We start from the raw sequence: 72,089 nt of genomic DNA, 5'->3' as shown, positions 1-72,089 counted from the left end.
TATATGTAGCTATCCAGGTAGCTGAGTTTCCACTGTGCACATCAACTGACTGCACGCAAATTGTACTCAGCTAAATTTCATCTCTGCAGCAGCTAAGCAAGCGTTGAGCACCTACACATACAAATCTACATGGAAGCACACAGCTTCTCCACCAGCAGTCTCATTTTATGTTAAGGCCAATCTGCTAAGCTGCAACTCTACTTGGCTCTTACTAAGTATATTACAGACAAAGGGAGTATACAGAGAAGACTCACCTTTCTTTCCTCTCGTCACTAACTGCAAGGCAAGTAAAAATTTCAGAGATACCAACAAATATGTGCCCTAGTTTAGCAAAAGCCCACCAGTGTCAGAAGTATTCAGGAGGTGTTCTTTTTGAGCTCTACTTACGGTTTCTTTTCCATTTCTCTAGATCAGTCAGGTCTCCAGCCAGAAAGAAAAATATCTTACATCCTTTGTTGCAGTTTCCATTCAAATGGCTCAGAGTCTCTCTATCCTCCATCAGAATATAAAGATATCAAACTCACATACCAGAGTCCCCAGGGTTCAGTAACCAGCCTTGCCCCTACTCCTTGGTGTACTTACTCGCAAAGCCATGACAAAACCTTCTGCAGGAGGAAGGATAAAGCAACCTAAATTTTCGACAGCCAGAGTTTCAGCCTAGTCTCCCAGGTAGCTAGCGAAGCAACTAAGAACATTTCTTCCTTTCGCTCACTGGACACCCCTCTTCTTACTAGCATGTTCACCACATGATAATGGCAGATTTGATTGGAATGCGCTAGATTGAGTTTATGGCTGTTATAGCTGTTTAGGTGTTAATGGGCAGCCTTCTGTGTTTGCCATGGGGCTTGCTTGCTTTACTGTATATCAGAGTCCAGTGCTCATTAGTGGTTGCTTTTGCTGCTTGCTGTACTGCTTATCATCTTAATCATCATATCATAGGAATATGTTGATCACAGCAATGGCCGCGCGCCTGGGCTGGCAGATGGCCACGGCATCGCTGCTGTTTCTGTGCTTCTATACTGGACGGACTGGAACTCTGGCGTGAACTGGAGTTGAAGGGTCTGTGACCTGTGGATGAATCAACATAGGAGCAGGACACCCCGAAGCACCTGTGACCGTGCATAAGTCCATGCCACAGCAGGTACACCTCTGAAGGGATTGTGGCCCAAGGATAAGTCCGTGCTGGAGAAGGTACACCTCAGAGAATGTATGGCTGTGGATGAGTCCATGCTGCAGCAGGTACATCTTGAAGTGTCAGTGGCTGTGCACAAGGCCATGCTGGAACACCTCAAAGCGTCTGTGGTCATGGATAAGTCCATGACACTGCGGGTACACCCCTGAAGGGGCTGTGGCTGTAGGAAAGGCCACACTGTAGCAGGTACATCTCTGAAGAGACTGTGGCCCATGGATAAGGCTGCGCTGGAGCAGGTGCACCTCAAAGCAACTGTAGCTGTGGATAAGTCTGTGCCGCAGCAGGTATACCCCTGAAAGGACTGTGGCTCATAAATAAGGCTCCACTTGGAGCAGGTACACCCCTAAGGGAGTGCAGTCTGCAGAGAAGCCAAAGCTGTAGCAGGGGCAAGGGGAGGAGTTCATCACAATGTTAAACCCTATGGTCTAGTCCAGAGAGGCCCAGGGTGGAGATTGTGACAGAAATACCTTCAAGTTGTTTTAACCGATGATTTGAATTGCACGTTATAGGAAGTACTATAGCAGGAACCACCTGAACCAATAGAGCATGAGCCTTATGAGAAACAGATCAAGTGCAGAGGTGACCCAACCTGAGCTGGCTTTGATGCCCAGTAACTCCAAGCTACACACCACCTCTCCAGTCCTAAGTGACTACCATAACAGGTGGACCCCAAAGTCACAGACTAAACGAACTCAGTGAACATTTTATGGACATTTTACAAGGGGGTAGTCAACAAACTAAGGGAACGATATCTGTGAATATACATATCGAAGGGTGGTTAGCAAGGATGTGTTGGATAGAGTGTGACCCAAGCATGATGTAAATGGCAGGGAATAAGGGGTGGAGAATGTGCTGGTTTGGGCTAATTTAGAGTTCATTTTCTTCATAGTAGCTGGTATGGGGCTACGCTTTGGATTTCTGCTGGAAACACTGTTAGTAACACAGCGATGTTTTCGTTATTGCTGAGCAGTGCTCACACAGTGTCAAGGCCTTTTCTTCTTCCCACCCCACCAGTGAGGAGTCAGGGGGTGCATAAGAAGTTGGAAGGGGACACAGCCAGGACAGCTGACTCCATCTGACTGAAGGGATATCCCGCACCATGTGATGTCATACTCAGCAATAAAAGTTGGGGGAAGAAGGAAGGAGAGGATGTTCGGAGTGATGGTGTTTGTCTTCCCGAGTAACTGTTACACATGATGGATCTCTGCTTTCCTGGAGATGGCTGAACATCTGCCTGCCATATTAAATAGCAAATTAATTCCTTATTTTGCCTTGGTTATGTGCACAGCTTTTGCTTTACCTATTAAACTGTCTTTATATCAATGCATGAGTTTTCTCACTTTTACCCTTTCGATCCTCTCCCCCAGCCCACTGGGGGGAAGCGAACAAGTGGCTGGGGGTGCTTAGTCACTGTCCAGGGTTAATCCATTACAGCAGGAAAAGATTGCTTGCCTTTCTATGGGATTTTCTTTTTAAATATACCAGTTTTAAACAGCAGATTTCTTTCTCAAAGAAAAAAAGCAACTACCAACCTAGTAAGGTGAAAATATTCTAACAAATTTAGAGACTGCACAAACTTTTCTTCCCCCCTCAACCCTAAATAAGAGCTGACTTTTAGAAGTTACAGTCCTTCCCCAGCATGCATGCACAACAGAGACCACAGGCTCATTTTTTTGAGTCTTGGTGAGCCTGCCACAAAAGATTATGTAAAATTCTTTTCACAACCTGTTTGCTTGCAGAATGATCTCAGAGAGACCACTCCAGCATCACCACCAGCTGTGTCTCTTCCACATTACCACTATATCAGTGTTACAAGTCCCTAGTACAAGTCTCTTTGTATCCTTACTACTGCTGTTTGGGTAAGGTGAATGGGAACACTCAGAGACCAAAAGCTGCTCTCACTTCACAAGAGTATTTCTGAAGCTTGGTACAAGCATACAAAACCCGTGTCATCCCACTGACAAACTATCACACAAACCTGTAGACCATCCTGCTTTTCTTCTACATGCGATGTTTCATACCAGTGGAAACAGCAAGAGAAAGTGAACAGGAAAATGTATTTCTCGCAATGACTTCTCATTTCATGTGTATAAGCACATGGACAAAGATGCAGAAAGGGGCACATATTTGTTTCCCTAAATCTACCTGTTCTGGGTAGAACAACACTGGATTACTTCAGAAACCCTTACAAAGAGTTTGCATCTTTTGGTTCTCTATCCCCCGATATCCATGAAGAAGAAACACGTGTGCTAAAGTGCCCAAACTGGCAGAGCACTGTCAAAAATAGGCCTGTCCTGCCAGGCATTTTCAGGGTGGCTCGCAAAAATCCTCACTTTAAGGCAAGGGGGTGGTTCAAAAGGAAAAAGGTACTACAGCAGCCAGAGCTAGAGAAGAAAGCAAGAGAAATCCCTGCCTCCTCCTTGATCTATAGTTTCTTGTATCAGCAGGATTCGTACATAACAAAACGCTGTTGCTCCTTGGGCATTTTGTGCCAGAAGAAACTGGCCTCAAAAGTCCTCCTTACCCACCCCTGTGCTAGAAGCTTACTCCCACTTCTGCAGCGTCCCTGTCACTGACATTGGCACAAGTTTATGTGGCTGCTCACTGAATAGAGATAGGGAACTAGCAGGCAAGAATGAGTCGACTTTGTGTTCTGATTTACCACAAGACTGCCATAAGGCAAGGGGGACCACAGGGATGGAAAGGAATGGCCAGGGCTGGGGCAGGTGAGTACATCTGCTTAAACAGCAGTGCCTGCTTAACCTACTCTTAAGCGCTGATGGTCTGGTGCGAGAGTGGAGTTGTGTTCCAGTTAGAGGCAATATCTCTTTATGGTGGGAGAGAAATCACGGAGGAGACTGCAAGGGAAGACAGAGATACCTAATTTTAAGGGCTCTCCTTATATCTAAAGATAAACAATAGACATTTCTTGTTAACCCTGCTATTCCCAGTTTCCCCCCATGCTGACACAGCAACTTTCTGCAAAAGCAGGTTTAGAGCCCTGGTTACTTTTCTGTCCAGGGACATGTTCAAGCATTGGCCTTTAAAGAAAAGGTCACAGCTTATTAGTTTTTGTGGGAAAAACTGGGGTCATGCCTGGACAGTGCCAACACCCTGTCAGTACTGGAGGCAGAACGTTTCCTCCAGTTCCCTAAAATCTAATGTAAAATTTATCTTCACCCAGATGTGAGAAGTGAAAAATAGAAGGCATAGTCACTATATCTATTTCCGCATGCTTTCCCAGACTGACAGCACAGGAAGCTTGGTGCTGTGGAGAGGGATCTGCAGCTCCAAGCAGCTAATCTTTCAGGAAGAGGCAGGTCAGGGTGAGCTGGCACAGCAAATAGCAATACTGACTGCTGGCACAGCAACAAGGTCCTCCACCTCAGCTGAGCAAGACAGCCACTTGAGCAGTAAAAACAAGTGGTGTTGGCAAGAGTTGTGCTGGAAGGATTGCATGAGCCTTTGTGCCACCTGCTAATGGAGCAACAGCCAAGGCAGACTACCACTTAGGAGCAAGCAGCTGTTGAAGCTGAAGGTCAGGGCAATGCCAATTGCTTCTTAGCTTTGTTTTTGGGTAGTATGCTTGCATCAGGAACAGGGTGCTAATCAGCAGCTGGATGGAAAAAGAAAGGAAGAAGTACAAACTGAGGCACAGGAAGTTCCGTCTGAACATGAGGAAGAACTTCTTCCCTCTGAGGGTGACGGAGCACTGGAACAGGCTGCTCAGGGAGGTGGTAGAGTCTCCTTCTCTGGAGATATTCAAGACCTGCCTGGACAAGGTCCTCTGCAGCCTGCTGTAGGTGACCCTGCTTCGGCAGGAGGGTTGGACTAGATGACCCACAGAGGTCCCTTCCAACCCCGACCATTCTGTGATTCTGTGAAAAGTCACTGCAGTAGCTACAACGTAATTGCATGAGCCTGTGTTTTCCCAAGAACTGAAGTCTTCGAGAAAAATAGGACCAGGCAGGTGGTTGCTGCCCAGATTTCCTGAACATAAGGCCACACAGCAAACAAAGCATCAGAATGACCTTTCCTGGTCCACTGCTGGACAGAGAGGGAAAAAAGTGACTATTGCGAGGGTTTGTTTTGGGGGTGGGGGGAGGCATGGGGGAGGGAGGTGGCAGGGAGCAGCTTGGGAAAATGTTCAACTTTTGTTAGGAAAATGACAAGCCCCAAACTAGAGGCTTCCAACTACACATCAACACATACCAGTTGTGGTTTTGGGGCTTTTTGGTGTTTTAGCACTTGTCAAACTATTTTCCTCAGAAAAGATTTTAAATCAAAATATTTTAGGGAAAAATCTTTTAATGAAAAGCTCACAACTGAACCTACTCAGAGGAATGTGCATCAAACTGTGCTTCTTATTGACATGTAAGACTGAGGACAGGAGGTTGTTTTGGAGCAGACTGCAGATCCAAGTGGCTGTCTGGGGCCTCTGTCCATTGAGATACAGGCCGAGACACAGCCATCAAGACACATGCCTTCATCAAGGCATACCAGAGTTGGACATCATCCAGAATCACAGAATGGTAGGGGCCGGAAAGGACCTCTGGTGATTATCTAGTCCAACCCCCCTGCTGAAGCCAGGTCATGTTGAACACATTGCACAGGACCTCATCCAGGTGGGTCTTGAATATCTCCAGAGAAGGAGACTCCACAACCTCCCTGGGCAACCTGCTCCAGGGCTCTGTCACCCTCAGAGGGAAGAAGTTCTTCCTCATGTTCAGATGGAACTTCCTCTGCGTGAGTTTGTGCCCATTGTCCCTTGTGCTGTCGCTGGGCACCACTGAAAAGAGTCTGGCCCCATCCTCTTGACACCCACCCTTAAGATATTTATAAGCATTTATAAGGTCTCCTCTCATCATTCTCTTCTCCAGGCTAAACAAGCCCAGCTCCCTCAGCCTTTCCTCATAGGACAGATGCTCCAGTCCACTATCATCTTTGTAGCCCTCCGCTGGACTCTCTCCAGTAGCTCTTCATCTTTCTTGAACTGGGGAGCCCAGAACTGGATGCAGTACTCCAGATGGGGCCTCACTAGGGCAGTGTAGAGGGGAAGGAGAACCTCCCTCGACCTGCTGGCCACACTCTTCTTGATGCACCCCAGGATGCCATTGGCCTTCTTGGCAACAAGGGCACACTGCTGGCTCATGGTCAACCTGTCGTCCACCAGCACACCCAGGTCCCTCTCCGCAGAGCTGCTCTCCAGCAGGTCCGCCCCAAGCCTGTACTGGTGCATGAGGTTGTTCCTCCCCAGGTGCAGGACCCTGCACTTACCCTTGTTGAACTTCATCGGGTTTCTCTGCACCCAGCTCTCCAGCCTGTCCAGGTCTCACTGAACGGCAGCGCAGTCTTCTGGTGTATCCACCACTCCTCCCAGTTTGGTGTCATCAGCAAATTTGCTGAGGGTACACTCTGTCCCTTCATCCAGGTTGTTGATGAATAAGTTGAATAAGACCGGGCCCAGTACTGACCCCTGGGGAACACCACTAGTTCCCGGCCTCCAACTAGAGTGAGCGGCACTGACGACAACCCTCTGAGTTCTGCCATTCAGCCAGTTCTCAATACACCTCAGAGAATGAAAGCCTTTTCTGGGGAAGACAAGGAGTACATGTTAAGTGAGGACACTTGTGCACTCGAAGTTCAACGGAGATTATTTCCATGAGCCTTTTTTAGTGTTTTATGCTGTCACTGCTGCACATCCTCTAGTGATATCATAGGCTTCAGCAGTGACCGTGTAACCAAGGCAGTGACTAGACCTGCTCTGTGCAGCAGGGAGAGCAGCAGGTGCTGTGTACCTCACTTCAACACTTTTGTCATGGTCTCCTACAACATTCTTATAGGCAAGCTGAAAAAGTATGGGCTAGATAAGTGCGGAGTGACATTGGTTTAAAACTGCCTGAATGGGTGGTCCCAGGGGCAAATAACCAGTGGCACAAAGGCCAGTTAGAGGCAAGTCTCTAGCTATGTGCCCCAGTGGTTGTTACCTCTTCGTTAATGGCCTGCACACTGGGACAGGGTGCACCCTCAAATGTACAGACAATGCAAAACTGGGAGGAGTGGCTGGTACACTAGAGGATTATGTTGCCATTCAGGTGGAACTGGGCAGGCTGGAGAATTAGGATGAGGGGAAAATCATGAAGTTCAACACGGGAAAATGCAAAGTCCTGTATCTGGGTAGGAATAACCCCAGGCACCAGTACAGGCTCGGAGCACACCAGCTGGAAACCAGCAATACAGAGGACCTTGGGATCCTGCTGGACACCAAGCTGACCACGAGCCAGGAATGCACCCATAGGACAAAGAAGGCCAAGAGCATCCTGGGCTGCATTAGGAAGAACATTGGCAAAATTTCGAGGGAGGTGATCCTTCCTCTTTACTCAGCCCTGGTGATGCCATGTCTGCAGTGCTGTGTCCAGTGTTGGGCTCCCCAGTATAAGAAAGATATGGGCTTACTGGAGGGAGTCTAGTAGAAGGCTACCAAGATGGTTTAGGGATCAGAGCATCTTTCATATGATGAGAGCCTGAGAGAGCTGGGACTGTTCAGCCTGGAGAAGATAAGGCTCAGTGGGACAAGGTTAGTGAGCCCATCCAGGCTTGAGTTATAAAAAGGAGGCAGAAAAGCCAGCAACAGCAGATCAAGAAAACATACAATTTTCCTTGTCTTGTCAAGTTTGACACAGCATAAGAGCTCTGGATACTACTGATGTGAGCACCTTACGCTGTGCACACAGAAAAGCCTGAATCTAAGTATTATGCTTAACTGGCAAGGGAGGACAAGAAATTCCACCTGATATATTTCTTTTTTAATAGCATGCATAGATTTCAGAATAAGAACAGCTCCCCGAAAGCACTGAACAGAGCGTTTAGGAAAAAGAACACATGTAAGAAAGGCCTTTATGGCTCATTTCCATAGCACTTCTCTGGTTTGCTGCAAACAAGCTGTGTTTTGCCTTTGATCAGCTGAGGATGCCAATCACCACTGCCTCTCACAGCAACTAAAGGTCTGCCTTCTGCCATAATTCCCCTTCCCGCTTTGGAGCGGCTAACCACAAAGATCAGTAGAACTATCTCATTGTCTTCCCTGAAGCACTTAAACACTACTTATCACCATGATTTCCAAACAACAAAATGGAAGAATCCACCAGCAAAACCCACCTATATAGGAGCTGGATTGGTCCTGTGTTTTGAGAAGACTAGCTAAAAAGAAGCTGTGTGCACTGTGATTTCCACAGCAATGCTTATGCATCTGTTGCAATGCTCCATCCTTGCACAAAAACTCAGGCCACCAGGTAAAGCAGATATTCACCCACTTCAAACCCATTCAGGGTTATGAAAATGCAGTGCAGAGGAGACCAGACAAGAATCCTGTACCAAAGGCAGATCTAGGAATATATTTATGATGGTTGTTGAATTTCTGAATGCCTCAATTTACTTCAGCCAAAAAAGCTTTAGAATCAAACATTCAGATTCAACATCTAGAAACCTTTAAGTCTTCCCTGAAGTCTAACAACAATAGAAAACACACAGAAAATCCCCACAATCAATCAAGTGCTGTTTTGGCTCAGTTAAAACTCTCATTCCACCCTGAAAGGTAGGTGTTATTACTTGCTTGATACAGGCGATAGAGATTAAAGAGCAGTTAGTATATTTAAGAACTGTTACTTTGGTTTTACACACAACAAACACATCAGAAAGAACATTAGCAAGTCTGTGTAGTCTCATGCACTAAGGTATAAATAATCAGATTTTTAAAATATCAGTAAATATTGATAGGAGGCATATAAATAAATATATTGGAGGCATATCAATAAATGTATTCCCATGGGAATGTATGAGAAACAGCATTTTCAGTCCACATCTGAATCGGAGCAAAGAGGAGACGAAGAGTGGTTGTCCCCCCACATTTGCCTAGATGCTTAATTATTCTGCACATCTGCTCGTGACGTAGCAGCATAAGACCATATTAATGCAGCATTTGACATTACGCTGGTGAATGCAGTCCTGGGTGAATTACTGCTCTATGTTTACAGTCATTCCCAATACTGCTCTGAAGAACAGTACAGCCTCTGAGACTTGAGGCAACAAATTGCCATGTAACTCTAGAATCTGGGAGTTTATTTTAGTTGGATCTTTGCTGTTGTTTCTTCTTCAAACATGAACCCAGGTTTTACCTCAATCTTTTTTGCAGAAATAAAAGAAATAATGGCTCATATTCTAGAAAGCAAGTGAATTTCCCCTAGTTCAGTGTATTTGAACTACAATTCTTTGTTAGCATGTCTTATAGAAACATTTTCCTGAAAGAAAAGTATGGATTTTGCCACAGATCCTCCTGGAGTAGGGAAGTAGATATTTTCCTTCATGACAGAAGGGACCAGACCAGTCCTCTTCAGAGATTCTGTGGGAATAACCCTCACCAGGAGGACTGTAGGAAAACACTAATACTAGAACTAGTTTTAGCCTTACTGTAGAATGAAAGAGAAAATTAAATCATAGAATGGTTTGGGATGGAAAGGACCTTAAAGATCATCTAGTTCCAACCCCCTGCAGTGAGCAGGGACACCTTCCACTAGACCAGGTTACTCAAATACAACTTTAGACTGACTACAAGCATGGTTTTCTGTGCAAGGATATTTGTGCATGGTTAGTCAAGTCACCATATCGTTTCAATCCTACAGAGCAGGGATGATATGCAAATAAGTCATAGGCATGAGAAAGGACTTAATTTCAAATAACTCTTTTATGGTTACTGTTAATGATTCGTGATAAGCAGTCTGTATTATTGAAAGCCACAAGAAGTCTAGGCATAGCAAACCACACTGACCCAGCTCAGATTCATAATCATGCTGGTGAGAGGTTTGTTTTACTGTGGAAACTCAATCACAATGGAAGTTACTCAATTGATTTGAATCTGTGGAACTTTACATACCTCACCAACAAGCATACTTACATTTCCTTCAGTGGAGTCCATGCAACAGGCTACAGCCAGGTGCCACCGCTAGGATGGGTCAAAATTTCACGAGTGCCACAGAAAAGTTGCACTGCTCATCCCCCACTAGTGCCCATCAGGCTTAGATCGAAGCAGTAACCTTATTGTGCAGTTGCAGGTATCCAGCCAAAGCACAAGAGAAAAGAAAGAGCAAGCATCTTTCTTAACAATTCCTTTCTACATACCTAGCCACAGGTTTCACTTCTCTCAAGGACAACAAGGCTCAGCATTGAACTCTGGCCACCACAGGATCACAGGCAAACCAGAGCTTCTCCACAATTTGCAGATAATCCATTCTTGAACTCCCATGGAAGAAGAAAGAGAGCAGAACTCAGACCAGCAGAAGAGAGTGCTCTGAGTTCCAGCACAGTTTGTGTCAAACAAGTGAAAAACAACCCTGTTAAGCTATCACCAGTACTTGTAACAAAGCTGTTTCCTCTGCAGTTTCTTTTCTCCTACAGACCCAGTTTGCCTCAGCTGCAGGCCATTTCAGCAAATACCCAGCCACAGCTGAGCAAAATAATGAAGCCCCTCATTTATGCTTTCTGGATTGCCTTTCCTTGGGGTCTGTGTACACTGTCATATTGTGACTAATTAGAGACTAAAATAATGCATATATGCTGTGCAATGTTTGGGCCTTTCCTTACTTCTGACTGCTGTATCTTCAAGCCTTTAAGAATGTGCCTTTAACATATGATTTTCTTTGCCTTTTTTTCTATTATCTTCTCAATGCAATATGTTTACACTAATAGTACAAAGTGAGCAAGAATTAGGTAGAGCTTTTTGTGAGAAAACCAGCCATTAGTTCTAACTTTCCATTACCCAAACAAACCGAGATCAGTAAGTTTCAAGTCTTCCTCTGCCACACATGCTTACTTGCAAGACAGCAAATCTGTGACCACAGGTTCTTTATTTTTTACTCAGTATATCTGTCCATCAGAGGATTATGAAAAAAACACCCACATCTTCTCAGCATGTGAGCTCCCCAGTGACCTCCGTTCTACCTATCTCAAGCTAGCAATACCTTGCTAGGTAAGCACCTATCAATCTTCAGTAAGTTTACTCACACAATAGCACTTTTAATATGCATGTGATTATAGTTAGAAAACTACATGTAACTATCTGCTCAACAGCAAACAGGAAGTCTGAAATCCGGAACAAATTTATCTTGGGTTATGCTTGCGTTAGTGTGGCACCTTAATCCGTACACCCTTTTCCTTCATGCAGAATGACTAATGGCAGTCAGGAGTGACTTCAGGACCTCCTGCTCAGTGGAATTTGTAATTCTGGTTACAAATAAAAGGAGAGGTTTAAAAAAAAGCTTTAATCTTGACAGGAACACCCTGAAACATGAGTAGGAGGATAAGCTTTTTACTTTGACCAAAGTGTACTGTGTTTTTTCACAAGCAGGCTTTATGCAAGTACTGTGCAGAAGCATGGATGGGTGCTTGTAGGTGGGACTGATACAGCCAGCTCTTAAAAGTGTGCGACAGTTCCCATTATAAGAGTCTGTTTTCTATAGTTTATAATATTGCCAAATATTATGAGTTTGGGCTTGAATTATCTATGGTAAATGTCTGCCTCAGCCTGATATTTGATTTTTTTTTTCCTTTATATTTAGCTTAGATCAATAATTCAGTAATGTTTTATTCATACCAGAAAGAGTGAATGATCTTTCATCTGAAAACCTGTAGCAGTGCCATATCTTAGATCAGGCAGTTAACGTATGGCAGTGTTTGCCTTTCTGATAGTGATATGCTGTGCTGAGTCTCATAAAGGTCTGGCCAAAATTAATCACAGGACAAGACTTTGCAAATGTACAATTCATATATGCACTGCACTACTTACTGAATCTTTCTTCCCAAAGAAACATGCGTGAGTTCCAGAGAATGAAAGCATTGGTATACTCCAGTGTTGCTCTAAGAGTTTATGTGCAGAAATGTGAGTGTAGACCCAGACCCTAGGAGTCTTTGCAAGAGCAATTATATAATTTTGAAACAGAGAGATTTTTAAGACAGGAAGATATCTGTATACATTCAAGTTCAAACCAATTCTAAGCCTGTAAGTAGCAATAAAACAAAAACAAAAGGCTAGGCCTGCCATTTCAGAAGAGGGAAATGGAGCGAGAGTGACACAGCCCTTTGTATAGCTGGACAGAGAAGAACACTTGTTGCATTTCTTAAATCAGGCGGATTTAGGATTGCTAGATTTGCCATGACAGTAACACACAGTGAGCTTGTAGGGTTCAGAGGAAAAGTCCAGCAGAAGTGACCAGAAGAAGAAACCTATAACCATCGCTGTCAATCCAAATCCCAAATACTGCTGAATAGCAGCAAAGAAACTGAGGAAGAGTGACAAATAAGTATTTCTACTTTAGTCTCTATGCCCCATGCTGTGTAGTAGAGAGAGCTTGCTTTCGAACCTTGCCTGAAAAGTCTATTTCTTTGTATGTCATATTACCCTGAAAGATAAGACTGTGTACCAGAAACATCAGAAGGCTGAAGCACTGGGAAAACAAAGTCTAACTTTTGGCTGCCCAGCATGGGTCAGTAGCTGTCCTGGTGGTCTGTGGCATTGGGATCCCTCGGTTTTATTTACAGAAGTAATCCACATAGAAACATTTTTCTCAGAAAACAGGCCAAAACCAGTAGAGACAATGACTGAAGCAGAAAGGCATGCACCAACCTTTCTGCTCTTTGGCTCTGGCTGCATCACCACCATTACCAGTGGCAAGTACTTCTAGCTAGCCCCACACTCTAGCCTGCCAGCCCAGAGCTAGCCATTGATGAGGAAGAGCACTGCACAGGTTCAGTACTGGAATTATAAGTGTCCAAAGTAGAAAAGGCTCCATTTTATGTCTGGGAAGCCTCAAATCTATCCAGAAGGGAGAAATTGTAAGAATGCTTTCTACAGAGAAATTCTCCAGTTCTTCTTTCTTCCAAGACAGAAGAGAAACAAACCATTCTTTGGGAGCAAGCAGATGCTATGGAAAGGTTTCTTTCCATTTTTATTCTGTCCTGTATCACTGAGACTCATGAAGTTGCAACAAGCATTAGGATTTTCCACAGAAGCCGTAAAGCTGTGTTGGATAAGAACCTCTTTGTTTTGTTCTTTTTGCCCAGCATGGTCATATGCCCTGACATACCAAGCTCTTCTCTTATGAGCAGGAAAATGACCACACAGATGATTAGAAACATCAAGAGCCAGAGGCTGAGACAAACGTGTTATGGTCTGATTTTGAAGGTCTTGATATTCCCTGTCCCCTCAACATTTCTCATGCTCTTTCCCTCACAGCCACTCTCTTGTCAGCAGTATAGCTGGACAACACAGGTATGAGCCAGACTTCCACCTGATACAGTCAGTATTTTGACTGTTTGTTAAAACAGACTTCTGCACAGCCACATCCATGTTTTATGAGGTATTTTGAATAACAGTTAAACCTGCTAAGAGGTACCACCTAGGCATACAGGTTTATGTGTGTGCCTATGTAGGTAGTGCAGTTTCTAAGCAGTCTAAACCATACAAAGTGCGGTGTATAAATCAGCCGTCAGAGCAAAGAGAACGTTTTCCTTTTGCACTGAGAAGCAGCAAAATAAGCACTTCACAGGACTAAATTGGGGTTGCTATTAGTGCTTTGTGGTAATGTAACTGCATGACTGAAAACCACAAAGAATTCAGTAGCAGAAAGCTACACTGGGCAAAGTGTATATTTTAAATTAATGTGAAGATCAAGTTCACACAATGAAAGTGGTCCTGCTGCAACTGAAATGTGCTTGGTTAATATCAATCTGTTTTTGCAGCAGCAGAACAACCTGTGAGTTCACATGCAGTCGCACAGAGGATGCACGCCTGGCATTGCCCAGGCACAAGAGGAGCCATTCCCTGGTCACAAGAGTTTATACTTCAAGACCTACTTTGGCCTCTCCAAGAAGTTACAGGCCAAGAGTACTCTGGGCAAAGGATATACTGTAGATTTTGTGGATATTCTTCAGTGTCTGACTCATGAGACTGTGGGCCTTGTCATGATTTCTGATGCTGTAAGAGAAATATTTAATGTCAGCAACATCCTCTGAGTATCTGTTGTATTTGATTTCCACCTGTAGCCTTGTTTTATCTTTTATATTTGTTCTGTTCACTATTTACAGTTTTCTCCAAATTGGTTAGATGCCATCTAGACAAACTGTAAGAAAAATAAACAGCAGACTTCCCTAGAGGTCCAGAAATTGCCTTCAGTTTTCCCGTATAAAAAGTGTCCAGTCAACAAGCTTCAAGACTGAACACAGTTTTACCTAGGAATTAGCAAAGATCTGACTACAGACTCCAACACATTGTTACTACTCAATAATTACTTGCCAGTTTTCCCCAGAGGATTACACAGAAGCCCACCCACATCATCTTAATGTGCAGGATGCCCTCAGAGAGACAAACTTTCTGCTCATCAAGGGCTTTATAGGTCAGAAGCTATGTTTAATCTGGTATCTAAGCAAGTCACTTTACTACTGAGGTAAGCAGGTGATTTCATTAGTATTTTAGAGATGGAGAGCAAAGGACAGAAGCACAGGATATCCTGTGAGCCCTGGGAGTAATTGCCAGGTCACAGAATGGGCAGTAGCAACTTAAAAAAATACATGGTTCTTTCCAGGACAACTTCTCACTTAGGTTAGGATCCAATGGACGAACAGGCCTGATACATGCTCAAAGCTCCCTCAGGCTATGTGGTTTTGCTTCTGATTATGCTAGATTTTCCAGAAACAGACAGTATGCACTAGAACAGGCATATGGAACAGGATTGGTACCAGTTCCCAAGCCCGAGAAGATTGTGCCAGGTGTCCATCATCTCTGCCTCATTCCTCATTTTCTCTCCAAGTACCTGGGAGGCTTCTTTGGACATGGGCTCAGAACTCCACTCCTGCTAATGCCTGAGGACCTCTTCACTGGAAAAAACATCAATGCAAGTGCAGAAGGGTTGGGGAGGGACTGTATAATTCTAGCATTTTCACTGCTAAAGAAAGAATTTGTTTCTTCCACTAGCTCAGAACAAGAAAACTCTCTGATATGAAACACAGACAAGAAGAGACTCCTACTCCATTTGAGCTGTGCTGTGGGGTTTATCAGCCACAAATCAGCCCTTTGAGGAGAGGCAAGGCAAAGAAGGTACAGGAAGCCCAGCTCTGCAAAAAGGCAGGGGGTGGAAGCTCTCCAGCTTCAAGGACCAAATCCGCCAGATAACGGGGAGTCAGAGCACAGTAGTGAAGAGAGAGCAATGACTCTGGTTGCTGAAGATGTATTGGCACAACAGGAATCTGGCACAAGCCAGACTGTGTGGAAGACCTATCTGAGACAGAGGCAAGAGAAGGTTTGAATATTGAGTGCAAAAGCTGCTTCTGCCTTTTCTGAGGAGACCACAAGTGCAATGGGTGAGTCAGACTGTTCTTTGGAACATGGCACCATTACACACCAGTGCCAGGGCTCTGTGACCAGGCTGATTGTTCCTAGCTTTGTCACAGTCATAGCTGGACACTGAGATCACATCAGAGACTAGGTCAGAACCCCAAGTGTTCAAACGAGGTATGGAAAACAGAAGTTGTGGAGACCAGTTGAGGAAGGGTCACTTTGCTTCCTGAAAAGGCACGTTGGCCAAATGTCTATCACAGTTGACCAGGGAACAAGTGCTGCATTAACCCAGTGTATCAGCAGCAGTGACAATGCAGAACCACTCCTCCACAGATAGGCATGCTCCAGGATAACTGGATGATATGATAGAAAGTGCTGGCCAGAGATCCAGATCCTCTGGAGTTTAACCATCTTCATGCTGGTATTAGGACAACAGACTTCAGGAAAAAGAAACTTATGAGAATGAAGTATGAAACTTACAAAACTTACAACCTATTGTATCAACTAAATGTTAAACTTATGAAAACTGAATACCAAATAAAGAACATTGAGGACCCAGCGTACAGTTTTTCTGTAAGGGCTTAAAAAGTTCTATGGACTGCATCCCTTTGTAATAACTCTTCTGCTCAGTAACGAAAATATTACGAGTTTTTCTGAACATGATATTTACAGGCAAATAGTGTCACCACTCATTGATGATTTCTGCTCACAGCATCATTGTATGGGAGCTTTAACATCTCATTCAGACATATAACTCCAAGAGCCGATGGAAACTTTTCTCCTTTTTTATCAGTGATTTAGATACTTTTTTCTTTAGAATTAAAAATATCTGCTAAAGAAATCATGACACAAGAATGCAGTTGAGATCACTGTCGCTTATCCCATTATCAGTGGAGATTTTATCACCATTAAAAAATATTTTTATAGTCCTCAGCTTAGCATGACAGACATGAGGCTATGAGGTATCTATCATGATTTGCAGACATGCCTTCATCCAGATTCTTCTCAGTAGTGAGAACTGGAGTCAGAGTTGGTTCCTATTTACAACAGAGTAAAAGGGCAGAATTTCTACTACAAGAATATGTGCAATAACAAGGAGCTAATAACAAATTGAGTATTCTTGCCAGCATAATTCAGGATGACATTTACATGGCTAATAACATTCTAATAAGTAAAAAAATATCATCTGCTCCCACCTGTGACAGTCTAAGACTTTAGCTGAACTAAAGCAAAGGCTCTATCTTACTGATCTTTCATCTAGTACAAAGTAGAAAGTCCAAACTGGCCATAGGTGGAACAGCACCAGTCTGTGGCTGAGGAATACACATGAAGTGCAGTGTCTATCAGGGGTAAGACTAAAGTTACTCTCTCACCACGCTTCTGTCAGAGAAAAGCAGGGTTAGAATGCTTCATCTTCCAGCAGGGCAATCCAGCGGACAATAGCCCAGTCCAGATCATTAGGCAAGTTCAGGGTGGTGAGGCTGGTCCACAGTCATGATGGGAAGTCAATCCACAAGTCGAGGTCATGTGAAGGTAACCAGGGTCAGACACAGGCGAGAAATCATCAGGCATCTTCACAGCCACAAGACATGCCTGTGGTCAAGCTGTGAAATCAGTACAGAACAAAGCATAGGCATGGCCATCTCAGAGATCATCAGTCCTACACAGCAGCACAAGCAAGAAGCAAGGACCCATGCCTGGGCTTAAATACCATTCCTGGGCCTGTCGGCAGAGAGCTTGTGTGGAGGCCCAGGTAAGGCCAGTCAGGGCTGTTAAGGCTTGTCAGTGCACCCTGACAGTCGGAACCTAACCCGTATAAAGGGCAAACTAGCTGCACAGAGATGAGCTTTGTAAGTCTACCCAGAAATGAGTTTCAGTTGCTGGTTACTAGGGCCTTTGCTGCTGCATCTGGAGTTACACAGAGGGCAGTTGCTCTTGAGGACTGTAATGTAGATACAGCTACAGAAACGGGAGAGACTAGCTACTATGAGTCCTGCTTTAGAGTAGTAGTCACAAAATGGGCTGCTTGTAGGATTGTGAGATAGACTGTGTGTCACTCATAGCCACAGCTGAGCAGGAGAGCCTTGGCCCAGAGGGCTGTGCTTAAACTAAACGTAATCCAAGGGCTTCGTATAGACTTTGTCAGCATCCAGACATTTATTCACAACCAAATTGTTTCTTGCTTTGGTTTGTTCATTCCTAGGATAATAATCAGCCTGGAGAGAGCCCTCTTTGTCTCTCTGCAAAAGGAATTAAAAATCTACAAGTTCTAGTCTGACCAACAATGCAAAAGGATCTCCTAGCTAGGACAATCTCAGTGATGGGAGACTGTCCGGTGCCAAATCTTCAGGATAAGACTGAAAATGTTCATAATGCAGCTAGTGTAACTATGCAAAAATAAGGAGTGCCTGCCTAATCTTCACTTGTTGCTATCTGTCTTTCCATCAGTAGGCTGGTTGGCCCTCGTTTATATTTACTGCATGTGGTATTTCCACTCACGCATATGAACTTTTTCCTATTAAGTAATTGCTTAACATCTATACATCAGGAAGTTATATTACATTGCATTAAATAGAGGTTTTTTTCATTTCATGTGTTGCCTGATAGTGTAATCAAAACGCAACATGTTATGAAACAGGGCAAGCACAAGCAATCCTCTAAATCAGTGAGTCTCAGCTTTTGTAGTCAGGTAGCCCATTCCACCAGCAAAAATATTTAGTTGTGGAACTCATTGCTGTATATAACCTGTCACAGTGAAAACTGTGCCTGTATTCTGTGGAACTGGTGCATTCACATACGCTGCATTGAGAAGCAACTACAAACTCAATCCTGTAATTTAAAGACAGCTATCAATTACATCTGAGGCAATGTTCCTCACAGCAAACGCAATTCTGCTCATTTCAGGTTTTATGACATGGAGTTCAAGCAGCAATTAGTATGATCCTTAAATTCTTAAATCTTTAGATTTAATGAGGAAATTTCATTAAATTGTTTTTTCTCATTTTTCTTATGCTCAAATGTACAGAAGAAAGAACTTACCTTTCTTAGACAAAGATGAATCTTCACAGGGGTCTAAATGCAGGTGAATGTCAGGATGGATAAAAAAATTCTAATAAAACTTTTTTATTTAAATATTTTGAAATAAACCTACATACAATGATGACCAATCATTATGCCATACCTATCCAAGCAATTACATTAGGTAAAAATCATACAGTAGTACATGCTTTCTCCTAAAGTTTCACAGAAAGCAGACCTTCAAAAACACTTTAACCCCACCCCACCCCCCAAAATCCCACTCCTTCAAACAAATGAAGTATTTTGCTTTGAGCTGAATAAAGTATTTCATTCCATGCAAAAATATATTTCTGAAAGAGGGCAGCATCTTCTGGTTTGACCACAAGGTGGAGATGAAAGGGCAACTAGAGAGGGATTTTTTAATCTACTGAGGTCACCCACAAGTCAAATGCACATTATCCCAGTTGCCTAGTTTTATGCACTGAACAATGAGAAAAACAACATCGTGTTTTGAAACGGGAAAGCTGGTAAAGAGATTAAAAACCCATTTCAGTTCACTGTGAATTCTAGCAAAACCTGTGGGATAGAATGGAGAAAAAGGAACACTTTTTTCCTCTAAGGGAAATATAACACCCATCTCTTAGATCCTACTACTAGAATACCTACTGCTTCTGTAGCATTTTCTCAACTCATGCAATATTTAAAAACTCTACACTCCCTTTCCACGTATTTAAAAGCTGTCTGAATCACTAATTTTAGCTTTTCAGGTTCCTTAATTGATGCTTACAAGATTACAGAACTTTTAAGCAGTCAGCCACTCCTGATCTTCCACAAGAACTGAAGTACTCTCGCCCAAAGTATAGCTGAACAGTAGCTTTATCTGCAACTATCAAAAAATAAAAAATGATCCTTAGGAAGAAGTTGAAGGAATCTGCTGATATAGGAAAGTTCATGGTTTTATTTCAACCATTTTTGGTTGCCCCCTCCCTGGAAGTGTTCAGTTCCAGGCTGGATGGGGCTTTGAGCGACCTGGTCTAGTGGAAGGTGTCCCTGCCCACGGCAGGGGAGTTGGAACTAGATGATCTACAAGGTATCTTCCAAACCAAAGCATTCTATGATTCTATGATTCTGTGAATAGCTAAAAGGTAGGGTGGAATGGAAGTACATGCAATGAGAGAAACGTGCAACATAGATGAGATGTTCCTTCTAAAGTAATTTCTAGTCTTTCAGTATTTCTGGTGAAACAGGACCTCATGACATGTTTATCAGCAGAGAAACCCAACCAGGGAGAAAGGCATCTGGTGACTTTGCAGAAGAATTCTTCACATAGATGGTACAGATGGCCAGCTTTATCAGGTAGAAAGTCCATGCTGAATATGGATAGCAATGCAAGAAATCTTAGTTACTTCAGCTGTCTGAAGAACAGTTATTTTTAAGGCGGTCACATGATTTGAGTTCTCACATCATTATTTTTACGCATCAAGAAGTACCTGTGAAAGGATTTGGGGTATCCGTAGGGTGCAGAGCCTGGGATGAACTCCATATTGCAAAGTATTCTCCATTGCCTTTTCTGTTTGTTCTGATCCTTCTGGACTTAGATCTTTGATTGTCACAGAAGCCAAACATTAGTATGTGCCAAAAAGCCTCTGTGATTTCAAGACATTAACTGTATATGCCATTTCATATAATGTCGTGCTATCTTCTAGATGGTATTACTGAACCAAGTCTTGGCAGAGAAAAGTTGGGAAACTTCAGCTGGTCTGGATAATGACATAAACAATATATGTATCACAGCCTACCTTGAAAGCAAGCAGAAAATTTAATCACAAGATATAATCTGAAGTTGTACTCAGTTTAGGCAGTTATTTGGACCACGACTATCTATTGACAAAGTGATTTTGGGAGAAGAAAAGCTGCCGTACTCCTGCTGCACACTCACTGACAACAGTGCCAAATTCATTAGCAAGCTGCTCTTGGTATTTGTAGCTTATCAGGATAAACAGTTGCTCTTTACAGAGCTCAAGCTGTAAGTTGCCACCATAATCAAAGGGCACAAGGTTCAGAAAACCATCCCAAAAGTAGGAAGCTTAGAATGCTCTGCTCAGTACCACCCTTTTGCCTCATCAAAATTCAAGTTTGGTATTTCCTGGATTTTAGTGCTGTTTCATTCTACTTTCAGCATTTTCATCCCAAAGAGCAGCTACAGCAGTTTCTAAAGAAAGAACAGAGCAGTGTGAGGCCACGTCATCGCTAGTCCCCAAATTGCAATTTCTGAGCTTCTGACTCACTGCCTCTTTCTTATTACTGTTGAGACAAGTTTGCCAAGCACTGGAGACATGCAAATTTCAAATGTCATCACTTGTATTCATCAATATCTAGTTTAGAAGTTCTGACCTGATTGAAATATAGAAAGCCAAATTTATTGTAGCTACCATAATTTTACCATCATGTTCTTTTCTTCACCTGAAGTATTCTCAGTATTGCCAAGTTCCCAAATGAAGTGATATTTAGAGTTCTGCCCCAGTTTCTGGAATCATATGGTTCTGAGATCTCGTATTTTAGCCATTGTTGTTACAGAGCAAAATCATCCAAGTAAATGCATTTCTTTTGCAGTCATATGATTTGTGGCCAGCAAGTTGAGAAATAATTTTTCAGGATTGGCAAGGCTCTATTTTCCAGCTCGTATAGATGCTTTACCCCCTGCGCTGTTCTTGGTCATATGTCACTAACAACTGTAGGCTGGTATTTCCCTGTGCCAGACAAGACTTGTTTGTTGTGGTGTAGCCAGCAGGGCTTATTCCTAGTCATATATTAGTATCAGAAAAAATGAACTGTTTAGGTTAGCAAGTCTGCTTACGTGGGAGAAGCCCATTTGTTCTCAGTTTCCAATACATGCATCCCCATCATAACATAAGAATTGTATATAATGTGCAGCCTTGGGAGTTGAGCTTCTCTGTTGGCAGAAGCAGTTTTTACTTATAGAAAGGGAAGGTGACAGAATGAGCCAGTAGCAAAACTGGAAGAGAGATCTTTACCTTTACTATCCTGATCCCCCTAGATCAAATCTCCTGCCTTCCTTAGGCAGTGGCAAGAACAGTATCATGAAATCACAGGAAATTCCATCCTACACATTAAAAACACTGTGACTATCAGGAAAAATTAAGGCTTGATTTGAAACTGAGCTTTCTGGAGTTTTACTAGAGATCATTTTGGATTCTGCACATCTTAATTATACCAATTATAACTGCATTATTTTGTGCCTAACATAACTGTGATGGATTAGACTTGGCTAACAACCAAATGTCCATCCAGCTGCTCACTTACTACCTGCACCCTCAGCAGTAGAGAGGGAGATAACACAAGGAACAGGAATGAGAATTCATGAGTCAAGATAAAAACAAGGAGATTGCTTAGCAATTACCCTCATGGGCAAAACAGACTTGATTTGGGGAAAATTAATTTATTGCCAATTAAAATAAGCATTTAATTAGTGATTTGGATAGTGGGAAACAAGAAGACAAATATTAAAACAATTTCCTCTCCCCTTTTCTATCCTCAATGTCCTTCCTAGCTCCTCTACCCTTTCCAGAGTCACAAGGAGGGGTTACAGTCAGTACAAGGCAGTTCCTCTCTGCTGCTTCTTCCTCCTCACACCTTTCCTCTGTTCCACGTGACTCCACCATGGGCTGCACTGAAATATCTGCTCTGGTGCCGTGCAACACCCCTCTTGCTCCACTTCTGACAGTGGTGTTTCCTTCACTGTTTCTCACTCTTTTTGTTCCTTCTGTGTTGTTTTCTGCCCTTAAATGTATTTTCACAGAGGCACCACCAGCTTTGCCGATGGGTTCAGCTGTGTCTACAATGGGTCCACTACCCCACTACCAAATCTTGCGACATACACCCAACACATAAAACTAAGGAAAAATCCCATCATGGGGAACTCCTTAAATGCTGAACATTTTTCACCTGGATCAGGATTTACCTCTATTAAATACAAAACATGTCTTTTTTCTGAAAGTTAGTGGGACAGGAGTTGATCATATTAGAGGTCAATGCAGAAAAGAATTGATCTGAATATACGGAATATTTCCAAACCTACCAAATTTCTGGCTGAAAACCCAATCTGAAGATAATAATTTCATTGTGATCTGAATCATAATGTAGATCCTTTGCTAGGAAAGCCCTCTTTCATGGAAAAACATTCTCTTCGGAAAATAAGACACATGCTGCTGGAATGGAGACAACGGACCTTGTCCTACATTTCAGATTCTAGAGGTTGCTGAAGCTTTTATCAGCACACTTTGGAAGGAGATACACAGAAATAAGATAAGGAAAAGCATGGTACAAGATCCAGAGATTATGTCCTCATTCAGATTTTCTGTGGCCTTGAGGAAATTTTGAGTTTCGTATTATTTTTCACTTTTGTCTACTTTCCCCAGTATAGCTATCTTTCTTTCACTGGAAAAATCAAGAATAGTGCAGGGTAAAAGCCGAAAGCTGACAACCCGTAACTTCCCTTAATCACCTACAGATTAGGTTCATCACTGCTATACAATTCACTAAGGTGTTTAAGATCGATCCTGGGAGAATTGAACAGGTATGAATAAAGGGTGTTTCAAATTTCATGTGTATCCTGTTCTTCATCTCAGTAGAGGTGCTACTAACACTCTGTGGTGAGATAACCCAGGCTCCAGTAGAGCACTTTTTCTAAGAAGGCAACTAGTCTTTACCTGAAGCAAATGAGGCATGGGAATCATCACTTCCTACAGTAGTTTGTTCCAGCGCTTAGTCATGCTCACTGTTAAAAATACATGCCTGATTTATAGTTTGAATTTGACTGGCTGTAACTTGGTGGGTGTTACGCCTCTTTCACTGAGTGAAAAAGTCCTTTACCGCCTGCACTTTTCCCCTGTACACATATTTGCATGTGGTAATTAGATTACATTTTTAATGTCCCCTATTTCCATTTATTTATTTGTTTATATGTTGTTATAGCTATCTAACCAAAGGATTAGAGCTTGCCAGAAGGGATTTCTTGATGTGATTGAGGAAAGGAATGTGTGTAAATTAAGATAACATGTCAGTTTATTTCAGAGGGTGCTTCAAACCTTAAGGCAAAATTACACTGAAACTAATGAATTTGTCCCCATCTAGCTTGAAAAGTTTGGCCCCTTCAAGACAAGATATATCTCTGAATGCTCTTGGTGAATTTGATGGTGGTGAACGTAAAAAGAAAAGATTTCTTTTCCATTTCTAGTCACACTGCTCAACGAGATTCCACAAAGCTGCACTCGATACTGCTGGGAAACAGGTGCACAGTAGAACCATGACCTGGTTACAGCTATTAGCCACTAACATTAGTGCAGTATCATATAGTACATACAATAATGTCTCAGTGCCCTGCTCTGCGCACTGTGCCTCACTGTGTGCTCCACTCAGCCTTTCTTGTCCCTTCTTGCATCTCAACTTCCCATCTTCTGAAATGGGATGCTGTCTCTCTCTCTCTCCCATGTCCTCTCTGATCCATCAGTGCAAAGAAAAGTGGAGACTCCTATATGCCAGCTGGTGGCACTTGTTCTTTCCGAGCAAAGTAGGAGAATGGAGCTGTCATATCGGTGAGTCACAGGAGTAGAGGGGAGCAGGAACAGGGTTTTGCCAAGGAGAGGGAGTCAGAAACAAAGAGGGAGTCATAGCAACTTCTACCCTACTTGCTTTGGCTGCGGAGACGAGTCCGCTAAGAAAAAGTCCTGCAACCCCCATATCCTACTTGTGAGGTCAGATCACTTGGACAATGGGGAAGGGTTAGTGAGGCTGGCTGAAAAATGTCTGCCTCTACCTCCTGTCCCCTCAAGTTCCACTTACCTCTATCCAAAAGTTTTAATACAATCCTGATTTAGCATGGATTCCCGTGGCTTTTCTGTTTTATGAAAAAAAAGACTAATTTCAACCCTCCATGACTGCTGTGCTCCTGATGGATGAATGTCATGGTTTCTTCTCCAGGCTGAACAACCCCAGCTCTCTCAGCCTTTCTGCATAGGAGAGGTGTTCCAGTCCTCTGATCATTTTTGTGGCCCTCCTCTGGACCCACGCTAGAACTCCCTCCTTCATAACATTAGCTTGCCTACCCTTGACTGGGAGATTGCTAGGAAGCACCTCCATTGGAAAAAAAAAGCTTTGGATTTTGCTGTCAAGTGAAGACATCCTGTTCATTCCTCAAGCCAACGGTTTCAACAGTTTAAGGAATCAGGGAACTGAAACATCTTCCTGTTGTTCAAGCAGAGCATTAACAACTGCTTATTTCTGTGCAATCTCCTGACCAAAGAAAAGAGGGGCCGACTCCAATGCTTTGGACCTCCAGCACAGAGGGGAGCTAGGACTCCTCCGGAGGTTCCTGCTTCTTTCCTCTCACCAAACATCTGCCTCAGCTCATCCGGTCCTCTGAGTCACTTCCTCCCCACTTTTCAGTCATCTGCTCTCAGTGCACTTCTCCAAGTAAGCCCAGTCTTCTTTGCACAATCTGGAGCAGAGTTCAAGGGAAGCCTTTATGGGAGGTAGGCTAGAATGTAACCACAGCATAATCACAATGTGAAGCTCCTAGGCATTATGGCCTGTGCAGGAGTTTGGGGCAAGTGAATCACGCATCATGCATTTGAGTGATCTTAATGCTGACTTCAAGAGAACCACAACATTTCATATCAGCAGGAACTGTGTGTCTTCTGCATATGACCCCAGAACTAGCTCCAAGTAAGCTGACACATCATTGCGTTGTGCTGGGTGGAATCATTCATCCCCACCGAGTACAGTTAGTTACATGAACGAGGTGCTCTGCCCTGGCTAGGTGCAGTGCTGTGCTGACTTGACTGTACCGTTCCTGTTTCTGAAGCTAGCTCACATCCAGCTCAGGGAGCTCTGCACTGTCACCAACTGCACAGCATGAGCATGGCCGGCAGAAGCTATTGAGACAAGAATCCAAGGAGTGATGGGAAGTAGAATTTCAGACTAGGCTGCAGGGATGTGGTCAGTACATTTAGCCCCTACACCCAGCACCCCCAGAAGTACTTTGAAACATGAGTAATATTTAATTTACCTACACATGTGCATAAAGGTTGCACAACGGCTCTGAATTCAAAGTCAGGTCCTCCAATCTCAGTGTTGCTATTAAATGCAAGCTTCCCTGAAGGGAAAGGGACTCTGGGAATGTGGGCTTCACCTCAGTCTTACCTGCCCTCCAGTAGGAGTTGTGTAAAAGAAACCATATTCTCATCAGGACTTTCAGGTGTGTGGGTGTTTCCAGGAATAAACAACACCCAACCACAGAACAACCAGGAAGCGGCTTTATAAGCATACTATGTCACTTTACTGCCACAAAGTTTATAAATTTGATCTCCATAGCTAGCCTACCTCATTATGCCATTCTGCTAGGGGACTTGCCATGTGGTGGGACCAACGGGCTGGGAAATGACCACTGCCCACTGCCCTGCATGGCATGCTGAAAGCCAGAGCTGAAATGATAGAGTCGGCAATTGCAGACATTCAGACAATCAAATTTTGGTCAGACTTGTCAATCATATTCCAGGTAGACTGGATGAAGTCTGTTAGAGTTTAAAACTGGAATAGTTGGAGGAACAGCCAGTCAGAGTAAAGTGTGTCAGCAAGGTAGATACAGGAGAAATTTTACATCTGCCCACACAAGAAGTGATGCTATACAATACTTTTGCTTTCTCTTTCACATACTCCCATATGCAAAATTAATGTATTTTGTTACAGAGTATGCAAATAAAACTTATGAAATTATTTTTCCTTCATTACAAATGTAACAAGTTCTAAGCTCTAAGACAGGTCATCAAAAGGCAGGAAATTCACTGACAATTGTGACACACACTACTATCTCTGAAAGACTTACAGTGATTTTAATGTCCTGTACATTTGACAAGGCCATTGCATAATGTAATCCAGCCTTAATTTCACTTCCTTGCCAAAGTGCCAGACAAAACCACTGTATTTCATTGCTGAGGTGAGCACTTACTCAGTGAGTAAAATAGATCTGCCAGTACACATAGAATCACAATGCTTTTCCAGAGCCATTCCCAGCTCTAGAGACAATTGGATTCACTCATTTATGTGCAGCCTGTTGAGCTATCTGTATGGCCCCAAGATTTAGGATCTTCAGCTGACATAGAAAGAGACAGCAGGGAGAATTCTCACATGGAGAAAGTCATGGTAGCTCCATGAGAAGTCAACAGAACCAGGCCAGCTTAAAAGTTTATACCAGCTGAGGTTTCAGCAATCTGATATTCATGTCATCATTGGAAATGAAGTTCCTGGAAAGAATTTAATTTCTGTCTGCACCTTGATAATTAAAATCCTGTTTACAGCTCCTGCACTTCTTGTTGAATGAGTTATTAGTACGGAATCTGCTGTCAGCAGGGACTTTAAGGCTGAGTAAAACCACTTCAAACAGAACAGATCACAGACTCTGCCTTTCTCAAATAACATCTGATGACATTCTGATAATTAACATAAAATGGATCTGCAATAACCCACACTGAAAACCACAGGCAGAGCCCAGATCTGTACTCTCAGAACACAGAACAGGGAAAGTTTAGTCTCCAGGAAGGCTGTGATGGCTCTGCGTAGCACCTTAAACAAACAATGATTGAGTTTGCCACTGTGTGGAAATGTGCACTTACTGGAAGTGTATCTTTAATTGCACCTTGTTGGCAACGTCTTCATCCTCAGCTGTGTCTCAGGCTTCAGCTATCACAATCAGTTTATCCCTCTCTTTCTCCTCCTTTCCATCAAATGCACACTACTTTTCTGACTGATGCAGTCAGCAGACCCTGAGAACTTTCCCTGCTCTACATACATCACTTCTCCATTTTGGTCATCCTCTGTCCTACGCTGGCCTTTCTCAGGCTAATTCCTCTGTCGTGGGATCCTGGCTCTCAATGTGTGGCTGAGAGGACAGGCTCCAGTGAAATAGAAGTAAAGTATTCGTCACTTTTTCTGGTAAATTTGTTTTCAGTCACGTCCTGCCACAGACTTCTCATATCTCACTTCCCAAGTTCTGTTGCCTGTAGCAGAATTTTCACAAGGTAGAAGAAGGAACTGTTGCAGTACTTTTCAGACTCAGTCCTCCTCAGATTTCTAGTCGTCCTCATGTCCCTATGGATGTGATCAACGAAAGAGCAACTGTGTTTCCACGAGCTAACAGGAAAGAAACACAAGCTTTCCTAAACTTCGTGGGATTCTGGAGAATGTGTATTCCAGGTTATAATCAGTTTGTGAGCCCTCTCTATCAAGTAACATGAGAGAAGAACTATTTCGAGTGGGGCTTTCAGCAACAAGCCTTTGAGCAGATCAAGCAGCAGATGACTCATGTGATAGCTCTTGAGCCTGTCTGGACAGGACCAGCTGTGCAAAATGTACTCTGCACTGCAGCTGGGGAGCATGGTCTCACCTGGAGCCTCTAGCAGAAAACATCAGGAGAAGCCTGAGCATCAGAAGCCCACTACACCCCAATTGAAAAAGACATACTAGCAGCATATGAGGGTGTTCAAGCTGCTTCAGAAGTTGTTGGTACAGAAGCATGTCTTCTCTTGGCACCCTGATTGCCCATGCTACACTGGGTGTTCAAAGAAATCATCCCCTTTACAAATCATGCAACCAGCGCTACATGGAATAAGTGGGTAGTGTTGATCATGCAGCAGGCTCAGCTGGGGAAACCCAACCACCCAAGAATCTGGAACAGATCATGGACTGGCCAGAATGCAGAGATTTTGGAGCATTGCCTGAGAAAGTGTCTCGTGCCCAAGAGGCACAACCATGTAATGAATTATCAGAAGATGGAAGGCATTATGGTCTGTTTACTGATGGATGCTGTTGTGCTGTAGGAAACCATTGGAAGTGGAAAGCTGCTGTGTGGAGTCCCACATGGCAAGTCACTGAAGCTGCTGAAAGAGAAGGTGACTCAAGTCAGTCTGCAGAAGGGCAAGCCATCGAACTAGCCCTAGAAATTGCAGAATGAGAAAAGAGGCCAGTACTCTATCTCTACACTGACTCGTGGATGGTGGCTAATGCCCTATAGGGGTGGCTACAGCAGTGGAAGACCAATTGGCTGGGCTGCTGCATTGTGGCAAGATATTGCTGCCTGGGTAGAAAACATCACTCTAAAGGTATACCATGTAGATGCTCACATGCCCAAAAGCCATGCCACTGAAGAACATTGAAACAATGAATAGGTAGACAAGGCTGTCAAAATTGAAGTAGCTCAGGTGGACCTGGACTGGGAGCGTAAGAGTGAGCTATTTGTAGCTCGATGGGCCTATGAAACGTTGGGACATTTAGGGAGAGATGCAACATACAGATGGGCTTGTGATTCAGGGGTGGACCTGACCATGGAGGCCATCACACAGATCATTCATGAATGTGAAAGGTGTGCCGCAATAAAGCAAGCCACACAAATAAAGTCCCTGGAACACAGGGCGGTGGATGGGTTTTCAACATGGCGAGGCCTGGGAGATTGAATATATTGGACTACTGCCACGAACATACCAAGGTCAGTGCTACTTATTCACTGTGGTGGAAGCAACTACCGGTTGGCTAGAAACACACGCTGTAAACCATGTCACTGCCTGAAAGACCTTCTTGTTTTGCCCATGACGGTAATTGCTCACTGATCTCCCTGTACTTTTGTACCCACAAGCCTTTGTCGTATTTTTCTCCCCCTGTGTAGTTGAGGAGGTGGAGTGATAGAGTGGCGTGGTGGGCACCTGGCAACCAGCCAAAGTCAATCCACCACACCTGCTCATAGGAGCCCCACACTTGTTTCTAGAAACCCGGGGTTCAACCAGAAAGTTGCTCCCAAAGCAACTTAATGACATCTTAAATAATACTGCCTACCAAAAGAAGCCTGCTGTCTAACTTCTGGTTCCAACTGAATTCCTGTAGGAATGGCAGAGACCTTTCAATATGACACCTTAAAGGAGGGCTTTTCTTATTTAGAAGATAGTTTGCCTTCTTCCAAAATCTCCTCTATCTCATTGCATCTTTTCATTCTTTCACATTCACACAGCAATCATCTATCCAGTACGCCACATGTCCACATGTTTACACCACCTTAGTTTCCTCTTGTCTTTGCATCAAGTTTGAGCACAATTTCTTTTATATTTGAAGCTTCATACTGCTTACATGTAGCCTACTTCTCTCTCCAGCCTTGTATCTCAATCTGTACTTACATAAACAACTCTTCTTCCTCTCCATGCCCTTGTCTAAAATATAGCTATGATATCTATTCACAAGCATTACTAATTCCCAGATCAGTGGTAAATACACAGAAAATAAACCAGAGCATTACTGTGAACAGCATATCGAAAACCTCAGAACAATGCGGAGGAGTGTCAAAATGTTAAAATGAATTAAAAAAATCAAGAGGGGAAAAATATACAGAACGCCCTCCCACACAAAACTGTCGTCAATAAGATGATCCTGGGACCAAGATGATCCAGTGAAATTTCTGTCTTACCTGATTTTCTTTGTATGATCATTATCAGTTTTTTTTTACTTATTTATATAGGACCTTAATTCACACTCCTCTCTTCCAGTGCACATCAATGCTGACCATTTTTGACCACCAGTCTGATCAAACAAAATTACCAGAACATCAGACTACTGTCATCGGTACAACTTGCCGATGTTCAAATGTGGTGTGCAGTCCTGGCTCCTGAGCATTTCAATTTCCTGCCAACTTTGATCTCTTTTCTGTCTTTACCTCTTATGTCTCTGTCCTCAGTGGTAATTATTCTGACTTGTAGCTTTCAACAGCTGAGGCCTTTTCTCTACTGCAGGCCCACAGAACTGTGCTGGGGAAGTGCTGTGGCTTAAGAAAGGAAAAGAAACTCTGAATCTGAAATTACTAGAGCAGTGAGGAAGTGGGGAAACAGGTACAGTATCCCCCACAACAGTATTCTGAAAAAAACAAACAGTTTTTCAGTGAAAGATGTGGGCCAGCTTCAATTTTTGTATTATTTCTGTTGAAAAGTATGTAAAATTTGCTTGTTTTCCCCTTCAAAACTCAGTTTCTCCCCCCAGGGTCTGGAAAGCCTTATTATTCAAGATGGGAACTACGCCGCCAGTAGCTAAGTAGTGACTGAAGAGAGAAATCATTAAAAATGTCACTTACAGAGAAGACTTGAGACTGCTTATTTTTTTGAGGGAGTCATGAGAAGGAATTTTCTTGGAGGCAGTGACAAAGAAGTCATAAAGAAGTAGCAGTAGTAGTAGTAGTAGCAGCAGTAGTAGTAGTGACAAATACGAAGAATAAGTTTCTGTCTAGCTTCCCAAGATGAAGATTTCCTCTTTGATATTAAACTCAGACTTGAATAATCTCCTCTGCTTTTACCCCCTCTGAGCTCTGCTGCAGGGTTTATCTTCACTCATCAGCCTCCTGAGCAGAGCCAATGAACGGAAGGCAGAGTTGTTCAATCTGTTTCCTCAGCGTTCGCCTAGGCTCTCAGCACAGGAAGCCTAGTGCTCTGAAAAGTCAGAAGGAGGAACCTCTCCAGCCTTGAGGAGCCAGTCGATCAGGAGCATGCACAGATAGGAGAGGAATGGGAAAAGGGGAGAGAAAACATTGACATTGGCTGCTGAGGATGCACTGGCAGGCAAGAAATGTTCCCCATGATCACAGCTAGGTTGACGGTGGGATGGATGGAGTGATGGAGCTGCCTGAGCCGTGAAAGCAGACGCCAGCATGAAGATTGCTGGGAAGACCATGTGTGTTTTTGTGCTGCTCACCATCACCAGGCTCATGAGAACAGTAGGTGAGTCTAACTGGGACCAATCAGTCGTTGGGATGGAAGAAAGGGAAATGTGCACAGATATTTTCTTTCCATAAAAGCTATTCATCATACTGTGACTTTCTTTAATTGCTAAAAATTATGGAGCACAACTAAAACATGCTTCTCCAATATCCAGTCCTGCTCTTCTTTTCTTAATGCTCACAAGACTGCCAGGCTTTATCGCTGTGACTTCCATGTAGGCAATTATTTAGTGACCCTTAGCTGGGAATGTACCATTTGTCACAGATAGCCAGTTTACTCAGACCTCTAAATCCACATCATCTGAGAAACTGATCCATTTGACGTATTAAAAATGTGCCTGAGAAAGAGTTTGTGAACTTGAAGCTTTTTGGCCATGTGGTTTCTACTTAAGAGAGGCTGAAGATACTCTGAAATAGGGCAGTGGTCTCTTGTGTCTTTCTGAGGAGTGGTGGAAGATCACTGATGCACTGACAGTAGGGAGCAGTTTCTGGAATTTCGTTCTGAGGCTAATGGACATGGTCAGTATCAAGAGCGGGAAAGGCTTTTGTGCCAAAGACAGTGGCACTCCTAAGCCTTTCTAACCCCATCTTTTAGTGTAGTTGACTTAGTTTTAAGATGGTTTAGGTACAGCAGTTAATGTCTCCCACATGCTGTTCATTTGCATTTCTAGAGCTTGTGCTCTTCCAGACACCACACAGCAGCCCGGAGACTTGGTAATGGAATGAGGGATTACAGCAGCGATTCCAGAAACCTAAACTGTCTATGTTTAGAGGGAGAAGGCAGATAGGACTGTGAGATCCAAATTAAACTAATATGTAATGTGCATGTGTCTGTTCCTATTATGGACAGGTAGAACTAAACTGCACGGACATTAGTTATTCCATTCCACTTGGCCAGAAAATAAAAATGGCTCCTTGGTGATATTGTAAAGCAAAACGAATGCAGTCGTTGTTGGCAGTGAAGGAACACCTATCTATAATGTGTTTGGCTGACAAAATGAGGGATCCAAAACGGTTACTTCAGTACTACCCACTGGAAAAAATGGAAATGCTTCACAAACATTATGAAAATTTGCATTGGTAACCTCACAACATGTGCACTGGAGATACAAAACCTGTCCCTATTCTGCAGGTAAAGAACTATCTCAGAAGAACAGTGAGGAACCTGCTGAGGGTCATACAGACAGATTATGGTAGCATCAGAGACAGTCTACATTTTTGAATACAGCCACTCAAACAGTAAAGGAGTATGGACATGTCACAAAATGTTGAAGAAAATGGGGGAGACAAAGGGGAATCCTACTGGCAAAAATTCTTTTTAAAAATTGATTTTGCTGGAAATATTAAAAAAAATCCAATGCCAAAATGTTGGGGCTTTTTTCCTCACAAAAATGTAGTTGGATTTTAACTTCATGATGTCTTGGTAAATCAATAATACTCCACTTCAAAGAACACAGAAAAATATATTCAGTTAAAATCTAATTTCATGCTTGAACCTTCCCCTCCCCCCTCCAAATAAGAAGGTCACATTGATGAGAAGTTTTCAGCTAACACTGCTCTTCAACTTGTTTCCTTCAATATTAGGGTGGGTGTTCCGAGCAAGATGTAGTTACAAGGCTTTTTTCTTCAGAGATCACAGGCTCAATGTATCAAGCTGATCCAATGTGTGAATTCCATTGAGAGAATTTTGGTATTGTATGAAGCTCAGAAGGAACCATGTCCCCTCTTCTGAAGACTACTAGTAGCAAGCTGCTCTGAGTGAAATAAGGTCATGCAAAAACTGTTGTGTGTAACCAGGCTTTATCTGCATTGGCATTTTCCTTAACATTTCCTTAGCGTGTTGTTTTGTGTGGCTTGGTTAGTTTTTACAACAGCAGAATCACAGAATCACAGAATCACAGAATAGTAGGGGTTGGAAGGGACCTCTGTGGGTCATCTAGTCCAACCCCCCCGCCGAAGCAGGGTCACCTACAGTAGGCTGCACAGGACCTTGTCCAGGCGGGTCTTGAATATCTCCAGAGAAGGAGAATCCACAACCTCCCTGGGCAGCCTGTTCCAGTGCTCCGTCACCCTCAGAGAGAAGAAGTTCCTCCTCATGTTCAGACGGAACTTCCTGTGCTTCAGTTTGTGCCCATTGCCCCTTGTCCTGTCACTGGGCACCACTGAAAAGAGCTTGGCCCCATCCTCCTGACACCCACCCTTCAGATATTTGTAGGCATTTATAAGGTCCCCTCGCAGCCTTCTCTTCTTCAGGCTGAACAAGCCCAGTTCCCTCAACCTCTCCTCGTAGTGGAGATGCTCCAGTCCCCTCACCATCCTTGTAGCCCTCCGCTGGACTCTCTCCAGTAGCTCTTCATCCTTCTTGAACTGGGGAGCCCAGAACTGGACACAGTACTCTAGATGAGGTCAGCTCAGAAGCAAGGCTGAGGTCACTTTATGATTGTTGTATCTATATCTATTCCCAAGTACAGTTGGATAATATACTACTGCTGGTGCATACTAACGATCCTTCTGTGACAATCCTCATAGTAGCAGCAGTGGAAAAGACTCAAAATTAAAATCTTTTCGGTAACACTTCAAAGACTTCTCTAGTTTAACTAAGCAGACAGGACACTTCAGGTGGTTGTGTACATAGTACAAAGGAAAGGGGATAAAGAAGGACAACATCTTCTGTGAGAGGTTCATACAACAAGTCTCTTTTTGCTGGATTAACATTTGCAATGTTGGACTGTGTAAGCTTTGCACCTGCAGCTGTATCCTGTGACAATAGGTATGACTAAGTGCTTCAGAGGAAGCTGCAAGAAATCCATTGTCAGTAAAGAGATGTGATTCTCTATGGTTAGTTCAGTTTTATCAATAGTAAAAAACTGAACTCAGTGGCATTGCATCAGTGCTGGAATTAGAGTGTATGAGGTGAATAAAACTGAAGCAGATTTACAGAGAAACCTGGCTAGAGTTCAAGCTTACCTGCGTACATAACTTTCTTGAATGCTACTGCTTTCATGTAGTTTCTTTCCTTAATATATCTTGTAAATTCTCTTTCACTAGTGTTTTAATGCCTTCTTACTTTCTCTGTCCTAGTGTGTTTCAGTGCTATCGTCTCTGTTTCCTCCTGTTCTAGTTTACTGTGGAATCTTGCTCCAGATACAAAAAATCATAGCCTAAAAAACTATTCTAGTAAACTTACATTTGTCTCCATTTCACTGTTTCTTTGCTTCTCCTATGTGCTGGAATCATTCTGACTTCTTTTGCCACAAAAACACCTGAATCCAAACAGCCTGTTTTTCTTATCCAAATTCTTAGAACAAAATTCTGTACTATTAAATCAAGTAAAATCTTTTCAGAAGACATCTAAATTGCTCTAGTAGAATCTTGAAAGCATGCCCTTGGGAAATTAATGTTTTACTTTGCTGTGATCCAAACACAATGCATCTAGTTTCAAAACCATGGAAACAAGGAAGTTCAGCCTTGCAAGTTGATCACATACTCCATGACTACAAAGCAGATTTTATTTTACTGGGAATGAATGCACTTGTAGAAGTACCTGCTACTTACAACTCACAGTTGATATATTTTGTATTTAGAGGTACAATCATCCAAAAGAAAAAAATGTAGAGAATATTCTTATGCTGCCTTCTCTTTGTATTGAGTAAGAAAATGCTAGGAAGAAAAGTACTATGCTAAAGCCAAGCACTAAACAAGGTATGACTGAGATTTTAACCATATATAAGTGAGGTCATAAACATGTTTTCACAGCAGTCCCTTATCTGTTCTCTGCAAAGTATGAAAAAGAGGGCATACAACCTACCATTTCCAGTCAATGATCTATTTTTGTATAGAATAGCAGGAAAATGTCACTTAAGCATAAATAAACAATATAACTTACTTTATTCTTCTTCTCATGAGGAAGAGAGTAAAAGGCCAAGTTCAGCATGCAGAACAAAATATAAAGCATTCTATGATCACTGCCCGGGGACTGGCTATGCAATTGGTCTTCTGGGCATGAGAAAAAAATTGTACTGTGTACACCTTGTTTTGCATATTCATTAGTATTAGAATTTTCCTTTGTTGTTTTATTAAACTGTCTTTATCCCAACCTACAAGTTTTCCCTTTTGTCCATTTCTCCTCCCCAGTCTACTGGGGGGGAAGGGGAGGGGTGAGTGAGTGGCTGTCTGGTGCTAGTTGCCAGCTGCCGGGTTAAACCACAACAGTCCTTTTTTTTTACTGAGAAGCAGAGGGCCTTTGCAGTTTGTTACACATGGTGCCACAGTGCTACTCTGAAAGAAATACTGCCCAAGGCACTTTCGCATCCAGAGTAAATACTTTTCCCCTAATCCATTCCAGCTCACATTCTGGAAGGACGAAGATCTACTTACTTTGCACACAGAAACTGCTATAGCAGGTTTAACATTTGCAGCCAGACTGATATAATATGTGACAGCTTGTTAAATGAAGTCGTGATTTATTTTCCATTGAGGATTTGGCCAACAGTGTTTGTTCTGCAAGCTGGATGACACTAACACATCATCTAAACACCAACTAATTCCTTCATTAAAGAAATGCACCTATTCTTTTTTTCTACAAAGTCATGTTTATGTTGAGATGTAGCCCGTTTACTTGAGGGTAGAAACAAAACCTCAGAAAGGACCCCTACATCACTGCATCAAATCGCCTTTTTTTGCAGGCACTGTATTGTGAAACACTTGTCATAAACAGTCTGAGCACCAAAAAAAGCACCCACCGTATTGAAAGGCTGGTTTTAATCCCGATTGAGGCAAGATTCTCTATGCTAATTTCCAGCCTAAATTTTTTGTACTACCTATTTTTATTGTTATTACATTTTGATCTGCTGAGTTTCAGAACACTTCTACCATTCTACTCATCAAAGTCACTTGGTTCTTTTTGTGTGACATTTCTGTTCTTTATATTAATAACTCGATACTCTTCCTGCTTTCAACAAATTTCCTTGCATACTCCTGATACAAATGCCAATGCTATTAGTAGAACTCTTGATCAGAATTACTGTAAAAATCAGCTCCTGAGAAACATCATTAGCAAACTACCTTCAGCCTGAACTTCCCTTTAACACTGTCTTTTGCTTTCTCTCCTTAATCCAGTTCTTTATCCATTGTTTTTCTAAAGAGTCATCTCTCCATTCTTCAGCTTAATTTATGATTTTCAAAAGGACACTGTATCAAATTGCATCTCTAACTAGGTGAGCTTTAACATCTTTCCTCTGCTTTCAAAATCAGCTGTCTTGAAGGACTGCTTGAAAAGATACTGGAGAAGGATAAAGAGAATGAAAAGATCATTGAAAAATTAAAAACTGGGAACTGGCAACTGCAAAGGTATATTCCAACTTGAATGGGAAGACTGAAACCTTGGGTTTATTATTAAGTTCTCTCAGTGTGCTCACCTCTCCGCAACATATAAAGTCATATTAAAGTTTGCAATCGAAAAAAAATCCATCCATGCTGCAGACACTTCATACTGGAAAATCAGAGTTTACAATGACAAAGCATGTTTTCCTGGCTGTGTTTTAGGGTTCCTATTTCAGCTTGTATGAGAGGGCAGGAAAGAGATTTATAATGCAAGTGACACTGTAATGGTGGCAGAAATGTGTTCAAAGGAGAACAAAAGAAGAGTTTGAGTATGAGGAAGATAGGGATTTCTGAAGATGGGGAAAAAAGCCTAAACAGAATGAAATGGGAATAGGAGATATTTTCAAGGAATAAAGATGAGTATGGATAAAAGAGTGTGAGTGGGAAACTAACAATAAAGGTATAAGTCTCTTATTTTGTCCTTTTAAAGATACATCCACGCTGAAAAAGCTGTGATTGCAGCTTCAAGAAACACAGTCATGTCAGCGCAGGCCAACTAGTTCATGTATTTCTATCATGAAATTTAGAGTAGTCTAACTACTTACTACTCACCCGCCATGCAGGGCTGGTTTTCAGCCTACACTCTGTGCTGTGCTGCTGTGGCTACATTTTCAGAGTCACAAAGCTACCATATATAAAACTCTGGCAGTACTTTATCAACCCCTAGCCTACTACAAAGCACTTCTATTTGTTTATCTTTCACTTCATTCCAGACAAGCCTTGCTAACTGTCACAGGCGCTCTGTGACAGAGAGCTTAGCCTGTGGTATCTGGCCTCTTCCAAGTGTCCGGTACTGCCCTTTTGCTTGTGACTTGCTATGACTCATAGGATATATTCATTCCAAGATACAGTTAGTCATTTGCTTATGGTATGATCATTGTTTCAGTTCATTATAGGTCTAAGTTTAATACATCAGAGTCTGCAGTGTGTGGGGGGAGATAAAATGCTGTGGTAGATTGTTACTATAAGAAATAAAGACACAATAGGATTATGTCCAATAAAGTAAAGCAGTCTCTACAGTGTGAAAAACTTTTTAACAGCTAAATTTCTGAAGAGGCTGTCATGGAAAATGGGTAATTTTGGGGTCAAGAAAAACTTCTATTGTGGGTTAAAACCTGCTATAAAGAACAACAGAGGCTGGAAATATTTCCTATTTGAAAGTAATCAAAAGCACTTTCAAGCTGTATAGCTGTCTGATTTTTTTTTTCTTTCTTCTTTTACTGTGAGAAAGACGCTGAGAAACAGGAGAAATGGCTAAATAAGTGACACTGCAAAGGAACTGGTGCAACTAGTTATCCACAAGAGCTGTCAAACACACTACGTAAACCACGTTAAAAAAACCAGAGCAAAGTCTTTCCCCCAATCTTTTTCAATTACAGTCATCGTAGCATGACAACAGTAACCAGAATCACAAATGTGAACTCCTGAACTGAGTTTGCTTTTTTCCTGAGAGAAGATATGCCCATTTTCAAACATAAAAGTGGAATCTGTTGTTGCATTGGAATGTTCACTCAATTCACTGGAACAGAGCTTGAGAATCTCCTCAACCATGGCTTAAAATACGCTTCAGCAGTGAAGGAGAGACAATGAGGGATGGCATAATATTATCAGTATTATAATTAGATTAACTTCAGAAGCTGGAGTCACATTCTATGTGCAATTTCTGTGATTCTATGAAATTGCAGGACCTCAGTCTAAAGGCCTCCTACCCTACCCACCTATCATATGAGTTTCCAAGGTGAAACCTGCTCAGGATGGATTTGCATCCACAACTGAAATAGGATGGTTCAGCCTGGAGCTGTACAGAACTCCCACAAAGTGACTCACCTGTTTTCTACATCAGTGTGACAGATGATGACACATCCTCCTGGGCTCCCGAGCTCTGTTCCTTCTGGCTAACAGAAAAAATGATAGCCATTTTCCAGAGTCCACTCATTTGTGAAGAAGACGACTGAAAATGAGAAATTATTTACATTAAATGTGTATATATATGATCCTTCATTTCACCTCTCTTGTGCGCAATGAAATAGTTAACAGTACTGACATTTGTTGTCCTACGGTTATCACTGCACTGAGATGAGCTTGATAGCTCACACCTCTTCAAATTTCTCGTTCTCTGCAGACCCACAGAGAGTGAGGCCTTTGCTGCACTGGGTATCCCCTTTTTCAGCTAGAGCAAGTTGTCAGTTCAGCTCAGCTGCAATGTGGGATTTCACCTTGAGAGAAGTAGCACTGCAATGTCCTGGCTTGTTTCTGAGGCTTCGTTTGAACAGATAAATGCTGACGTGTATGGCATATATGCCCTGATGCATTGGTCATAAACCAATCAGCTATCACAGAGGAAACTTCAGCAACTGACTTTTAGCCATTTTACAGTATGAAAGCACCCTTCCAGCAAACAGCGGCAGAGTGAAAGGTCCAAATTAAAACACTTGCAGCACTGCACCTTCCCTTTTTAACAGAGTGAAGTACTTCGCTTGTTTTGTTCTCCTGCAGAACAGACACACACCCTTTAAATTTAGGGAAATTGCCAGAGGGAATGGGAGACTGTGTCTTCCCTCAGAGCTGATGAGTACAAACCCAGGAGTGCAGGCTGGGGCAGGCAGCATAAGGAGGGCAAAGAAAGCAGATGGGGAGACCCTGGCAAAGGCCTTGGTTGGAGAAGACCCACAAAGAGTGGTAGAAGTGATGGAAAAAGGAGCTCAGAAGAGATCATGTGGAATCTGTGCAGCCTGAGAAGTCACTGAAAGCTGGTGGAGTAGAAGAGAGGACTGGGGGAAAGAACCTGTTCTGTAAAGGCACAGAGAGCAGGGAAGATTTATTTTTCAGGCCTTTTTTTTTTCACTAGCATAGCTAGCAATTCCGAGTCGCCTAAAGAGCTATCACTTTCTAGCATATTGTTTTATGTTCTAATAAACATACTTTTAGAGACTAGACAGCTTTTGGCATGCTCGCTAGAAAGAGAGAATAGGGCATGTCCAACTTCAGCCAACATGAGGTCCTGATTGAATGTAACGCTATGACTGACCAGGAAGGGCAGGATAGGGATGAGGACAATTTATATTTACAGAACTGCCTTTGTGCTGGTTGGTCCCATACCTATTTACAGATTTATTCCTGAGAAAATAAATTTTGGACTGTTTTTAAATAAAGCTAACTCTGTAGTGAAAAACAGTAAGTCTTGACATCTCATTAAACTACATTTTAGATTGAAATAAGGCAAAGAAAAGCAAATCCTCTTTTCTTCAGAAACTGTTATGAAAATGGCTGATGCTGTTCCTTATGATTTAGAAGTTTCTCATCAAGTATTATCCAGACCCAGTCCTATTTCGCTTGTGAGTGACCAGATTTTAGCTCACACAGTTCAAAATCTTAAATTATCTGAACTTGGTACTTTGCTCTGTGGAAAATTAAGCAGAGCTCTGGTTTTGCATATGCTTTCTTGGGACAATAGCAAGCACGCTGGAAGATTTCTGCACCACTAGATAATGTGAGTCAGCACCTATAGAAACTGAAGCACTACAGTCATCCACATGGCTGACAAGCAGGGCTAATGAGCAAATGCCCAGCAGAATTATCAGCCTGGCTGTCCTGGTTTTTGCACTCAGTCCAGTAGGTATCCACAGCACTCTGCCATCACAGCGTGCTTCCATGCCCCATTGAATGGGAAGAGGTTCATAATAGGTGCAGGCTCTGCAGTTATGCCTTGCTCTCTCACCATTTTTTTTTCTTCCTTTGCCTTCAGCACAAAGACAGAGAGTGAGCATTTTAGACAGTTCTTGGGAGAATGCTGATAGGCTAACAGGGTCATAATATAGGATAAAACCTCCTCCTAATAATATATGTCTGTTTTACAGAGATAAAAACTTCTTCTCTGTTCCACCTTAAGAGGGAGGGGGGTGTCTTCAAAGTTATTTCAGAAATACAAATTAATCAAACCTTTCAGGATTTTTTTCATATGCATTCTTCTTCTGTAAATGAAGTCTAAAGATCATGTTTCTAGCAGCATGCATGAGAAAAGAAGCAAAGTAAGGAAGAAGTACACAATTCATATTTATACTAATGCCACTTACCTGCACTCTAGCAATGAAAAAGGGCAGTAAAGTGAAAGCAGTTTAATTTTATTATGTTTATAAGGCCTCTTTACAATAGTAGGAAGGTGTATGTAAGGATAGAATAAACAAGATTTCTTACTAATTAATCTGCCATCTGGGGAAAAACTTCTGCCTTGCTAAAGGCCTTCTAAATTAATAACAAGATATAGGGGAATTCAGAATCCTTCTACAAATTTTTCATAAACCTAAAATAGTACTTCAGCATGACTCAGCAGATTTTAAGCTGACTGATGTGGCTTATCATCTGCAGCGAATGGTACATGATTCATTCAGGGGAGAATATGGCAGAAAGCCGTAGCAGAAAGCACCACTTTCACTCCCTCTTTCTTTACAGTCTTGAAGCACACGAGCTAAGTTGGAGAACTTGTACATTGCAATAGGCTGCTTAGGAGATGTGGAGTTGAAAGACAAGTAAAATGACACTGCTTCAATATGTAAATGAAAGTGTACACAGTTAAATATGCATGACATCATTGTCATTCCTGCACAGCATTTGCAGACATTGTCCAAAGAAATGCCAGCCCCAACACACAGGCTGTTTGAATGCTTAGGTTTGCTCAGTCATTTTCAGATGAGGTCAGCCATACTGATAACGTGACTCAGAGCTCCAAGCCTCTTGGCAGTGTTAAACTGGGAGAGGAAACACTTTTTTCTCCAATTTTCAGACGCATTCATAGTGCTTACATCCAGAAAGCACCATGAGACAAAAGGCTTCTTCCAGTTCCTCTCCTGGTAAAATCACCTGAGTTTAAAGCACACACCTCACATTTTCTTGAAATGCCATTAAGCAGAAAAAACTTGTCATTTAAAAATTCTTCCAGTACAATAATGTATCACAGAACACTGTTGACAACTGAATTAAGGAAACGAGCATTTGTGGGGCTGGTGGGTAATTTGTGTATCAGAAAATGGTGTGAATAGATAGCACTTTTCTTCTTCAGCCATGCTTGGAAATGTTAATTGATGAATCCTGGCAGTATCGAGCAGCAGGAAGCAAAGTATTATTTCCTTTATTAATTAAAAAGCGCAAGTGGGTGGCTTCAGTGAAATACTATCCTGTAATTTTCCTCTTCTACCAGCAAAAAAAACCTTATCAGAATTACCCTTTGATTTCCATACTATACAGCTGGAGCAAGTAATGCATTATAGCACTAAATGGTGTAGTGTAGTGTAGTGTGGGGCAATATTGCAGCTACACCTCCTATCAAACTGCAGGAGCTAGGTTTAGGTTTGGAAATGTCTTCACCCAAAGGATGCTTAAACCTCGAAATGAAAAGGCAAAAACCTTTAAAGGGATCTTTAAGTAGTTAAAAGGCAGTGAATTGTGTTCATTTGGCAAGTTAGAAATAATTTCCCAAGAACACAGTCAAATAGAAGGAAAAGTGGTTGAGCTGGAATGGTTCGTTCACCTAGATTCCAGAAGACAATGAGATTTCAGACAATATAAGTATGGTAAAACCAACTGTAGTTTTCTAAAGAGGTTGATAGTAATGGTTTGACTAAAAATTTGAAATTGATGCTCATTAAGACCATATCTTGTAGTGCTGTGAATGTTCAGGAACTGGGCTTCAGCCAACAGAGTTAACAGAATTCCAGCTCTGGGTAAGGGACAGGGAAACATGTCAAGTCTGGTACCTTTGAGGAAGACTTTGATAAAGGTTTGGTTAATCACGCAAAACTTAGGTATTCTAATTCTTTGCATATTCCAGGTAAACTTTCAATTGCCTCTGTAGTATATCTGCTTGAAAGGTATGAGGAAGTGTTTAACACATTTGGAATAATTTGTGAAAAATTCATTTCTCAGTACAAATCAGGTTGGTTAACTTTTGTTGTCCTTCCAGATTAATGCATGGTTTGAAAGTAGTACTCTGATTTTATCCTCACACACAGCTCTGAGAATGCCACTAATACCACTACTCAGCCCAAGGAAAGCGCTACTTGGAGTTCCACCAGAGACACAGAGAACTCAGAGATCACTGGTCACCTATTAAAAATGGAAATGAGTGAGGTGGTAAATGGAGGCTGGCTTGGACTCCAGCTATGAGTATTATTCCTACTAACTCATTAATTGTTGCACCTAGAAGACTTTGAAAAAGAAAGGTTATTTATCTGTAACAGGTCTTCTTCAGATGGTTATTTATACATATACGTATGTTTTGGATTTGGGGGGTTGTTTGCTTTTAACTTCAGCAGGACCCAAAGGACACAAAAGTCACACTGGTTTACAACCTTTGCCTCAGACTCTTGTTTTCTCTCAGTCTTAAAAGTGCCTCACAAAGGAGGGTGAGCTGCGTACACAAGTGTAAACAACACTAATGCACATATAAGCAACTCGTCTTGAAGAATAGTTACAGGTAACCTTTCTTTCATATCTGACTGTTTGCCCACATGTACCTTTACTGCAAACAAAACACATCACAGAATATTTTATTAAGGAAAAGGTCCCAGTGTAACTAGTTGAAACAAAGCAAAAGAACCGACTGTCCCAAAGGTGGCATCACGCTGAGAGGCTTCAATGGTCAAAGAAACAGTGAAATGAATCTTGGGGTTAGAAACTCAACCCCTTGAATGTGTCAGTTGAAGACACAGTCAGATGAGGGGTGCCTGGTCAATATAAAGAGAGCAAGCAGTCTCATGTTCCATATATGCAAACAATAATCAGTTCTGAAAGCTTGTGGAAAAAGAAAACCTGGGCAATTTAGTTTCTTGGCTAAGAAGAAATTCAGGGACCCATAAGCAAAAAAAACCCCAAATTAAAGCCAGCCCTGGGGGTGTAACTTGTCTTGAACAAACACAGACCACAGTAATAGTGGTGTGGCTCTCTGCCCTTAAATGGCCAATGTGATACCCTCCAAAAAGAATAAGAGGACTAGGTCCAAGATTTTCCATACAGACATCTAGCTTCAAGCACATAGTTCATGGATCATGAAAAGGTAAAAAGAGCACCTATCATGCCTGACTCCAAGTAAGAGTAAAACCCAAAAGAAGTCAGTGTCATGGAAAAAAAAAAATAGAATGTTTCTAAACAAATGCAAAACAATTCAAGAACAAGACATACTCATTATTAGAGAGTCAACATAGTTGATATATGAACTGAAAAAAGTTTCTTTGCAATCTTAGCCTCACAAGCAAGAGGGACAGGCGTATGGGCATATTTTACACTTCTCTACCTGTGTGCCTGGCACAGAGATGGGTGGGACTTACATTTATGTCCTATGGAGACTGCTGCAGTAAAAAAAGTACAGTCAGAGTGTGAATGCGTATGTACACTTTGTGTATACTTATAGTGTGAATGTATATGTTCACAAAGATTCAGAAAATAAAAAGACACCCCTGAGACGTAAGACAAAAACCTTTCCTCCTGCACAAAGCTCCATTGTTCTTTACATTGTGGTCATGTCTAGAGAGGTATAGGCAAAGCCTTTGGCACAGTGTTGGATTTTGTATGAATGCAGATGTGAAAGATGTTTACTTCATTGGTAGCAACAGTCCCAGAGAAAAGTCATTGTCATGTGGCCAAACACAATAGTTAAATTTCTATCATTTCAGTCTGTAAGTGGCAACACACTGGAAGATTTGTCAATAGAAACACACCATTCAGATGCTGAACTGCTTAAGACAGTGGGGAGGAGTAGGGTCCTCCTCCAGTATCTGTCTTTGCCACAAAGAAGAGCCCCAGTGGGAAATTCATTGGTGGTATTGAGAGGGCTGTGATAAGCCACTAGCTCCATTATCCATAGTTGTAATATGAGATGACAATTTGCAGATGACCACAGACAGGGCCTCACGTTGGTGTATAACAGTGAAGACATTTCTTGGTGAAGCACAGACCAGAACTCCAAGGCTATGGGTGACATCCCTGGGCACTTTCTCACACATCCTTCTCCTTCTTTCTCTCCTTCAGGGAACAACAGAGTGTCAGCGACAGTAGGTAGCAGCTCTGAGCTCAACTGCTCTCACAAATCAAATATAACTATGGTAACATGGAAAATCAGCCCCACGGTTGGAGGCCCCTGCACCATGGGATACAGGGCTGATCAGAACAAGACAGACAGAACAAACTGCAGTGACAGCATGAACTGGAAATTCAGACCAGACGGGGATCCTACCCTTGAGATACGGCACGTGGGAATAGCCCATGAGGGAAACTATACCTGCGAACTAGTAACAACAGAAGGGAATTTCCACAAGACGTACTACCTGACCGTGCTAGGTAAGGGACTCCTTCCTCATTTTGCAGTTCCCCAAAGGACCGTGTCTGGGCTGGACATATAAAGCTCCTCTCTGCAGTAAGGAGTTTTCTTGCTGGGATAAACTGCCATGCATTACATTGATAGTAGCTCCATGTCTCCCTTCTCCTTGTTTCCCAAAATTCTTCTGCCTTCTGGTGCCCCCTTTTCCACTGTTTAGTTACAAATGACAGGTGTGAAGCGATTTCCAATGTACTAAAAGAGGATTCTGCATATGCATCTGGTTATCCTGTAGAATCAATTGTTAATACACTAATTTAAGAGAACTAAACATGTGAGAGCAACACTGCCAAGTGATGAGATGTTCTATCAAGCATGAGATGTTCTTCTCCGGACCCATTTCCTCTCATGCTGGCATTCAGATACATTTTAAACCACGTGTACGATGGCTGCTTAGGACAAAAGCCTCATTCAGCCCAGTATGTGGGACAATTCCCTACCACAATGTCCAGGGAAACACCCTCTAATGGTACAAGGCTGTGGTAACTCACCTGAATGGGGGAAGAGTTGTCCAGAAGGGAAAAAGGGGCATGAACTTTGCCTCTTGAGACTATGGCCTGTGTCACTGTAACGGGGTGGCACCTGCAACCTTATTCTCCTCTTTTCCCTGTGTTCATTTTGGGTAAAGAACAAGAACTTCCTATCCCAACTGCGGCAAACTAACTCCGTGCATCTCCCTGATGGTTTGCAGTGCCCCCCAGGCTGGCCCTGTACTGTGACAACCACGGGGACCCCGTGTGCGAGGCGGCAGCAGGGAAGCCGGCTGCTCAGGTCGCGTGGGTCCTAGACAGCAACTCCACCCCCAGGGAAGAAGGCCATGACAACGGGACAGTGACTGTTCTCAGCAAGTTGACAGCACGCAGCACCAACATGACTAATGCAACCTGCATTGTGTCCCACCCAGCAGGGAACCAGAGCAAGACCATAGCTTGCCATCCCTCAAGTAAGCCGCTTCTTGTGTGTCCAGTGTACAAAACCCTAGTTAGCCTCCAGTGCACACACTTGTTCCTTATAGGAAGGAAAATCTATAAAAACTGTAGGAACCTTCAGTGACGTCCCATATAGGCAAGAGTACCATCCCCAACTGCCTTTGCCCAGAAACAGCAACAGCTTGTTTGTGTTCTAGACACTATGGTTTGGTAATGTTTTCTTCCCTAAGAGGGATATCCATAAATGTGGTAGTATTCTTTTGGTAGTGGAAATGTTGGAAACAGATACAAAGCAGTCATGCTCTTAGTGTTAAAATAATCACTTGGAAGCAGAACTTAGCAAAATTTTTTTAGATGTAAATATAAAGTCTGTTGCTCAGATCACGGTAAGAGAGAGAAAAAGAATCAACTCTTGTGTGGCCAGCAGAAACAAATAAATGACTTCATCCTGAGTTGCGCATGTCTGACACTCTGTGACATTTGATTTCTGGTTTTTGCTTTTCTTGTTGCTTTTGAGAACTACTCATGAGTTGCAGTACTGAGATATGCCGAGTCTTGAGAGGAGCTCACATATGGCTTCGTGAAAAAAATACAATGAGTGTCTACTGTGGGATTTGTGCGATATTCTTTTGTCTCTGACACAGACTCCATTTGTGTTTCTCAGACAAGTTTCATTACTGACTTTCCCTTCTTCTGAAGGGGATTATATTTATTTTACAAGCTTGCTGAAAATGTGTGTATCTGCTAAAGCAGCTTTAATCTTATACTGAAATAATAAAGAAACGGAGCAGTAAGAAGAACATAACTAAGACTAATTCTTTGTGTTTAGAGAACAACGTCTTTATCCTGTATGTCTCCATCATTCTTTGTTTCCTGAGCATTACCACCTTCATGGCTGTCATTTACTATTTTAAGCTCCACAGTGACAGGTATGTATGACAGGGTGCTAAGCAAAGATTTTCTAGTGCTAGAAGAAATCTTTAAGTACTGTTTGTGTCTTGAAATTGTATGATTCTATCACTCTGTGCTGCTATGAATGACTGAATTAACGACATCAAATATTTCTATACTGCAGACACTGTGCATTGCACACACCTTCACTGAATAATACACCTGAGTAAAATATAATGGAGCAGAAGCTGGCAAAGGATTCTCATTGCATTGCTTGCTGCACTAAAGAGGACCTCTTCATTCTAATAGGAAACTGGGAGAGTGAAGCTGTTTTTCAGATATAGTGGTAGTCTGTCAGTGTCTCTTTTGTTTAGATCAGGGGGTTGGTTCTGCTGCCTAAAAAGTTCTATCAAATGCCAGAGGATAGCCCAGTGCTATCCTGCCATATCAGCAGAGAGGACAGCAGATTGTATCTGTGTTTATGAAAATGCTCCCTGGGTGAAGGTGGACTGTAACCCCTTTAGGATTGTCTGTGGAGAAAAAAGCAGTTCCAAGGAAAAACTACAGAAATCATTTGTGCAGAGAAAGCTTGAATTAGCACCTGTACTGAAAAACCTCAGCTATGTTCCCTCCCTTCCCTAATCCAAAACTGTTTTTTTCCCAGACCTGTTCCCTCAGAGGTGAAGAATTGGTTCAATACAGCTTCACAAACTGCTAATTGTACATTGTTCCACAGGACTTTGATTTTAATCTTCTGCTTCCACTTTGTGCTTAAGCTCCCACAGACATGAGAAAAGAAGTGTGCCATAATTTCAGGATCCAAAATCAAGGAGAAAGAGACATTGGAAGGCTTTCTGACTTTACTATTGATGACAAGAAAAGGCAATGTTTCATAAACTTGTGATCAAAGAAACCAGGCTGTGATCCAGCCAAACCTATGATTGAGGAAGGAATTTGCTTTAATACTTGTTTTCTTTTTCACAGACTGTGCCACAAAACCAAACCTCTTGAGTCTGCTCCTGTACATACTCCACAGGTAAGGAGAATGATGCAAATTAGTCCATCACCAAATCAGGGATCTTCTGATAAACCTGAAAACACGGTCAGTAAAGGGAAACCATTAGATTTTTACTCTCTGCTTTTAGCAGGGGTTACTGTGTCTTATATGTTTGCTCTTGGCTGTATCTCAGGGCAAGAGCAAGCCTATCACCACCATAGTTTTGACTTGGAACAAACATCAGAGACATGTTCCAACAGCAAAGGCTCAGCAACTGCCATCCTTTATCTTAGCAAGGAGTGAGTCCTACCACATCTCCCTGCTCACATCGGATACACTGACCACAACTGTTATACAAACGGTACTTAGGAAGGATACTGCAATATCATGGGTTGGGGAATATTAAGAAAGCTGTTAATAAACAAGGGGATTAAACAACAAAATTAACAGACACAAGGAAAAGAAGAATATCTCTCTTGATGACCAGAATCATAATGTGCAAGTTTTGAAGGCCACTCTTTATCTTGTGTGGTCAAGAATCAACCATACTCACGACAAAACATTTTTAAAACAATAGAAGAAGTGCTGAGCTGCAAACTGGGAGGTATTCTTGAATTCCTTACACGGTTCTTCTAGAGAACTAGACCCTAATACAAAATTTTTCAGGCCAAAACAAGTGGAGTAGAAGGGGAGGAAAATAAGGCAGGTGAATCAATACCTCAGCTTTACCCTCCAAATCTTTGACAGAAACAGCAATACACATTCTTTGGTAAAAAAAGAAATAGAGATTTTTTTCTTGAGTCCAAGAGGAATAAATATGGGACCACTGTTTCCCACTTATATTCTTTAGTCCAGATGAAAGGCTTGCAGAGTCCTGCCAAACTAAACTATTCCTTGCATTTACATTTTTGGTTTTGCTTTGCTAGGATGACACAATGGAAGTGGAACCTTATACTACTTATGTGCAGAAGGAAAACACAATTTACAACTCAGTGTCTGATCTGACAGTGGGGCAGAATCTTCCACAAGGACTGTCGCTAGCAACATGAATGATTCAACAACACTGGAAAGCAAGAGAGACACTTCATAAGAGGCTGGTTATAGAAAGAAACTTCTCAGCGGATTTCTTCAGATTTTGAGGCAATGTAGCTCACTAGGTCTGTTTAAACACCTGTGCTTGCTGATGAGTCTGTATACTTCTTTTCTCCCCTGTTTTGCCTTCTTCCTTGGGAAAGGAGACAGGTTTCCTTTATTCCTTGGAAAAATGTGACTGATCCCATGCCACAGTTTTTCCTGAAAAAGCTGTTGTGATCAGTCTTCCTATTGCTGTTCTTGCCTGGGAGCCCTAGTTTTGTCAGTCACTTCTGGGCATTACTTTGATGCACTTGACACTATGTTGCAGATTTTTGGGAGATGGGAGGAGTGTTATGTCTGAACTAAAATTAAACACTCTTCAATCAATAGCCACTTTTTTTCTAATGCACAAATTACGAACATAGTGGCCTGAATACTGATCATTACAGAATAGCTCAAATGGCAGAATATATTGCTAGGAAAGACCTTTAATCCCCCAGTTCTGAAAATGGAAAAGAGTGATGAATTTAGAAGGTCATCCACTAGAAAGGGACTTCACCAGCATGATCAATTTACTTGTTAGGTTCATATTCAGTATTTCCACTAGATGTGTTCATTCTGTATTTCAGTATTTCAGATTATTGTTATGATTACTTTTCCATAAGATTCTTTGACAATATGGTATTCCTCTCTTTCTGAAGAGCATTGGCATTAAGATACTGTAAAAGAATTATGTTAATCAAATCTGGTAAGCTAATTTTAACATAAAGAAACATCCAATATTTCACAAAACAAAACAAGTTCAAATATACTTTCTATAACTGTGCAATAATGTATAAAAAGGATAAAATTCTTGCTAATTCTAGGCATATTTATTTTAACTACCACAACTGAAGATTTTTTTTCATTTGTATGTCTAGCTGTTTTATTGATATTCTTTTAAATATACTTACAAGTTCACTTTTTTATATGTAAATTAGCTTATGTATCTTAATGTGTCTCATGTTGAGGTGACTTCTGCTCACCTTCCCAAAATATCCTTTGGGAATAAGTCAAATAAATTGTCCTCTATATACTAGCAGTTCTCACATTTTTTGGATTGATGCCTTACTAGCTAAAGTAGGAATTGGCTTTACAGTAAGAGTAATCCATTTCTAAACTTCTGTTTACTACCTCTTATTTCAGTATTTTAAAAGACTAGCTGGGTGCTTGGTCTGATGGTAGGATCAGAAGAACTATGTTTTTCCTTTAGACCATAGAAATGTCTTTGTCACACGTTGCTAGAGCTTTCTTTTGAGGTAGTCTCCCGAGGGCTATGACCCAGTGCTTGGAAAACAGACTTCTAAATTGATTACAGTTTCTAAATGTATTACTGGTGTAAACAGATACAATTGGTTATTTATTGTCACTCTACCAGCTATGAAACAGCCACTTTTGTCCAGGTGCTCTCTGCATGCAAGTATTGCTTTTTTCCCTTTCTGTGAGTCATTTTGGAATGGAGGGGATCAAAGCTGAATATCAATCAGCTACAAGCAGAAAGTTTTAAAGGAACCTCAGTTTCCAGTGACTTATCAAGCAAGAGAGCTAGTCAACTCAGTCATAATCCTCTGAAATTCCCCACTTTAAATAGGTGTAATAATGGCCAATGACCTTTCTTCCCACCCAAAAACTGTGTCATCACTTCTTAGACTTTTTTCTGTCGAATGGAAAGTCATTGCCATTTTGTATGTAGTATATTATATTTACAGAAGTATGATACCTGCTAACTGCTGTCTAGCTGCAGGGTTTCATGACCTTTTACAGGCCTATTACACTGGACTAAATCATGTATGTTCCAGACTTGGATGTTGCTAAGTTGCTAACTGGTTGATTATTTCCTTCGTCCTTTACTTTGTTCCACATTCAGGCCTGCTCTAGGCACTTCGAGTCAAAAGTCGTATAAGCTCTTAATGACGACATGTACATCTTCTGATCTGAAGGCCAAAGCAGGAAAGTGTCTAGAAGGCCAAAGCAGCCAGCACAGCAACTAATCCTGTCCTTTCATGTAGGCAGGAAGCGCACTGTTTCTGTGCCTAACTGATTAGCATAGCCATGGATGTAGCAAGATCCTCTGCAGTAAGTTGGCAGAAAACAGCATTTTAGTTTGTGACTGTGATAAATAATATGTTAAGAGTCTTATGTATACACACATGTACAAATATGCTCTTTGTTCCTAGCAGCACAGAAGGTTTAGAGCAGAAAGTCCCTTCCTGGACTCCTCTTTCTCCATAAATGTTCTTGCTACTTCTCTTTGCAATGTGCTGCTATTGTGCTGCAGTCATCCTCCTTGCAAAAGTGCTGTGTTGACCGTCCCTTAGCGGTCAGGCAAGCGCGCCCTAGAAACTCCCCAGCATGTTGCAGACTCACAGGAAGCAAGTCAGCAGCTTTGCAGCTGCTCCCATAAAGAAATGTTTTGGCTTTAACCACATTTACCAATGCTATCTCTTGCTGCAGCATTTAATTTTACTAATATGTATCTCCCACTTTTACTGCTGTATTTTATCTTCACACACATTCCAGTTGCTTGACAGTTCACAACTGCCATTCCTGCATTAATCATCTAGTGAATAATCATGGTTATCCTGTGACTAAAGAGAGTCCTGAGCACTGAGCTCACATGCACAGCGAGGCAGCAGATTCTGTGCTGATGTGCATTCACCGAGCAGCTGCGCACTGAAGTGCAGCAGGCCTCCTTCAGACCGAGGGCCTTTTCTTAAGACAGTGCTGGCATTACTCAAAAATGGATGCACTGCAAATCCTGGAACTGAACATAGCTTCTGTACATACCATCAATTCTTGCTACTCTCTAACCAGAAATTATTTCATGGGAATAAAGTCAAGCCCTTCATCACCCATTACAGCAACGTGCAAGATTTCATTAGATTGAAAATTTTAGAAGAAGTGTCATTATATCATCGCTTTTGTGCTTTGAACATCTTTCCTAACAACAAAAACCATTAAAAGTGTTGTTTCAGATATTACTCTATCTCTGCATCCCAACAGGTATCAGGACTTACAGCTACACTGTCCTGCTAGTATCACCTACTCATATTTGTGGTTTACTACTTACAGTCTAGTTTGTAATCCTGCAGTCCATCATAGACTTTCTGATTCAGTGTGTGACTGCTTTGTAGTTTTGCCCAGCTTACTTCCAGTTATGAATTAAAATGAACTTAAAAATCTTCGATTTTCATCCTGCTGGCAATAGAAACCTAAGTTGTCACATTAGAGCTGGATGACTTTCACATGAGCATTGACATAGCCACCAGATTCAGATGTAGCAGGGACTTCCTTACACAAATCTAGAGAATGAGTGCATTGGCAAGGGAATGCTAAAGAAATGTTTTTTTTTTTAATTTATTAAAAGAAATTTTAAAAAAATCTAAAATCTTTATAAGAAGAGTGAAAACTGCTTCATATTTAACTGGTAGGAAAAGTGTGCAATGCATTTAGTCATAACTAGAAAGACAGCTCAAAAAACACATTTGCACAGAGAGAAGCTACGCAGTCAGACCAAAACCTATTCATAGAAAATACTGAGCAAAGAATTTTCGTTACTGAATATATTTCACTAATGAATATGTAAAAAAGGCTTTCATAGCCTAACCTGCTCTCCATTGCATTCACTATTGAGAAAACATTTCTCTCCGATGGAGTAAAGATTCCAGCTAACTTTGACTACTTGTTAAGTTTAAAAATAATCTAGTGCTTTTTGTCATTTAGCTCAGATGGGACACTATTTGGTTAGGAAACTGCATAAACATCCAGAAAGGTACCACATTACGTTTCTTCAATGTCTTTGCTTAACTTCTGGAATGACACTCGTTCAAGAAAAATGACATTTTTTATGATGTGGGCATACTGGAATTACTGCTAATTACACAGATCAGCTTGTCTTGTAATTCCCTTATGGTTCCCATCATCTGTCTCTGTCAGCAATGCCCCTCAATACATACTTGAAACTGTAGGCATTACAAGGTAGATGCTATATTGAGGTTCTGAGTTTTCAAGCACCTTGAATAAATGGATCCTAATCTGAAACTGGATCTCCAGCATCTTGTGAAAACACAAATAACACACAGAATCTGCAAACTGAGCTAGATGGGAAGTTTGTTTGCTGAGCATTGTGACTTGTATTAGCCAGTTTGCTCCAGGAGATATGGCTTGCATGAAAGCTTCCTCACTGGTCAGCACACATGAATCTCTCCATACAAAAAACTGAGAATCACACCTGCTTCCGCCCACAGTATCACGGGCACTAGATGAAGGTGCTAATGCTATGCAGCAATATTCTAGTCTGAGTCATCAAACTCGTAACACTGCACTTTGCCAGTTTTCCTCTTTGTAAGAGCATATTCTTATTACGCTGTCACCAGTCCCGCTGCTTTTTGTATTTATTCTCTGAACTCCTGTCATTATTGTCAAGGTATTAGTATTAGCTTTACCAGTCAGCTGTAAAAATTAGTGTAAAATGCTAATACATTGACAAGCCTGTAGTGAGAAGCTGAACAGTCAACTCTCTTCTGACAGTACCAATATACTTGCTACAGAGTAGCTTTTATATGAAGAGGTCTGCACTGAAAGATCTAGAAGCCTGAGGCTGTGCCCACTCAGGGTGCCTGTTGTTTCTGGATATATCACTGCAGGTTTACTACAGCTTGCTGGAGTCAATGGACAACAGAAGACCTACACCTTTAGGCTGAAGGCTATTCACCCTTAAAGCCTGTGCTTGTCCAGCTGAGAGCATTGGCATGGCACTGATGCTGTAACAAAACTTGACCTTCTAGGATGAGTTACAGTGAAGTGTTGCTAGTATTTCTAAGGGGAAATTTGAAATTGAGGCTGACCTGTAAAATTATTGTAGCAGGATACCTAACAAAAGAAGTTCTTTTGATGACCTATTTTAGCTTCGGTTATCTTGATCTTCAGCCTCCCACAGCTCTTCCGTAAGGCAGAAGCCGATATGTCACTGTGGTAAATTGTGGGAGAGAGAGGAAAAAGGGAGTTCACAGCCCTGCTGCTCAAAGTTATAAATTTGTTTACTCTTGACCAAAGATTCTAGGGTTCTTCCCTTCACCTCAAGGCCCCTCAGGTGTATGTATTTATACACATATATATATTTTTTTTAGCTTAGTAATTTCAGATGATACATCCTGGGAATAAGAAATATTCCGGCTATATCCAAATGAAAATGGTAATTCAGGAACACCTATTATGGCCACTAGATGACAGTTTCACCTCACTCTATGAGAAACACTGCCCCAGGAGAAGCATTAGTCCTGCACATACTCTCTTATTAGATTTGGGATTCTAGTGGCTCATTTTCTTACATGTGCAGCTTCATTTGTGACAGGATGTTCTCAGAAAAAAAGGCATTTTCATTTTTGTACATGACACCATCAAGCAATAAGGCAGTTCTACAGAAAATCAACAAAAAAAACATCCTATACAGCAACAGAATTCGTTGGAGATATGTCCATGGTATACACGACACTTAGAGGTGCAACGGTAAGTAGGTTTGGATGGTACGGAGAAGTGAATACGGAAAAGCCAGTGGGATCTCTAGGGCTGGGGCAGTAAAAGACAAACTGGGAAGAAGATGAGGGAGTGAGTAATGAGAATTCAAAGGACTGCAGTTAGGGACAGGAGTTCCTCTCCTTTTTCATCACTCCACCTTCTCAGTGGGAAGGCTCATTCTTCTCTTTATTATAGGAATTGAAATCTATTTACTACCTGGGGTCCACAGAGCAGCTAATTCCCTCCTGCAGCCCCCACTGTTCCCACATCTCCTGGGCTGCTGTTTCAAGACAGAAAATAGGTGGGTGTGAGGTCGCAGCAGAGTGCCAGCAAAGGACAGGGAAGTCTGGGCTTCTTAGTCCTGCTGCTGGTAGGACCAAAACCACAGATTTTCTGTAGAAACCTTAGGAGGGGTTGCACACCTTCAGTAAAAATCACCCCCTCACTTCCACAGACCCCTGGCCTCTGTCTGGATAGCAGCAAAGCAGAATACCATTTGCTCCGGTGCTTGCTCTATTCAGAAAATCAGTCCTTTATATTCTAGACAAAATAAACATCTGAAGTCAGCTTTGTTCAAATTTCCTACTCTTCTCCCTTGTATGCCAGTCACCTGTAACCCAGAAAATTACACAGCTCTTGAAAAGATGGAATGCTTTTACAGGATCCATTGGCATAACATGAAAATTGATATCAAGCTTTATCTCCATCTTTTAATTTGGGGAGAAGAACCTGATGGAAAACGTGATGGAGAAAGCATGCAGTGGCCACAGTTTCTGCTTTCCTGAAGGACTAAGCTGGGGAGAAGCTTGTAAACTAAACAGAGTTGATGCTGGCCCTGCCTTTTAAATGTAGGACCTATATATTACCACTCTGCTATGCAGGGTCTTTCTTGAGAAAACCATATGAAACATGGCCAAGAATTTCTGATCACAGAGAAATATAGGCATACACACCTGTCAGGAACATTTATTTCACCAACCCTTTGCCCCTTCCCCTAAGACTTTATGGCTCTCTCTCAGTGAGAACCAGGGACAAAATCCTTTTTAAAAGTTTGCATTCCATCACAGTCACACATGTTAATCCCCTTCACATTTCTGGTGGGTAACCACCTCCCATCCTCAGTTCAACTCACCCATCTCTGCTTTTTTCCTCCCTCTCCACTTCTCAGCAAGCACTCAGACCTCTCAATACTTAAATGCAGATGAAAATGTTGAACACTGCCAAAAGAAGGCTCCTGTATCAACTCACATTACAGACATCTTGCAAGGGTCTGAAGGTCTGCACGCTAGGCTGTATGATCTGAAAAGCTGGTTACCCAAACACAAAGCAAACAGATGACTGGGCATGGACTTGTGTGATCCATCATGCTCCTTGGTGTGCTGTTCCAGGAAAGGGAACAGGAAAGGTGAGTGTGAGGTCCCAGCAAAGAACACGGACATCAGGGCTAGCTGGCCCTGTTGCTGGTAGGACCAGCATAGATCTGCAGTAGGAACCTTAGAAGAGGTTATATGATGATGGCTTATAGATGAATGACTGTAGGAACATGGTTTTTATGAGTATTTACCACTGATTGCAGTGCAGTGCAGCTGCCTCTTTCCAGCTCCAGGACCCCCATTCCAGGAAAGCAATTCAGCACATTACAGATCTGCTATCAAGCTGAATTTGATACAGGGGATATCCAAACCAAGAGGATGCTGCAAATGCAGGAGCTGCCAGTGCCACAGCAGAGCAGCATGGCAGGTGTTAGAAAAGTCGTTTTTTTTTTAAATAGCACTCTTTACTTTGTTGATCCAATGAGGTTGATGTAAACAGGCAGTCATGACTGTCTCAGCTTAGTAAAAGTATTTCAAGAGCAGTCCAGAATAATGTAGCAGAATAATAATATTGCTTTGCCTATCAGTAAACACTTCCTAGCCAATGATCTTACAGCACTTCACCATTGCTTATAAATTTAACCTTACTAATCCCCTCTGAATTATCCTCAGTATTTTTAAATTGTTAAGGGTTTTCTAAGGGACAAAATGTTAGTGTCATTTGTTATTTGATTTAAGATGTCACCTAGCAGCAAATTAATCACTCTCTTTTGTCTATATATTAGGCAGTGCTTTCCACAGGACACTGGTTTTTGTTTGCTTGTTTGTTTTCCCATGGTCTCCACACTGCCTACTGATCAGTGCCCAGCAGTGGTTTAGCTGTACAAGCTGATGAGTTTATGCCCTAAAATGGAAAGGTTACACAAGACTCAGCTGCTAACATTCCCAAGGGTGAATATCTACAAACACTGCCACATGTATGCAGGGGTGGGAGGGTGGATTTTAAAAAAAATGGGAAAAAACCTTCAAAAACAATGTATAGCATTGGGAATTTGGTTGTCTGTCATCTGCTTTCATTTACCGTTTCACGGTCTAGTGCACCAGCTGAAAGTAAACACTTTTTTTCCATTTTAGAATTTATATCCGTAACCATAGAACAGGGCACATAAATTCACTTAGATAACCACATGACAGTGAAAGACATCTCTAAGGAACTAAAATACATTAGGATAACTTGAAAGAATTCTTAGATATTATTCCAGGTAGATATATGCACTTCTTGCTGTACTCCTCACATGTCATCAAAAGCAAAAAGTATTCTAGAAAAGAACAAGTTACTTTTGGGGGATAAAGATGAGAGAATGTTCGCAAAAATTTCCGTGGTGACTTTTCAGCTTATAACCAGATTCCATGAACCTTATTCATCCCATAAAGCAGACAAATCTAAAGTCACATACAGTCCAACATATGATCACTTGATTGCTTTTAATGGGTAGGAGGGTTGCATTTCCCATACCCTAGCTAAAGATTAAAAGAAAACTACTGGGGCTGGAGGTGGACACCAAAACTTTATTTGATGCTGGCTCTTTTTTTCTCCTTTTTCAGACTTTCATCCAAAACATGCTTACTTTAGCAGCCTTTATAGAAGGCTGTGAAATCACAAAGAGCCACTGTCCATTTCTTACCTCTGCAGGACAGTAGACCAAATCTAATCCTTGCAAATTGCAGCTGTTTTGATCAAAACTCTTTTGCCAAACTATAAACTTTTTTTTTGTACTTTTCTGGTTTTGTGTTGTCAGGAACTGGAGGGGCTCACATGACATATTTTTCCAAAGAGCATTTTAGGTTGCTTCTCCTACCTGCTTTTTAACTACATAAAGAAAAAGATGGTGGGGATTGCTGGGAGAGAGGACTGGGGAAGTGACTTGCCCTGTTCAAGAACTTGCCTTCAAAAGACTGAATGAATGGTACAAGGGATAATAATGAGGCCTTGACTTTATGCTGCTGGCTCAAATCTGAGGTGACTGAAGATTCCTAACTGCTTTGTTATCGCCCTTCTTATTGTAATGTCTAGGGACTAATCAAGACGGGCAAAGATTTAGTAACCACTATACAAAGAGGGAGCTGTAGCCAGTCCTTGACCTGAAGAACTTTCAATTTAAATAGACAGGTCAAACATGACAGAACAGAATGTTATCAGCGACATTTGAAAGCACATGCAATCATGGCAGCATGTTCAGCACTTCAACGCACAGTTACACCTTCCTGGATCACAGAATCACAGAATCACAGAATCACAGAATCACAGAATCACAGAATGGTAGGGGTTGGAAGGGACCTCTGTGGGTCATCTAGTCCAACCCTCCTGCCAAAGCAGGGTCACCTAGAGCAGGCTGCACAGGACCTTGTCCAGGCGGGGCTTGAATATCTCCAGAGAAGGAGACTCCACAACCTCCCTGGGCAGCCTGTTCCAGTGCTCCGTCAACCTCAGAGGGAAGAAGTTCTTCCTCATGTTCAGACGGAACTTCCTGTGCCTCAGTTTGTGCCCATTGCCCCTTGTCCTGTCACTGGGCACCACTGAAAAGAGTCTGGCCCCATCTTCCTGACACCCACCCTTAAGATATTTATAAGCATTTATTAGGTTCCCTCATAGCCTTCTCTTCTTCAGGCTCAACAAACCCAGCTCCCTCAGCCTTTCCTCATAGGAGAGATGCTCCAGTCCACTATCATCTTTGTAGCCCTCCTCTGGACTCTCTCCAGTAGCTCCTCATCTTTCTTGAAGTGGGGAGCCCAGAACTGGACACAGTACTCCAGATGGGGCCTCACCAGGGCAGTGTAGAGGGGAAGGAGAACCTCCCTCGACCTACTGGCCACACTCTTCCTAATGCACCCCAGGTCCCATTAGCCTTCTTGGCAGCCAGGGCACACTGCTGGCTCATGGTCAACCTGTTGTCCACCAGCACTCCCAGGTCCTTCTCCACAGAGCTGCACTCCAGCAGGTCCGCCCCAAGCCTGTACTGATGCATGGGGTTGTTCCTCCCCAGGTGCAGGACCCTGCACTTGCCCTTGTTGAACCTCATCAGGTTTCTCTCTGCCCAACTCTCCAGCCTGTCCAGGTCTCACTGAATGGCAGCACAGCCTTCCGGTGTGTCTACCACACCTCCCAGTTTTGTGTCATTAGCAAACTTGCTGAAGGTATACTCTAACTCTTCATCTAGGTCATTGATGAAGAAGTTAAACAAGACTGGGCCCAGTACTGACCCCTGGGGGACACCACTAGTTACCGGCCTCCAACTAGACTCAGCATCGCTGATGACAACCCTCTGAGTTCTGCCATTCAGCCAGTTCTCAATCCACTTCACCGACCACTCATCTAGCCCACACTTCCTGAGCTTCCCTAGGAGGATGTTATGGGAGACAGTGTCGAAAGCCTTGCTGAAGTCGAGGTAGACAACATCCATGGCTCTCCCCTCATCTACCCAGCCAGTCATGCCATCGTAGGAAGCTATCAGATTTGTCAAGCATGATTTCCCCTTGGTGAATCCATGCTGACTACTCCTGATAACCTTCTTTTCCTCTGCTTCCTTGATGATGACCTCCAGGATAAGCTGCTCCATCACCTTTCCCGGGATGGAGGTGAGACTGACTGGCCTATAGTTCCCTGGGTCCTCCTTCTTGCCCTTTTTGAAGATTGGAGTGACATTGGCCTTTCTCAGTCCTCGGGCACCTCTCCTGTCCTCCAGGACCTCTCAAAGATGATGGAGAGTGGCTCAGCAATGACATCTGCCAGCTCCCTCAGCACTCGTGGGTGCATTCCACCTCATTCAGCAGCGGCTCCACATTGTCCCTAGCCTTTCTTTTGCTACTGATGTAGTTGAAGAAGCCCTTCTTGTTGTTTTTGACATTCCTTGCCAGCTTGAATTCCAGGTGGGCTTTGGCCTTCCTCGTTACATCCCTGCATGCTCTGACCACATTCCTGTACTTTTCCCAAGCGGTCTGTCCGTCTTTCCACATTCCATGGACATTTCTCTTCCACTTGAGCTCTGCTAGAAGCTCCCTGTTCAACCATGCTGGTCTCCTGCCTCCTTTGCTACATTTCTTTCTCAGGGGGATGCACCGCTCCCGAGCACGGTGGAAGTGACGTTTAAACAGCGACCAGCACTCTTGGACCCCCCTGTCTTCGAGAGCCCTGGCCCACGGGATTCCTCCCAGTAGCTCCTTGAAGAGGCCAAAGTTAGCCCTCCTGAGGTCCAAGGTTTTGATCCTACTTATCGCCTTGCTTCCTCCACGCAGGATCCTGAACTCCACCATTTCATGGTCACTGCAGCCGAATCTACCTCCAATCTTCACAACCAGTCCTCCTCAACCAGTCCCTCCTTGTTTGTTAGGACAAGGTCCAGCAGAGCGCCTTTCCTTGTTCGTTCCTCCACCACTTGCATCAGAAAGTTATCATCGATGCTCTGTAGGAACCTCCTGGATTGCGCCTGCCTAGCTGTGTGGTCTTCCCAGCTGATGTCAGGGTGGTTGAAGTCCCCCATGAGAACCAGGGCCTGTGACTGTGAGGCTGCTTGCAGCTGCCTGTAGAAGGCCTCATCAACTTCCTCCTCCTGGTCAGGTGGCCTGTAGTACACACCCACAATAACATCACCCATATGAGGCTGTCCCTTAATTCTAACCCATAAGCTCTCAACTCCTTCATCTGCCCCCAGGCAAAGCTCAACGCATTCCAGTTGCTACTTCACATATAGAGCAACTCCACCACCTCTCCTTGTTGGTCTGTCTTTCCTAAAGAGTCTGTAGCCATCCATGACAGCATGCCAGTCATGCGAGTTGTCCCACCATGTTTCTGTGATGGCGACCAAGTCGTAGCCGTCCTGCTGTATAATGGCTTCCAGTTCCTCCTGTTTATTGTCCATGCTACGTGTGTTAGTATAGACACACTTGAGCTGGGCTGTCAGTATCACCCCTGACCCTGGCACGCCAAGCCTGGGCTCATCCCTAGTGAGCTGGGCGATGACCCCTCCCCTCTTTGAACCTAGTTTAAAGCCCTGTCAATGAGCCCCGCCAGCTTGTGGCCAACAATCCTTTTTCCCCTTTGAGATAGCTGGACTCCGTCTGTCGCCAGTAGGCCTGGTGCTGTGTACACCTCCCCATGATCAAAGAAGCCAAAATTTGACTGATGGCACCAGTCCCTGAGCCACCTGTTAACCAGGTGAGTTTTCCTGCCCCTTTCAGTGCTCTTCCCTGCCACTGATAGGACTGAGGAAAACACCACCTGTGCCCCTGATCCCTCAACCAGTCACCCCAGTGCCCTGAAGTCCCTTTTGATGCCCTTGGGACTTCTCTCTGCTATGTCGTCCCCGCCAACCTGCATTACCAAGAGGGGTTAATAATCAGAAGGCTGCACCAGATCAGGGAGTTTCTTAGCAACATCCCTAACCCGGGCCCCAGGGAGGCAGCAGACTTCCCTGTGGGATGGATCTGGTCGGCATATTGGGCCCTCTGTTCCCCTCAGAAGGGAATCGCCTATGACAATTACCCTCCTTTATTTCTTAGCTGAAAATTAATCAAAATTAAGTTTTTCAAAAAGGGTATGAGAAAGCTCACCTTAAATTACTAACTCTGCAAGCTGATACACTCTTCACTGACAGTTTCCATTTCCGTTGCAACATCCTGTAGAAACAAATGCTAAATCTTACATCGTTGAAGTTAATAGTGCATTTTCCATTTAATAGCTCAAAGCAACAATGACAATTTAAGTGTTATGAGGACTTCTCTTGGGCAGGCATCAAGGCACTTAAGCCAAAGGTATGTAAGCCTCACTGTATTCCTGCTGTGGGCTGGGGAAAGTAAGCAGCAGATGGAATTTCAGGCACAAAAGACGGGACAGGAATTAACTACAGATATACAAAAATAACTGAGGATTAGATTGGTGGGACAGAATTCAGGGTCTGCCCTATCAGCATAAACAAGACTGATCAGTAGACTGTATCTTGTCAGAAATCTAATAATTGCAGGTACATTGAGACAGAACAGGAAGTTATATGTACGTTTGAGTAGAATAATTCCTGCACTAATAATCCTCTGATCTTTGAGTGCATGAAGTTCTCCCTTGGAAGTTGTGTTGAGGTACAGGCAGAAATTTAGGTAAAGGAAGGCTGCACTGAAGTTACTTATGTGAGGTTAAGTAGTGGATTTTAGTGCCAGGGATGTCTATGACACTTCTTCTGGCATCATATTCAGATTGTAATACTCTATGAAGTCAAATTTTAGTCACTATAGTCTACTAGGTGTTAATAGATGATGCTGTAATGCATGTATGAATTGTATTCCTTCCTGATCTGCAATACAAAGAACTCCATTCTCACAGTAATGTGAGAATTTGAACTCATAGGAGAATCGAAGGGCAGATTAGCTAAAACCTAAAACAAGTAAATTATGTTCTTTGGGGAATCATATCTGGCTGTTCACCAAGGAAATTCAAATGTATAAATATTTACAATAGGAAATGCACAGATTTCTCATAATATTATAGCTGATTCCAATTTGGAATACATGCTGTTTTGCTTAAATTTATTAATTTTCTTTTGAAATCTGACCCATACTCCACATGTAAACTCCATTATTTGCTCATCCTTTCTGTTCCTATCCCTGCTTCATTATTTTTCTGGGGTTTGTCTTTTATTGAAAATTTCATGTGCTGTTGAATTTTACCAAAGGATTGCCTAGATACAAAGCTCTGAATAAAAAACCAGAATCCCAAGTCTATTTTTACAAAATAGATTTGTGCTGTATAAATACTATCTGTATTTATAAATATATGTATGTAATATTACTATTATTTAATTGCATTACTGGCAAATTTAGAGATCCTAGTGAAAACCAAGGATAAATGCCTCTTCCTTGTAGACTTTACAATCTGAATAGTCAAAATAGGCATAGTGTCGAAGAAAATAACTTCAAGTCTTCATATGTATGCTTTTGACCCTTTTTACCTAATTCTTTTCATGCATCTCAAAAGGAATTTGCAAATTAAACAACACAGTGAGTTTTATACCCGTCATTAAAAAAACCCTCGACTTGTAATAGGCAGGGCTCAAAGAATGAAGCCATTGCCAGCACAGCATGACACATCTGCATTAGGAGCTTGCAATAGCATTAGTGCATCAGGGTCCCTGCACCCATGCAAGGAAGGTCATAATTAAAATAAACTGTAAGGCTTAACTACGGCCGGGCAGGCTTCAGACTATGCAGAGATTCCCAACAACTTTTAAGTGTGCAGATGCTGTCTGAGCCTTCTCTGAATAAGCCTCATTCAGAAGTGTCTACTCAGTGTCTTCAGCTCCCATACAGTCAAGCTCCTATCACAGTTCACTGCTTGCCATTTCCAAAGCAGGAGCAGACATAAATTATTCAAAACACATTTCTATCAGCTCAAAGGGAGTTAACCTGAAGTTTGGAGCACAGATCTATTAGGATGCAGAAGACAGTAAGTTCTGATTTCATTCAAAATATTTTGCCCCCCTTTACAAGGCAGCATTTAAGTTACCAGTTCACACACTGAGAACCTGATTCTTCCACTGGAGGATTCTACTGAATCACGTGGATATATTCGTGTATGGCCACAGGAGAGTATTGGGACTGTCACAGAAGGTAGATGAAAACTCACAAAAATGGGAAGCTTGGGGCATTCTGTAACCTGGTGAGGGACACACTGTGACATTCACCCTTGGCTCACTGGAAGCTGGAAATCAATGGCACAGGATCAGGTCCCCAAATTACCATCACTATTGGTAACAACTGGAGTGATAATGTGGTGTCTTAATCTTACACTGGAGGCAATAAATTAAGCAGATACAGGGCAGGCAGTATACTCAGAGTAAAGAGTGTAGTCACTTCTAGAGCTTGCCCCTTTTCTAAAGAGACAGCACTGCAGAATGTTTCATTCCTACTCTGTGCAATAAAATGATGAACCCCAGTGCCACTAAAACTGTTGAAAAAACACTTTTTACCAGCTTCCCAGAGAAATATCCAGTACCAGCCACACGTGTAAGTTCATTCCAGGGTCAAAGCCTTACCCAGTCTAAGTACATAAGTACATAAGCTTGATACAGCTACCGAAGAGATGTATGGACAATTACACCTTGAAAGCTCAGCCCTCAGAGATTCGATTCAGGCCTAAATCTGACGTCAAAACACATCATTAACGTGGCAACAGTTAAACTATCAGAAATGTATCCATGTCCTGGCCTCATCTCATTTGGAAGTAGTGGAACTGTTTTACTGGACAGATCCATAGATTGCCGCCAGGGATTTAAATAAGGTCTTGCAATCCACTGAAGCCTCAGCGGTCCAGGAATACAAGCAAAATATTATAATTCTTTTTTAGATAGGAGGCTACTTTGCTTTCAACAACCTATGATCCTTCAAGCCAGGCAGCTTCTGCTCCTCAGGGACTATTTAAAAAACAGCTTGCAGAGGGAAGCACAGCCAAGCAACAAAATCCCAAGGATTTATGCTTTCGGGGCTGCATTATGAGCAGCAGTCAAGTAGCTCTAAGGTGTGAATTTTAGGTTTAGAGCAAAGATCTGACAGTCCATCTACAGATTTGCTGGGATGGAGAATGGTATGATACATACCACTTTGTGGAGCACTTATATACAAGCAAAGAAGCTCCCACTACAGTAGGTTCTTCATCTGTGACTGCAGCCAGAAGGCACTGTGGCAACAGCGATAGCAGCTAGTCTAACAGTCTTCCTCAGTAAATAACATTCTTAGCCACTGTCTCTAGTGGGCCATATTCAACTGGCTTAATGGCATCTGAATTGAGAGCATTCACAGGACTTCAGAATGTGTGTGAGCGTACAACATAGCACATTGCTCCCATCCTGTTTCCAACATTTTGCTGTGTTCCTGCAAAAATAATTCATGGGCTGCTTACTACCTGCCTCACAGCAGCAAGGTTAGGAATGACTTCTCTTGTGGCAAGAGAAAGCTACTGTATAGTCACACCACTGACCTGCACATGAAGGTCTACAGAAACCTGCCTCTGACGGGAAGATGGAAACAAATGGAGGATCAGGAACATGCAACATATAAACAACAGGTTTGAGAGGGAGAGAGACATATCTAGATCTTAAAACTCCCCTTGGAAGCCAAACCAGAACACGGCTCTGAAATTCCTAGCTGGTGTGAACCTCTTGGCTGTGCCAAAGCCAATACAGACCTCTGCGTTCTAGGTCATGCCTTTAGTGTATTCAGTACACAGAGCATAAAAGGGAGAACAAACGGGTTGCCTCTGTTGACCAGGAATCCCCAGCTACTGGAGATTTTTTCTCTGGACATTTTTATTCCATGCCAGTCAGTGGCCCAAGACTACAGGAACCCGAGAACAGGGGAGTTGTATGGGTGGTTTAAAACTAACTATTGCTGTGTATGCAAGATCCCTTTGGACTTCTGCCAGGTACAGTTCAGGCAATCTGGAGACCGTGGGCCAAGATGTACAATGCAGGCCTGTGGTGGTTTAAGACCTGAGGCACATGAATACTGTGAGGTTCAAAGGGATGCAGGGAGAAAAAAACACACAAAGCACAAAGCAGTATCTTTCTGTAGCAGTGAGTTCTAGACCCAAGAGTTACTGCCTTGTCTCAGGGAATAACCTGGGGGCATAATCAGCTCTGATCTGTTTGTTTTCATCTCCTCCTGGGAGCCATTATACGATATTAGCAAAATAAATCAATTTTAAATAACTCAGTGTGTAAGCTTACAACAGAGTGGTTGTTTCTGGCATACCTCAGGGACATTGCACAGTCCTCCACCATTATGAATGAATGAATGGGCCTTAGCTGTACTGCAATAGAGTAATTTGTTTTAATAATGTCTGAATATACACTGAGGTAATATTTGTGCAATCCCTAATAGTGTTCTTAGGGCAGAAATTCACATATTAAGAGAACAGTGTTTATTTACATTTAAAGAGCAGTTATGGACAGAAAAGAGGTCTAAAAATGACACCAGGAGGCTCATATTTACTCTCTCCCTGTGGTTTCAGTTCAGACTTGCCTGGCGCACAAGTCAAAAGTGTTTTCTTTTAAATGACAGTTACAGAAACTTCACATGGGATTTGAAAGACATCTGCTTTTTATCCAACTACACATAGCAGAGAGCCTGCAACTGTATTTAAGTGAAGAGCTGGCAGCAAGGAGAGACTTCTTAGTCCTTTACAAGAGTCAGTCCTCCTCCTCTTAGAAAAGGTACATTTTGGTTGGTGGTAAGTGAAATCCCTATACGTACTAGAAGGACCTCAGAAAAAGCACTGTTTTCAGGGTGGCAGAGGTTTTTTTAATCTGTTTTCTACTGTTAATTACTTCTCCCATTAAAAATGGCAGCATGCTTGAGAAGGGAAAATTATGCTATGGTCTTCAGGAAAGCCTTCCTGGAGAAGATTGGATAGAGACATGGTGGTGCCTTTAAGTAAGGTTAAGAACCAAATATTGCATGCTTGTCATTGTTGATTCTCCACAAGTATTCTGGAACCAGTATCTCCTCTCAGTCCAATACTAAACTGTTCTGAAGGCATTTCCTATGCTGATTTGTTTCTGCAGAGATTCTACCTGTTTCTTTTTAACTTATGACAGTTGCTTGGAACATTTATTTCTGAGTTCAAGAGCAACTGTTTTTAAAAGAACAGATGAAATCTCATTAACAACATAACACACAAAAATAAATTGCTGTAGGCCAAGATTTGACGGCCCAAATTCTCTTTTAATGCTCAACTATTCAGTCATATGATAAAGGCTAATGTGCAGAACATCTTGTTTGGCCACACAGTGTTTCAAACCAAAAAAAGATTAGCTGATGAGTTTTATGCAGTATATGTATGTTTTTCGGAAGGAACATTGATGGTTTGTTTCTGTTCTCCAGGCTACCTGCTTACTAGGCCACTTCTTTCCTGATGTAGGTACTCAAAGAATTTTTGGTTGGAGCAGTTCATTGCATCATAAAGGTAGGTCTGCTGCTCCTGGATTGCTGCTTCAGCAGTGGTAGAGCTCATGAAAGCGCTGCAAAAGCATGATGCTGAAGATAAGGTTGAGATGGAATTTCCAGGCTCAGCATTGCAATCAGTTATAGCTGTCTCCCTCTTTCCAAACAACAATGTCCCTTCTGGGCAGCAGTTACTGATGTTTGGCTTTGATTCAGAAGCAAATCTTTGCAAGCTTTGGAAAGTTTGAATGTAATCATTTGGCTGCCTCACAGTTATCTCAAGTGAACAAAATTTTTTTTCATCTGTTAGGAACTTTGTTCAGCTCAAGGCAGCTGAAACATCATTCCAACACTTCACAAACCTTTATGCTTCTCCCTTTAGTATTTTGTTTGGTCAGATTCAGGATGTAGACAGTCTGTAAAAACTGCTTAACAAAGTGAATAAAACCCACATGGCTAATACTCCTGTACAATTCAGTTTCGTTGGGGGCGACAGCCCCGTATTTCATCTGGACCTGACAGGTTCTGTTAAAGTCACCAACCACCAGTAAAAGCTCTTCTTGAGGAAGCAATATACGTAACATGAATAAAACCCTTTCCTGGGTATCACTTAGAAGTAGAGGTAAATTGTTAAATTTATACCTGTTACAGAAGCTCCATGACAATCTACATGATAATCCCCATGATATAGCAGAGTTTTGTTAATCCACATTGATGGGAAGATAAAGGTGAGAAGAGTGAACTTTAAAAAAATATTCATTACATAAAAAATACAGAAGAATATAAACCAAGTTTGCTCCTTACAAAAAGAACTTTCGCAATCATTGCTAAGTTATTGTAATACCCTAAATTTACAGTAAACAGTCTTTGCTTCATAAAAGTAACAAGGTCATAATAGGAAATCTTATCACAAAAATGTGAGCCTAATTTATACAAGGAACCTTATGTTTACATCCTAATTTAGGAGATTTTTCACATGCTTACATTTGATCACAAGCATCAAGCGCTTTTCTGAACTGGAATTAGGTCTCTCTCAGTAAATATTTCCTCATCTTTTAGAAGAGATCATTGTAGGAGTTATGTTATTAAAGTGAAAATAAACAGCTTTTGAATATTTTTCAATTGCTTTTCATTTCCTTACATCTGTGCATGGCAAACCCACTGTATTTTCACGAAGTAGATTAGCATACAAAGTACTGATTTTAAGTTAAGATGGAAAGGAATTGATTCCTACATCACTGCTGAAACCTTCACTATATTTGCTGTTATAGAGGCAGTGAAACAGAACCCTTTTCATGAGATGTAGCAGCATCAAAATTGCTAGAGGGAGCTCCTGAAGGCAAACCCTGACATACCTCAGCTACTTTCTGCCAAAGAGCCAGCTCAATGCCCATGACAGCAGTATGCTCACTGCCACTCACCCATTATGTCTTAGACTAAATATTCTTTAAAATTACTGTCTGCTCTGAATGGCCCTCATTAAAGGTCCTGTAAAGAATTATGGGTGGCTGTATGGTAAGGGGGTTGTCTGATAATGTGCAGAGGAAGTACCTGAAAACATATTTAGAAGTACAACTCTAGGTCACCCTGCTTCGGCAGGGGTGTTGGACTAGATGACCCACAGAGGTCCCTTACAACACCTACCATTCTGCGATTCTGTGATTCTGTCAGATATATTTCTTCTCATGAAGAAGAGCATGGAAGCAGGCAGCAGTGCCAGTCCAAAGGAGATAGTGCTAATTGATGGAGCTTTTTATTATGCTTTAGTCCAAATGGTATGTACAAGGTCCTATTGAAACAGCAGTCTGAGTTGGGGAACACTGTGATTCCTCCCTTTAATGCAGCTGCTTTAACACAACATTATTGTTGTCAGGTTTTCTTTGACAGCAGTAAATTTGGGTTAGGCTTGAGTTAAGGATGTGTGTGTCTTCTTTTAAGAGAAAAGAAAGTTAAGGAGCATAAATATACAGCCTTCAGCTGTTTTTCACGAAACTCAAGTGATGTTTGTTAGTGTGACATTAGTAAGTCAACGCTCAGGGTCTGAGCCAAAAATCACTAAAGTAAATTGGAGCCTTTCTGGCTGACTTCAAGGGGCAAATGAGCTATCGTGTACTAAGGATATTTTGTTATTATTTCAGGCATAAGATGCAAAGAGCTGCTTATGATCTGCATAAGCACTTCAGGATGCTCTTCCAGGAAGAAAAGTGAATTATAGATGAATATAAAGAGAAATTTGAAACCAGCAAAAGAGAAAGTAACACCTTTTAGCAGTTCTTATTTTTGTATGTAAAGGAAAAATGCTGTTTCATCCAGTGAGGACAGGAAGTATAGCTACATCAGACTCTTAACCAAACTGATTTGAAAGAGAAACTGTCCTTTCTCCCCATCTAAAACTACATGTAAATATGTAAATCTGTCCTTCACTGGAAGAACAGAGGAGTGACAGAACTCATGGTTCACTGCAACCAGTTAGAATATGCCTATATTATTTTTTTTAAAGTCAGTCTAATGTATTTTGCACTTTCTGTGTTAAATTACAAGCCTCAGAATGGACTTTTTTTTTTTTTTTTTTGCTAAAACTGGCTTTGTGGTTTGTTGTTGGCTTTCACAGTCTGCTCTGGTCTGGAAAGATTCAACATGGACATTCTCCAGCTTAGTTTTCACAGACCATGCATTCTTGTAAGCAATTCCCAGGACAAAAGATTTTAGTCCAATGCCATTTATTAAATGGCAGTGGGCTGACTTTTTCCTATCCTTTCTTCCTCCCTGTTTCCTTATGTTGAAGCACATTTCATCTGGCAGTAAGCAGGAAATGAATCACTGTCAGCATTTGAACCATCAGGTACTAATCAGGTCCTAGCAATATCCAAAAATTAAAATGTAACAGGTCAGCTTGAGCTACAGAATTCACACCCAGATCCAAAATTTCTGCAGTGTTTAGGTTCACAGGAACTGCAGATTTGCTTTAAGCTCAACTTGACTCACACAAGGCAAAACCACATTGCATTTCTTTACGATATTTTATATAGCTGGTGCTTGTTTCTGTGTTAGACAACAAAATATAAGGACTTTTGCTGGCTGTAAGGATCAGCAGCCATGTGCAAAAAAGCCAGTGTAAAGTCTGAGAGACAAATGTACTTGGTATTATGCAGAGAATACTTCTGTTCTTTCCCATTTGGTCTTCTCCCTAAACAAGTTTAAAGACAATACTGACAACACATATCTATAGAAATGCAATGAGTCTTAAGGAGATGAGGAAGATAGTATACAAAAGACAAACTCAGTGATACGGAGTCCCTACAAAGCAAATACACAGTGATAAGTTCTTACTCATAATAAAAAAGAACAAAATATCTGCTTTAAAGCAATACTGAAAATTTCTGGTTTGCTAGTAAATCAGAACTATTTGAAACACTTAGACAATGAGATGTGTTCTAGACACTGCATTTGTGTATAAAACACCTGCTGCTGTAGGGCTCGGATTCTGTTTAGGGACTCTGTATTTCTGAGAGAAATAATAATAGCAATATTAAAATCAATTTTTATAATAATAATAATAGTTCAAAGCACATGCTGTTGGCTAAACTGGAGGCATCCATGTGTGATACTACAGTACAGTCAGGAAACAGCAGAACCAAAATGTGAATGTTGGAATGCTGGAGATGAAAGGACAAAGAACACAGGATGAGCATAGAGTCTGTGTTAGGAAACACTACTCTGAATATACAAACTTTGGGAGAGGAAATAAAATCTCCCTCCAAACCTGGTTATTTGTAGAAAAGCAACAAAGTAAACTGACATGGCTTTGCCTCTGTGAAGAGTCTGAGGTGTCACATCAGCTGTCTCCTGCTCTTTTTGCAAGAAGAGTTTTCACTCCATGTGTGACCGGATTGCTGACTGCTCTGTTTCCTGGTAAGCAAGTTTACACATCTAACCACCCTGCCATTATGAGGTGGGGTACAGTCTGCAATGGCCACTGCTAAAATAGCTACTCTATCACTTTCAATAGAATATTTCTTAGTGGTAATGTATGGGAAAGGATAGAAAAAGTCCAGCTGGGTTTTCAGAAAGATCAGCGTTTGCCTCATTAATTTGTGTATCTGGATTTGGAAAAGAGTGACATTTAATGGAGTTCTTAAAATCTGGCTTAAAGCTCAGCTGCGTCCTTTGGACTAAGCACAAAGTCATTAAAGAACAAATTATCAAAGTCTGATAACTGAAAAAGCAGCAGCTGATGGTAACCTCAAACCACAGGCACCTTAATCACCCAAAGCATGGGCAAATGAAAAGCAATTCGGAAACCTCAAACACATCAGCAAAACAACTTCATTAGGTACTCATTCATATCATAAGGGCATGCATGCTTTTATATGGATTGGGGGGAGGAGGAGGACATATGCAAGTCAGAGCAAAGAAAAAAAAGACTCAAAATTCAATGTATCAGTAGAAGCACTGGTAACAGAAAAAGTCTAGAAAGGCAGATTTCAGCATGCTGTCACTGAAATGTTAAGAACTGAAAACAAAGAGACACTTTGATTTCTACTGTGTTGGGGGAATATGTCCCTCTATTTACATACTTTGTAAATACACAAGATGACATCAGAGATATCTAATCCATTTTGCGTCATTAGACAGCATGATGCTTTCTTCAGAGACAGTGAAACTTTATGACAGTCAGATCTTACATATCTACGTTCCATGCACAAAGCCAGATGTTGTGATATACCCCTTGCAGGGTTCCACTGAAGATTTTGCTCTTACGGGTCTCAAAAAAAAGGGTGCATTAAAGCTCTTAGTTCTTGGTAGAGTTTGGGTACTCAATGAGAGCGGCTACTCTGCAGGGCTCCACCCTATGAAACATGGAAATTCTGTGAGATCGCAGCTGCAAAGTCAACGGGCTGCTTCCTTGACACACTTCAAAAAGCAGGTCCAGCAGGCTTCAAAGTCTGCATTCAAGATGATTCAAAGATTTTGAAATTATTGATCTTGTATAATATTAACCTAAAGTCATGTCCTCAGCTCTTAGGCAAAACTCATCTCATCATCATCATCTCTGTTCTTCATTTCCATGGAGCTTCGCCAATGCTCAGGCTGAGCCCCACCAGACATGGTGTCATGGCTATTTCTGGTCTGGACCATAAGAGTTAAAACTTCTGGGCCACTGTCTGACATAGAGTACAACCTAA

The 72,089-nt window shown here is 42.0% G+C and overlaps 1 protein-coding gene across 1 annotated transcript; it reads left to right on the top strand.

The window, feature by feature from the left end:
- The first annotated feature begins 31,149 nt into the window (after positions 1-31,149).
- Positions 31,150-49,965, top strand: LOC104333928 (cell surface glycoprotein CD200 receptor 1-A). The gene is made up of 6 exons (XM_009939498.2): positions 31,150-31,414; positions 44,815-45,123; positions 45,852-46,103; positions 46,919-47,018; positions 47,965-48,016; positions 48,904-49,965. Exons 1-6 carry the CDS (start codon positions 31,345-31,347, stop codon positions 49,024-49,026), a joined length of 906 nt encoding a protein of 301 aa, XP_009937800.2. The 5' UTR covers positions 31,150-31,344; the 3' UTR covers positions 49,027-49,965.
- Positions 49,966-72,089: the final 22,124 nt, after the last annotated feature.

The sequence above is a fragment of the Opisthocomus hoazin genome, chromosome 1 (assembly GCF_030867145.1).
Source record: "Opisthocomus hoazin isolate bOpiHoa1 chromosome 1, bOpiHoa1.hap1, whole genome shotgun sequence".
Lineage (NCBI taxonomy): Eukaryota > Metazoa > Chordata > Aves > Opisthocomiformes > Opisthocomidae > Opisthocomus > Opisthocomus hoazin.
This window is presented reverse-complemented; position numbering and strand designations above follow the sequence as displayed.

Excerpts from the sequence above, each read along its gene's own strand:
- LOC104333928 (XM_009939498.2), top strand. The coding sequence starts at position 31,345 with ATGAAGATTGCTGGGAAGACCATGTGTGTTTTTGTGCTGCTCACCATC. Across the intron at positions 45,124-45,851 it reads GTACTACCTGACCGTGCTAG|TGCCCCCCAGGCTGGCCCTG; the intron begins GTAAGGGACTCC and ends GATGGTTTGCAG. Across the intron at positions 48,017-48,903 it reads CTCCTGTACATACTCCACAG|GATGACACAATGGAAGTGGA; the intron begins GTAAGGAGAATG and ends TTGCTTTGCTAG.